Source organism: Quercus robur, chromosome 2, assembly GCF_932294415.1.
Source record: "Quercus robur chromosome 2, dhQueRobu3.1, whole genome shotgun sequence".
Lineage (NCBI taxonomy): Eukaryota > Viridiplantae > Streptophyta > Magnoliopsida > Fagales > Fagaceae > Quercus > Quercus robur.
Window position 1 is genome coordinate 1,851,375 of NC_065535.1, and position 72,089 is coordinate 1,923,463.

General features: G+C 33.9%; 4 protein-coding genes across 4 annotated transcripts; 1 reads left to right on the forward strand and 3 right to left on the reverse strand.

The window, feature by feature from the left end:
* Window positions 1-364: 364 nt before the first annotated feature.
* On the reverse strand, window positions 365-7,409 carry LOC126708881 (clathrin interactor EPSIN 1). The gene is made up of 11 exons (XM_050408878.1): window positions 7,120-7,409; window positions 6,901-6,952; window positions 5,325-5,404; window positions 5,121-5,199; window positions 4,938-5,021; window positions 4,691-4,836; window positions 4,330-4,569; window positions 3,916-4,073; window positions 2,600-2,781; window positions 870-1,254; window positions 365-752 (listed from the first exon to the last, which is right to left on the reverse strand). Exons 1-11 carry the CDS (start codon window positions 7,158-7,160, stop codon window positions 529-531), a joined length of 1,671 nt encoding a protein of 556 aa, XP_050264835.1. The 5' UTR covers window positions 7,161-7,409; the 3' UTR covers window positions 365-528.
* A 14,809-nt stretch (window positions 7,410-22,218) lies between these two features.
* On the forward strand, window positions 22,219-28,002 carry LOC126708898 (vacuolar protein sorting-associated protein 32 homolog 2-like). Its single transcript, XM_050408902.1, has 7 exons — window positions 22,219-22,592; window positions 24,122-24,221; window positions 25,816-25,901; window positions 26,078-26,169; window positions 26,381-26,495; window positions 26,581-26,775; window positions 27,736-28,002. The coding sequence occupies exons 1-6, from the start codon at window positions 22,521-22,523 to the stop codon at window positions 26,770-26,772; spliced, it is 657 nt and encodes a 218-aa protein (XP_050264859.1). The 5' UTR covers window positions 22,219-22,520; the 3' UTR covers window positions 26,773-26,775; window positions 27,736-28,002.
* Window positions 28,003-41,399: 13,397 nt separating this feature from the next.
* LOC126708911 (transcription factor RAX2-like) lies at window positions 41,400-43,772 on the reverse strand. The gene is made up of 3 exons (XM_050408911.1): window positions 43,498-43,772; window positions 42,493-42,622; window positions 41,400-42,167 (listed from the first exon to the last, which is right to left on the reverse strand). Exons 1-3 carry the CDS (start codon window positions 43,631-43,633, stop codon window positions 41,636-41,638), a joined length of 798 nt encoding a protein of 265 aa, XP_050264868.1. The 5' UTR covers window positions 43,634-43,772; the 3' UTR covers window positions 41,400-41,635.
* A 17,925-nt stretch (window positions 43,773-61,697) lies between these two features.
* LOC126708917 (zinc finger CCCH domain-containing protein 23-like) lies at window positions 61,698-63,207 on the reverse strand. The gene has a single exon (XM_050408924.1). The coding sequence runs from the start codon at window positions 63,136-63,138 to the stop codon at window positions 62,077-62,079; it is 1,062 nt and encodes a 353-aa protein (XP_050264881.1). The 5' UTR covers window positions 63,139-63,207; the 3' UTR covers window positions 61,698-62,076.
* Window positions 63,208-72,089: the final 8,882 nt, after the last annotated feature.

The window sequence follows — 72,089 nt, forward strand, 5'->3', positions numbered from 1 at the left end:
TGCAAATAATGGGTTTTCAGCTTAATCCCTCATTCCACGTCTGTGTAATAACAAAAATTTTGAGAAGTATTAATTAGAGTGTTTGATCAGGGGATGAACCGGTGGCTGCAAATAATCTTAGGCCGTTGTCGCTGCTTGATCAAACGGCACTAGCTGCAGGCTGGCAAGTTCTTTAATGGAAGTAGGCCATTGCAGTTTGTGGCTTGAATCAAATTACAAAATGGGACCTGTGACTGCAAGTATCAGTATGGCTTCATTTGGGAATTTCATGATATTATTGTCACGGTCTAAGTAGGTCTTATAACTGTCAAAATAAAAGCCACCAAACAAACTTGGTAGACTCCGCAAGGAATGAACGAAGCCATGTTGCAATCGGTCATACATTCTCAGATCTTAATATTGTTCAATGTATATATAATAATATATAAACAAACCCAAAATGTTCAATGATTTCCAATAACCTGCCAATTATACAAAGGAATATTGAAAGAAAACATGAGAGAGAGCATAAATGAGGAAGGAAAAACATCACTTCTGGAAGCCACCATATTGGTATTGTTGGCCACCAAGGCTTGAGAAGATGTCGTTATCACCCACTGCCTGTGAAGATGTGAACCCAGATTTACCAAGACCCGATCCCGACCCCATTGCTCTCCCCATGTAAAATGAAGTTGGGGGCCCCTTTTCCCTTTCATCTGATCCATCAGTTAATCCACCCACAATGCCAACATCTACCAGGGATACCTTCTTGGCTGCAATTAAATTTAAATGAATATGGCACTAGTTCATAAATCAATGTTCATGTAAGAACACATGGAAGTGAAATACACTATGGGAAGGTAATTTTTTTGGTTGAGAAATACACTTACGAGCAGCAATATTAAGATCAATCAGTCCACGGCTAAGTGAATCTGCCCAAATTCCAGACTTCACCTGGAAAGCATCCTTCTTGGGTTGAGTCTCTACTGAAGATTTTCCACCCAAATTATTAAGGCTTCCATCAATGACATCATTCTTTGCGGGTTCTGAAGATACTGAATCAGATTGAGAAGTGAATGCACCAAATAAATCAGATCCATCAAAATTGTTAAGCGGAACAGCAGCAAAGGGATCAACAATGTCAATATTTGTTGGTGCAGGATTTGGAGCTTTAACTTCTGCCCGCACAACTGGATCAGGGACCGCAAAAAGATCAACTGTGGGAGATACTGACGGAGTCATTGCCGGCTGGGAAGCAAATAGATCAACCTCAGTCTGCAGAAATGGTAATAACATTTGTTAATGCAGAAGAAAGGGGTCATTCATTGGCCCCTAGAGGAGAAAGTACACACCCTGTGTCTTTCCTACAGCTAATTAATTGCTTTTAAGGATTAAGAAATGACAATTCAAACATTTTCTACATGCTTGCTCATGCTTTCTTTTAATAAGGATAAATTGCACTTTATCCCCCATTAGTTAGGGGCTCATTTCATTTTACTACACCCTCCCCCTCATTAAAGCATTGAGTGCCCTACTAAAGTTTCCAAAATATGGCAATTTAAGTTTATAGCCCTCTATCTAGGGGTGATCAAACACCCAGTCAAACCAATCCACCCAACTGACCTGAACCGAACCGAAAGGTTGCAGACAATTTCAGTCAGTTGGATTGGTCAAAAATTGGATGTAGATGTTTAAAAGTGTTTCAGTTGGATTGGTGGCAAGTTTAATAAAATTTCACCCAGCCAACCCAATTCAACAGATAAATCTCTCTCTCAAACCTATATTTACTTGGCATCACTGGATAAAATGGGAGGGTTAAAATATCACCAAATAGAAAAAAAAAAAAAAAAAAAAACTGCAGTGAAAAAATCACTAAAACCATTACAGGAGCAGGACTGTCCCCAGTTACTTTTTTCTAACTGCAGATTGGTGCTGCAGGTCCTCTCTTTTGAAACTTGAGAATGGAAAGTAAATTCAGTGAGAAAAGTGAAACCAGAAACAACCTATTGTGAGTTAAGAATAATTATCATTTAAATTATTTTAATACTTATAATTCCAAGAAAAATTATCCAAGAGACGCACAGAATGAAAATACCCATATTAGTAAGTACTCGTTCCACTAGAGCTTCACTCACAAGGAATCCCAAAATAAAGTTATAATCAGTTTTTTTTTTTTTTTTTGAAGAGTAAAAGTAAATTTACAGTTATTATCAGTAATTTAAGGCAACAGTTAATTGTTTGCAGCAAAAAAAAACCTTAAATTTGCCCTCAGGTGCAAGTTAACCATCTCAAGTACACCAGATGAAAATGACATGAAGATCCATACCACATAATTTACAGTGTCAAAGGAACTAAAGACCATTTCAAATAAATGGCTTTTAAGATGATTAATAGAAACTACACCAATCTCAAGTATAAGGAAAAGAAACTGACATGAAGATCCATACCACATAATTCTTCTGCCCAAATTCCAAACCAAAGTAGTACAATAGGAAACAATAAACTCAATTATCAAGGTGTACAAGGCTACTTTACATATAAAAACTGTAAAATAAAAATTTTTGAGCATTTTCTACATAAAAAATATATTTTTATAAATTGAGATAACAGGGTGTCTGACCTGTGCCTTATCTACATGGGGTGATGCTGATACAAAATCTGCATCTGCAAATAGATCAACCTCTGATGAACTGCTATTCACAGCAGGATTTTCTGTGGGAACAGATGTTGGAGCATCCAAGAGGTCACCAACCAAACTTTCTCCAAACAGATCCACCTGGTTAGAGCTTCCAGCAGAAGCCTCTGTCAAAAAGCATAAAACAATACATATGTAAAATTAATAAACATGCTATTAAGTATTAACAAATAAAGGCCACTAGTTCAAAATCAGTATCATTGCTTTTGAAAAGTTTGTGCATATGATGAAGTAGAAACAAGATTCATGATAGCAGAAACAATTAATAATGTAACTGCTCAAGTTATGGGAAAAGAATTAAAAAACTCAAACACACAATGTAATACACTAATAAGGCACAAGGCAACACACACACCAGGATTCTATGGCACATGCAAGTTTCTGACACATCCTTACATAAAGATAATCATTCAAGCCTTGTCTCATATCCTAAGGAGCACAAACACGGACATGACACAGGACACAACAATTTTATATATATATATATATATATATAATGTTTATTTAAGCCAAAAAACAGCAAATTTCCCCATTTTATAGACCAGTAAGTGGCAAAGGCATGACTCAAGAGAGATTCTTGAGAAGTGCAGTAGCAATGAGCATGGATGAGAACTGATGAGCTTTGAGTGGTGCAAATCTGATTGGGCAACAGTCAATTTGAGTGGCCAAAGTGATGAGAGAGAGAGGATTGAGAAGCACCAGTTTTTGCTTTCCTTCTTTTTCAAAATTTTGGTCACTGTGTCAAGACCATGTCCTCTTCAATTTTATGGCACATTCTCCATAGGGAAATGCCTATCAATTAACTACTTAATAATTGAGGAATAAATTCCCAGATGACTTGGTGGAATTTCCTTTCATTCCTTCTGTGATACCAAAAAAAAAATCACGCTACCAATTTATCTCTTCCTTCTTCTTCCATGATCTTTTTTTTTTTTACAAGTACCTCCACAATCTAATTAGTACAAGAGCAAGTTAAGAACTATCTGAAATAGGCCTCAAAGGCAATCTGTTTTTTTTAATATTCAGTCGACATATCAGCAGGCTGGGGAAGATTGAATGCTTTATTTGATATGGTATGAAATATTTCACCATAAAAAGACGCCTGATATGCTCATTGTAGACAAAAGCTAAAAAATCAAAATGGCAAAGTACACTAGAAGGCAAGTGACTTATTTTATGACTTTTTTCATAACATACATTAACAGTTGTACCATGGGAAACAAGTCATTACAGATACATACTAGTATTGGAAGTTCCACGCGGATCAAAATCATCAAATTCATCCTCGTTATTTGAAGGGGCACTTGAACTTTGAGAGGGAATTGAACCATACTTATCAAAGGCATTTGATTTAGTTGATGACTTTGATGCCCTAGAGGATATTTTGTCTTGAGCATTACTACAAGACAAACAATCTAAAATCAGCAAAATAGAAAAAGAATTTAACAATTACAGATGCAAATGTGTTAGCGTTTGTTTGTACAAGCATGACACCACAGATTGGGGGGGAAGGATGGGGGGGAGGGGAGAGCAGTAGCCATCCATAGGTAATTAAAACCATGTTTTATTCAACATAATTTTCAGTCTTGAAAACAAACACCTATAAAATTTATTAAAAATTGGCAGCATATCAGGAACAGATGTAAACTTCATACCTGCCATTGCGTGTAGAACCTTTCTTATAAGCATTTCCCTGATTCTCACTGATGGCCCCACGACTTGATTTCTTCTCATACTTCTCTTCTCCATATTGATCCCTGTCTCTATAACTGTCCCTGAAACTATCACCATCTCTTGTACCACTTCCACGCCAATCACTACTTCCATAGCTGCTACTACCATATGAAGCTGGACCTGATTTGAATGATATTCCACTAGAAGAAAGTCCAACGTACCTAAGAGTAGCAGTATCCAAAGGGTTTGAGGGGAAAAATTAAAAAAATAAAAAAAGAAGAAAAACAGAATTCCTAGAAGCTGAAGTAACCATATAATTTCAATTCTTGAAGCATTACATACTTGTCACGGTTTGCAGCAGCTTTATTTCTAACTTCTTGTATTTTTTCCTTATTATTCAAAAGGGACACAATGCTTTCCACCTTCTTCCTCACATTTATTCCCATATCCTTCCCATTTGGCTCAACATATTCAAAACTTGAGAGTGACTTTACCAACAAAACCAAATAGAATGTGAGACAACATTCAACCTCGTTGTACAATTGTGGAGAATTGCATGGGAAACTATACAAAATCTAAAAGTCCTTACAGAGATTTGGAAAGTATGTTCTATAATGTCATCAACTGCACGGTCAGATCCATGTGCCACCAAATACTCTATGACAGCCAATGCCTGATATATAAGCAATTATAGGAAATTCAGGCCCATAAGTCACTTGCATTGCATATAATTTCCAAGACTGAATAACGTGGAAATGATAGAAAAGCTAACCTTATAGACATAGCGCCAGTCCTTGCCAGTCTCTGCCAATCTTGTCCACAGAACACTCATAACCATCTGGCATTCAGTACTGAAGAATATCAAAAGTATAAGGTAAGGTTAAAGTAAAGTGAGACATCTTTCTTTAAGAAATCAGCACAAGCTTAAAAATTAGAAGTAGAATATATGAATGAGAGAAAAAAAGTTTAAACTTACAATTTTTTTGTGGCCTGTGCTATCTCTGCCAAGGCAGTGCCATGAGGACCCCAAGGTTCATTATCCGTTGCATCCAGAACCTGAATTTATAAATATACAAAGACATTTAAGCAATGAATTCAGAGATCAATTACATAAAATAAGTCCACTAAACACACATATTATCAATTTCAATTTTATCACAGAAACAAAAAGGATAAGACACCACCCCTTTAATATTAAATGGCCTTGCCCATTTTCACCTATACTGGTGAAATTTGCTTATAGATCCAAAACGTTCAAATAAATCCGTAAACCGTAAGGTTGATACTACCAAATTTTGCTCAAATTTGTCAAGATCAATGATTTATATATTTGCTTATAATACAGAAAACTAGAATTGGTTAAGCCTAATATTTTGAACCTGATAAAATCAAAGGCACCTAGAGAAAATATGGATTAGAATCCTCTACGGTTCTCAAGGTAACTCCACCATAGAGTCCTTAAAATTTGAATTTTACCACATCATCAATAATTTAAATAGATATAAAAATGGTGATTGTCATTCATAATAGAGTGAATAAATTTTACACATGCTAGCCGTCAACCTACCACAACCCTCCTTTTCCCAAGCTTGGGACCGGCTATGAACAAATATATGACACTAAGAACAGGCACAGGTAGAGTTCAAAATGGTGATCGTCAAACGTGCTAAGATATAATCCACTGATCCACTCCACGGTAGTCAAAAGCGAGAGGTGAGGTGAGGTGCCTCTAAGGCTCTAAGGCAAGACGCCTTAAGTGAGGCAATTGCCTTTAGAGCCTAGGCAAGCAAGGCAACAGCCTTAAACCATGAAAAAGACGCTGAGGTGAGAGCCTCACTGTTTTTTTTTTTTTTTTTTTTTTTTTAATATATTATAAGCTTGTTGTAAAACCTATTATTGGATTATTAATTTACAGAAACTTCTTCCAAAACCTACTTCAGATTAATTAATTTATGGAAACTTGTAAAACTTATTGTTATATTAATTAATTTACAGAAGCTTGTTGTAAAACCTATTGTTAGAATAATCAATAGAGCCTAAACCATGTTAATCCTATTTTGAAATCAATTAATAGACCTAATTTCTTTAGGTAACACATTTCAAAAACACTTCACTTGATTATAATATAAGGGCTTGGCGCCTTAAGACCGCCTTTCGCATTTTACTACCTCGATCCACACATTTCAAAATGAATGGATAGGATTTGAAGAACTCTACGATGGAGTTACCTAAGAACCCTAGACAATCTTAATCCAGAACATACCTACAACAATAATACTTAGTGAAACTCACAGAAAAACTCATAATCCAAAAAAAATTCGGTATATATTGCACATTGATTTAACATATCATACATCAAAATTCGCATCGTAATTTTCATGAAGAATAAGAAGCAAATTGCACTGACGCAATGCTCGTTGTAATAATCATTGAGACTAATATGAAATTTCAAAATTCATAAAAAAACGATCTAAAATTGTAACGAAAATTGAATAATTCGTAACAAAATTATATAATTCATCAAATAAAAATGAGTGTATTTATTTATTTACCTTCTGTTCCATCTCTGGAACCTTCAAGACCTTCAAATTCACCTCCCTCTTTCTGCGCCAAAAAAAATAATAATAAAAATCATAAAACAAAGAATTATTCAATGAGAATATCAAGCAGATTTATTAAAGCTTTATCAGATTGAAATTTGCGATTTATTAAATAAAAAAAAAACGGATCGAAATTGAGAAAATCGTATTGGAGAAGAGTTAGGAGCTCACATTTCTCGAACGGTTTGATCGATGACCTTCATGAAATCCATGGTGATTGATGGATCTGCCCGCGAGATTTGGAGAAAATTTTGAAAAGAGAGAAACGGAGATTTGGTTTGGATTTGGATAGATGAAGATAGATCTGAATGAATCGGAAGCAAGTGTTTGAAACGTGAGAATGAAATGAAATGAAATGGAATTGGAATGTTCAAATTTGCAGTATTAGTACATATAAAATCTATGAATGACAAAGGAGCCGAGCGAGAGAGCACCTTTGAGTGAAGATGTTACAAAGGGGGAAAAATGGCCTTTGGATTTGGATAGATCTCGTGGTTTTTACCGTGAGAGTTTGGGAGAGGTAAAACTGCAAAAAAGTAAAAACGACAGTTCTTTTCTCTTTTTTAATAACCTCTCACTTAAAAAAAATTCTATCTTAATTTTTTTCTTTCTTGTACGAGTATTCTCAATTATTGTGTATTATTGTGTGTTGGGCCTTATAAATTAAGTAAATTCTTATACCATTTAAAAGTTCACTTTTAACCTTGGTGAGTTCAAGTATTAAAATTGAGGAATCAAAAACCAAACAGATCCCAATATTTGAGATGACCAAAAAATTCAGCACCTAATAAATATATATATATATATATATATATATATATATATATATATAATGTCACTAGCTACCATCTTCACGTGTGTGACACATATACCTTGAGAGTTGAGACCTATGGCCAACCATGGCAAACCAATCAACTCCAACCCTAAGCCCACCACTACCTTGGGCATAATGGCAACTATGATCACCTTTTGCTTTTAGACTTTTAGTAATAAGTCAGCAAGAGCCCAATTTCAACCTATGGAGCATATTTTATAGGTTGGAATGATATCATACATACATATATATATATATATATATATATATAAAAAGGGAAATGTTAATGGATTATATATATATATATATATAAAGGGAAATGTTAATGAATGTTTTTAGAGTAAAGAGAATATTAACAAGCACCAGAGGGTGCTTGTTAAGGTTCTCCTTAGTGGGTCCCACATAAATAAAAATATTGAGTAAATAAGAGAAAAAGTATGACATGATTTGTAAGGAAAAATTGGACATATTTGCCCTCTTAATATGGGACACGGTTGGCACTGGCTAAGGGCTCTTTTTTCTTTGGACAAAATTGCCCTCTTAACACATTTCTCTCCCTTTTACTTTTTATTTCCTACCAAATCTTATTTTACCAATATTTTACCATCCACTTTCTTTCACTTTATCAATATCAATTTCTTCCCCTTTACCAATATCAAAGAGAAGAAGAGATGAAGAAATGTCAATTAAGGATTGAGGAATAACTAAACAAGGTACCATTATTGTATTTTAGTTGATTCATAGTTATTTTTAAAAAATAGGTTAAAATTAATATGTTGTTAATTTTTATTTTTGATACATGTATATTGTAGCACTAATGGATGGGGATGTAGTTGCAAAAGATTGCTTTAACTTAAATGAACCACTTCATGAAGGTATTGTAATTTTATTTTAGTTGTGATTTACATTTCATTTATCATAGAATATTTTTAAATTCTTGATTTTATATAGCACCTAAATTAATATGATGTTAATTTTTATTTCTAATACATGTATTATAGCATCAATGGATGGGAATGTAGTTGGAAGTGAGAGTCACTACTTTACTCCAAAATATTGTTTTGACTTAAATGAACCCCTTCAAGAAGGTATTATAATTTTATTTTATTTATAAATTTATATTTCATTTATCATAGAATATGATGTTTATATTTTAAAGTCTTGTTTTAATATAGCACCAATGGATGACAATGTAGATGCAAGTGAAGCTCATCAATTTGTTCTAATATATTGTTTTGACTTAAATGAATTGTCTCAAGAAGGTATTATTATTTTCATTTTATTTGTAATATATAATTCATATATCACATAATATGATGTTGATTGTATTTTTAATTTTTTTTTTTAATATAGCACAAGTTGATGATGATTTAATTGCAAGTGGGGTTCATGGAAGTGTTTCAAAGAATTGTGTTAAATTAAATGAGCTTCCAAATGATGGAAAAATTAATAATACTTATGGAGATGAAATTATTGAAGAACATAAACATATAAATTCAATAGAAAATGAGTTTGAGCCTTTTGTTGGTCAATGTTTTCCTAGTGAAGAAGAAGCTTTCATTTTCTATAAAAATTATGCAAATCGATATGGTTTTACAATTCGAAAAGGTCATACTGAGAAAAAAAAATAGTAAGATGTGATTTCTTTTGTCATCAACAAGGTAAACAACCACTAAAAATAGTGGATCCATCTAAGGAGCAACGAAATAGAAAGTCTTTAAAATGTTGATGTAATGCTCATTTAAGTATCATTTTGAGAAAGTCATTTGATATTTTTCCTCGAGAATAGCATGTCACTAAGTTTGTTGTAGACCACAATCATGATTTGTTCTCCCCTTCGGAAGTGCGATTTCTTCCAGCCAATCGAGTTATCACTATAGATGATGAAAAATGCATTTTCTTATTAAAAGAAGCTGGACTTTCAATTAGAGAGGTAATGCGTGTTATGGAACTTGAGAGGCATTTGAAACATGGACAACTTCCATTTTTTCAAAGGGATATTTGTAATCTTTATGTGAAAATGAGGAGGAAGAATGCAAAGAATGATGCCATAGATCTTCTACGATTTTGCAAAGTTGCTAAAGAAGGGAACTCTAGATTCCAATATGCATTTACAACCGATGAAGAAAATAGATTGAAGCATATTTTTTTGTCACATACTCATTGTTTTGATTGGTACCAAAAATATGGAGATGTGGTTGTTTTTTATACTACTTATAAGGTGAATGCTTATAATATGTCTTTTGGTATTTTTGTTGGTGTCAGTAATCATGGAAAGACAATTCTCTTTAGTTGTGCACTTCTTCGAAATGAAACAACAAGTGTATTTCGATGGTTAATGAAGGTACATTCTTTGTCTTATAAATTTGTACAATTATTTTTTAAATTTTATTTGATTAATTAGTAGAATAATTACGTATATCCTTTGAAATATTTTCATGCTTTAGTAAATTTGTATTTGATTTGATTAGCAGACTTTTGCAAGCTTAATGAGGAATCAACCCAAGGCAATTTTGACAGACCAAGATCCATGGATTACAGAGGCAATATCAAAAGAATTGCCGGCTACAAAGCATGCCTTTTGTAAATGGCATATTACCACTAAATTTAGCGGTTGGTTTACATCAATTCTTCGTAATCAATATTCAAATTGGTGCATGAACTTCTATAAGTTATACACGTTAGAGTCATGTGAAGATTTTGACAATCAATGGCTTCAAGTTATGACAAATATCATACAGCTCTTTCCTAACTCGGTTGATAAACAAAAGAATAAATAATAAAATTACATAATATTTTTTTAAAATATATATTAAATATTGGTGGATCGGGTTAGGCAAATTTACTGACTCACCAACCTCTAAAAACTGACCCAAACCGATAGGTTAGGTTGAATTAGTTCGGTTTTGGCGAATCAACGACTTGGTTGACACTCCTAGCCTCTTATAGTAGAATAAATAAAGGGTAAAGAGTTGAAAAATAAAATTTAAAATTTGAGTTTCCTTCAATGCGCTTGTGAATTTATGTTCTCTTATCCTTCCTTATTTGTTTGGTTACAAATCTGCGCCTTCTTTTTTTGTCTTTTAATTTCTTAATTGATCTTCCTATCTTTTGTTCATTAGTTTTTCTTTTTCATTAATGGTAGATAAAAAAATATTAATATCACTAGTAGATCCAGATAAGAACAAATAACAACTTATTGCATAGACTTTATTATGAAATTGTTATGAAAATATTGTGTAAATAGCACAAAAACCACAAAAACTTATATTTTATTATGCATAATTTTTTTTTAGGAAATAAAGTGCATATATTATACATAATTTTAAACCACAAAAACTTGGAATTTAAAAAATTTATTGATGACATAACTATTGACAATAAAATGTGACAATATTTTCACAATATTTTTTGTTTTTAGTTGTGGTCAATCCTAATCTAATATTTTATTATTTTATTTACACATATGAAAAATTTGACAACCCAATTATTGTAAAAATTTTGTGATAATATGTTGTATTGTAATACAATTTGTAAATTTTATTTTGTAAAATTCCTTCCATGATAGACACGTATCCCATCAAGCCACCTTTTACTTTAATTTATTTATTTTTATTTCTCCTTTTTTTCTCAACCACACGTTTTGTTTCACCCTCACACGTTTTGTTTCACCCTTATATTTAGGATCCGTTTGGATACAACTTATTTTTGCTAAAAACTGAAAATTGAAAACATTGTAGCAAAATAATTTTTAAATATGTGAATAGTGACATGGAACACATTTTTAATAAAAAAAGTGGCTGAAAAGTGAAGTTTGTGGGACCTGTAAATATTGCACAGATGCACTGTTTACGGGAGAATAGTCAAAAGTTGTGGCTTAAAAAAAAAAAAAAAAAAAAAAGAACGAAACATGATGTAAAACGCAGACACGCAAATAAGTCGGATCCAAACACTCACTTACCCATCCTTTCTGCTTCTCCCTGCTTCTCCTTTCTCATCTTTTAAAATTTTCTCCCATATGAAACTCTTGGCTCAACTTCCTTGTCTTTTAATTTTTTTTTTTTTTTCACAGCTTTCTTTTCTAACTCAGTTCGTCTCCTCCTTGATTTCCCCTCCATCAACCTAGTTCGTCTCTCTCAACAAAATTTTATGTTCTCCCATATGTTCTTATGGGTTTTTTTTTTTAGATGTACTGATGTTAGTTGTTTTTCTATGAGATGGTTTTTTTTTTTTTTGAATGTATTGATGTTAAATGTTTCTTGTGAGATGGGTTTTTTTTTTTTTTTTTTTTTTGGATCTACTGATGCTGGTTGTTTCCTGAGGATTGTGATTTTAGTTTTTTTTCATTTTTATATTTTTTGATGTTGTTTGTTTCCTGTGAGAGGATTGTGATTTCAGTTTTTTCTTTTCTGTAAAGATGTTTGGTGTTGTTTTCTTGTGAAAGACGCATGAGTGCTTGACTAGGCCTGAGTTGGTGAGAGACATGAAAAAGGGTATTTTGGTCTCTTTATTCATATTTTTCTTTTCCTATAAAGCTGACCCACATCTGATAAAAAAACACATAAAAATCAGAAAAAACATAATTCATTTAAAGAAAGTTTTATACGAAAAAGAAAAAAAAAATGAATGTGAAAGTATAATAATAAGTCTATTAACATATTATGATAATTGCATGATAAAAACAATGTTTTTTTTAAGCAAAAAAAAAAAATGTTAATAATAGATGAATGTGAAAGTATTATTACAATGTTTTTGTGCTAAATAATAAGGATTTTTTTTTTAAACAAACAAAATATCGTGTATATAGGTAATGTGAATCCTTCCTTCACATACCATTACTACAAGAAGCTTAACAAGAGAGAATGAGGGAAAATTAACAAATCATAGTATATGATAAGTTTTCTCAAAGTGAAAAATTAGGACACAAAAAAATCTCACAATATTTTTATTTTGAATTATGGTAGGTTGTTATAATTTTATTTTATTTTATACTGATGTATGGTGCCATGGTGGGTTGACACCTCACCTTATTGTGAAAATACAATGAAGTTTTGTTGTCTCCAATTAGAATTCTTTCCCAAAATGAAAAGAAGGTAACACCAAAAAAAGATATTGTCTTACAATGCTCTTCCCATTTTAGGATCCAAATCAAGTGCAATAATCATGCAAGTGTGAGAATAAAAAGTTGAGAAGATAAAATAATGATAAAAAAAGTTAAAAGTTAAGGGCCTGACTGGTAGAAGAATATTTGTTTTTGTTTTCAGAAAAGTATAAAAAAAATTTCAAAAAATTGAAATTGAAACTAGTTTTCAGATAATAATTTTGATATTATACGTATTTGGCTCCCACTTTTAAGAACAATTTTCAAAATGCTAAAAACAAAACAAAAAATTATTTGGGAGACCATTTCTATTTTTGAGATTAAAAAAAAATACAACAATTAAGATAAGGGAATAGAGCTCATGTTATTTATTATTTTGGATAATGATAAGTTTCAAATTTGCAATGTGAGAATTTTTTTTGTGATAAAGATAAGCTCCTTAATTTAAGGGATAGAAGAGTTTGGAAAAATATGTAGGGTATACTGTTTTCAATTTATTTATAACCATGCCATTAAAAACATTTTATGTATCTTGAATATATCATCTTAGCCGTTTTTTTGCCATCCTATTTTGAACAATAAAAATATGATACAATTTTCTGAAAATTGTATTTAGAAAATATCAATCAAACAATAAATTCAAGTGTGGATCCACCATTTTATGGATTGCAAAACAAAAAACTATATTTAAATACTCTTACCCCTAAAAGTTTTGATTTGATGAATAAAATCAAAAATAAGTTTTTTTTTTCAACCAAAAAATAAATAAATAAATAAGTTTTTTAACTTTTAATCTTACTCGTTGAAAGTGCTATTGCATCCCAATCTGTTGCTCTCTGAGGTTCTAGGACGAGTCTCTCTATTCCTTCAACCCCAGTGGAGCTTTCCTGCCCCTGTCCCAGTATAGGTTTCCCGTACCCTCTAATGCTCTGTAACTAGTTTTCAGATAATAATTTTGATATTATACGTATTTGGCTCCCACTTTTAAGAACAATTTTCAAAATGCTAAAAACAAAACAAAAAATTATTTGGGAGACCATTTCTATTTTTGAGATTAAAAAAAAATACAACAATTAAGATAAGGGAATAGAGCTCATGTTATTTATTATTTTGGATAATGATAAGTTTCAAATTTGCAATGTGAGAATTTTTTTTGTGATAAAGATAAGCTCCTTAATTTAAGGGATAGAAGAGTTTGGAAAAATATGTAGGGTATACTGTTTTCAATTTATTTATAACCATGCCATTAAAAACATTTTATGTATCTTGAATATATCATCTTAGCCGTTTTTTTGCCATCCTATTTTGAACAATAAAAATATGATACAATTTTCTGAAAATTGTATTTAGAAAATATCAATCAAACAATAAATTCAAGTGTGGATCCACCATTTTATGGATTGCAAAACAAAAAACTATATTTAAATACTCTTACCCCTAAAAGTTTTGATTTGATGAATAAAATCAAAAATAAGTTTTTTTTTTTCAACCAAAAAATAAATAAATAAATAAGTTTTTTAACTTTTAATCTTACTCGTTGAAAGTGCTATTGCATCCCAATCTGTTGCTCTCTGAGGTTCTAGGACGAGTCTCTCTATTCCTTCAACCCCAGTGGAGCTTTCCTGCCCCTGTCCCAGTATAGGTTTCCCGTACCCTCTAATGCTCTGTAACTAGTAAGGCGTTCTGAAACACTATCCAACACACAATCATCGTATACCTCAAAACTAGTACAACTTTATCAATATGGAGTCCCTTGAGGGTTATGGAAAAAACTCTCTCTACTAGATGAAGAAGAAACTAGAATAGCATGCCCAAAGAAAGCAGAGCCCGACACCTTCACTCTTGTTGCAAAATTATTGACAAAGAGAGTCGTTAATGTGAAATCAGTGGCTCGCACCATTAGGCCACTTTAGAGATCGGAAAAGGATGTTCAGATTAAAGACATGGGAGATAACATCCTGTTTTTTTTTATTTTGAAGATGAATGTGATCTAGACAGAGTACTCGAACATGAACCGTGGACATATGACAAGCACCTTGTGGTATTTGAGAAAGTGACTACAAACATGCCCATTTCATCACTCTCCTTTCAGTTTACCTCATTTTGGATCCAAATCCATGATCTACCAGTCCATTGTCTAAACTAAGAAATTCAGGATGCAATAGGAAGCTCGTTGGGCATCCCACTACTCATGACTAATTCAGAGAGTGAAGGAGGTAAGGGAAATTATTTACGAGTTCAAGTCCGAATTGATATTACTAAACCATTGAACAGGGTACGTAAAGTATGGTCCAAGGGGTCTATCATTGGGTGCGTAATTCTAAAATATGAGCACTTTCCAAATTTCTACTACTGGTGTGGACTGGTCTCTCATGATGATAGAGACTGCGAACGCTGGTTGAGAAGCAGAGGTTCATTGAAGAAGTCAGACCAGCATTTTGTGGATTGGATGAGGGCAGAGATTGACCTCAATACCAGAAAAACTACCATTACCGTACCTGGATCTAGACCGAGACACTCAAAAAACAAAAAAACCATCATCACATACACCAACAATCCCAAAAACACAACCACTAGCAGCCCCGCCACGTAACCTTCCCTCAACCCCGGCGACAATCCCAAACACAGTCCCTCTTATGACAATAAATGAGGTCATCAATGTACATCAATCCAAGGCAGATTGGCAGGAAAATTGAACATTTAATGCCCTTAATGGTCATATATCTAGCACAATAGAGGCAACCATTGAAAAATCCAACATCAAATACGACATTGATGACAAAGAGAAAGAATTAAACCCCCCCCCCCACACTGAAACCGATGGCCAGCTGGACCTAAAGCCCAAAGTGCAAACCCAATTCATCCCAAACACTCTGGGGTCGCTCATCAATGATAAGCCCATCACCGACCCACAAAGCCAACCCAAACCTATGCCAACCAAATCAATGTGGGTTAGAATTCCACGTGAGAAACACAACAGCCCTAATGACGTGCTCATGATTGAAAGAAAACACAAAAGAATTGCTGAACCTAATGAAGATGGCCAACCCATAAAGAAACTCTCAATGCCTTATGAGGAGTCCCCAGAAGCTTTTCCAACGGCAGTGGCTGCTAGGCAGCCCCACTGGCAACAATGAACACCATAAGTTGGAACTGTCATGGTTTGGGACGACCATGTGCATTTTAGGAACTCACCGAAATGGTGAAAAAATACTCTCTCACAATAGTCTTTCTCATGGAAACAAAAGCAAAAGACAACTGCGTGAAGAATTTAAAGGCAAAACTTCATCTAGACAACGTTCACTTAGTCTCTAGACACATTACAGGTGGTGGCCTTGCACTGTTTTGGAGTAGAGACATCAACCTACATGTGCTAGCTTCATCCCCATCACACATTGATGCAGTGGTGAACCCAGGAGTGGATGACGCCTGGCGGTTTACGGGTTTTTACGGTAACCCTGTAATGGCCAACTAGGAACACTCTTGGGCACTACTAAAACATTTAGGCCAAAAAAATGGATCTCCCTTGAATTTATGTGGGTGATTTCAATGAGATTGTTAGAGCAGAAGAGAAACTGGGTGGAGCAATGCGCCGAGAGAGAGAAATGATTGACTTTAGAGACACTCTTGATTACTGCGGATTCTAGGATTTGGGTTTTGTGGGTACACCGTTCACATGGTGTAACAATCAGTTTGACAATGCAGTGACATTGATTAGATTGGACAGAGGAGTTGCCACTAACCCATGGATTCAAATGTTCCATCAACCTGAGTTCATCATATCTTAGGTTCGCTCTCGGATCATAGCCCACTGTGGATTTGTACTGACAATGAAAATGCTTAGTTTTACAGGAAAAGGAAAACATTCATGTTTGTAAGTGGTTTGGATGAGAGATGAAGGGTGTGAAGCTGTGATAAAAAACTCATGGTAGGGTCATGTCATGGCAAACCCGATGGGCAGATTGGTTAACAAACTAGAGGCATGTCGTTTATCCCTTCAGTCTTGGAGTAAACTCTCATTTGGCAACATCCGTCGCATGCTACAACAAAAGAAAAAATTGTTAGTGTAGGCGGAAGCAAACTCCATGAATGGATCCAACCATTCCTAGGTGAAATTGTTGAGGGTTGAGGTGCATGATTTGATGGTTAAGGAGGAGTGTTTATGGCAGCAACGGTCAAGGGTAAATTGGCTGAAAGCGGGGGATCAAAACGCAGCCTATTTTCACAGCCGAGCAAACCAGAGAAACCAAAGAAACTTCATCTCCAAGCTGGTCCTTGACAGTGGGGAAGTGTTAGAGGAAGAACAGAAGATTGGTGAGGCATTTGTGCACTATTTCCAATCTATTTTCCAGTCAGCCAACACAGCCGGGTTTGATCCAATCCTTCAAGGGATCGAGCCGAAAGTGACAACACAGATGAATGCCGATTTTACCCGTCCTTTCATAGCCATTGAGGTGAAGCAAGCTCTCAAGCAAATGAAACCCATTACAACCCCTGGCCCGGACGGTATGCCCCCAATCTTTTATAAATCTTATTGGAATATTGTTGGGTCCGATGTTATAAATGCAACCTTATCTGTGTTAAATTCTGGAATCATGCCTCCAAACATAAACCATACCTTCATTACCCTCATTCCCAAAACAAAATCACTGACAAACCCAAAAGATTTTCGCCCCATAAGCCTATGCAACATCATGTATAAAAATAATCTCAAAAACCATAGCCAACCGACTTAAAAAAAATCCTCCCTAAACTTGTATTCGAAACACAAAGTGCTTTCATGTCAGATTGTCTCATATCTGATAACATCCTTATTGCCTTTGAAACACTACACCATCTAAAAAATAAGAGAAAATGCAAAATGGGGTTTATGGCTTTGAAACTTGACATGAGTAAAGCATACGATAGGGTTGAATGAGAATTTTTGGATAAAATCATGGAAAGATTGGGATTTGATGCTAAATGGAGAACACTAGTGGGCTATTGCATTTGATCTGTCTCTTTCTCTATCATGGTTAATGGAGAACCACATGGATTTTTCCACCCAAGTAGGGATCTCCGTCAAGGAGACCCGTTATCACCTTACTTATTTCTTTTATATGCAGAAGGTCTTCATCCTTTGATACAACAGGCAGCTGACAATGGAGAAATACGAGGGGTGTCTCTTTGTAAAGAAGGACCAAAAATCACCACTTGTTCTTTGTGGATGATAGCTTGCTCTTTTGTAGAGCAAATGATACGGATTGCCAAACGGTGATGAATATCCTTACAAAGTATGAAGAAGTGTCGAGACAAAAAATCAATCGTGGCAAAACACAATTGTTCTTTAGCACAAATACACAAGGAAATATAAAGAATAGGGTGAAGGACTTGGTGGGGGTAGAAGAGGTGACACAATATGAAAAATATTTGGGTTTGCCATCATTTGTAGGGAGAGCAAAAAAGGAAACCTTCAGCTATATTAGAGAAAGAGTGTGGCACAAAATCCAAGGTTGGAAAGAAAAACTCCTATCACAAGCGGGCCGGGAGATCCTAATCAAATCAGTCATCCAAGCAATGCCGACCTTCACTATGCGGTGTTTTAAACTCCCTAAGAATTTATGCAAGGATATTGAAGCATTGATTATAAAATTTTAGTGGGGGTATTCGGGTGAGGCAAGAAAAATCCATTGGATAGCTTGGAAAAAACTTTGCCTACCAAAACTACATGGTGGTTTAGGGTTTAGGGATTTGGAGAACTTCAACCTAGCTCTCCTAGGCAAATAGATTTGGAGATTAGTTCATAACACCAATTCCATGCTCTATAAAGTATTCCAAGCAAGGTTCTTCCCAACTGCTCGGTTCTTGATAATGGGGTAAAAACTAATGGTTCATACGCTTGGCAAAGCATTCTCAAGTCGAGGGAGGTGGTCAAGCAAGGGGCATATTGGCGGATTGGGGATGGTACACAAATGCAAGTTAGGGATGATAAGTGGCTGCCTGATATGTCAACCAAACACATCATCTCTCCACAAAAAAAAACCTCCCTATGAATGCAAAGGTATGTGCTCTTATTGATGAAGATGACCCTAGGTGGATAAAAGAAAGGGTAGTCCATGAATTCCTTCCCCATGAAGCTCAACAAATACTAGGAATTCCTTTAAGCTCAAATCGGGCCCCTGACCTACTCATTTAGGCTGGTACAAAGTCATGTAGATACACGACAAAGAGTGCATACAAAATGCTAACGTCTAAGCATGAAACTTCCACTCCTGGCACATTAGATACTTCGGCCCAAACCAGTTGTTAGAGAAGAATTCGGTCCCTGAGTGTACCAAACAAAATCAAGCACTTTCTTTGGAGAGCTTGCCATGAATCACTGCCCACCAAGAAGAATCTACCGATCAGGAATGTCACATAGAATGCACTATGCGAATGGTGCAATGAGGAAGTTGAGGACTTTGTTCATACCTTGTGGGGTTGCCAAGTACTAAGGTGTGAGAGACCGCGCCCCCGGCCCATTTTTATAGGATGTTAGGCCAAACCCACGTGAATGGGTGGAATCGTGTTATTGCCTCTCAAAATGGAGGTTCGACTAGTTATATTTTTCCCTTTAGATTAAGGGTTTTACAATGGAGTCGCCACTTATTTAATTATTGGAAAAATAAGAAAACCATAATTGAAAAATTCCTTATTTTATTAATTTGAAATTGAATTTACATTGATCATAGGAAAATTACATGGCTTTATTTCCTAGTTACAATCTAAAAATCGAAAATTACATGGATAAACATTTGATCTACTAACCCTTGATTTAAGCTCGGAGGCTATGTTACAAGGTGGGAAGGTGTTAGGCACCCATCTTGCCCAGTGAAACCGGTCTTTTAAACTATGGTGGCCAACATTCATATCATATCATCCAATATGTCAATCAATTTACATGTTGAATTTAATGTGTGTGCATGTGATAAACCCTAATTCAATTTATTAAGTATTGCATTTGGATTGAAAAATAAATCCTAGTGAATGTGTGTGGATGGTGATAACCTAGATTCAAGGATTTGAAAGAATTATTAAACAAACATGTTTTTCATATTTTTGATGTGGATTTAAGATTAAATCTAGTGATATGCATGAACATGTGATGAACAACTAAGAACATGTGAAGAACACATAAGAACAATTAAAAACATTCAAACATATTCAAGGGAATTATCATGCTTTAATCTTAAATTATCATCATGGCAACATAAACAAACAGTTAGGGAAGGGGATTATACCTTCATGCAAGATCCATATGGTGGAGGAGGGGACTCTTGATGGAGGTCCTAAGGGTGGAGGAAAAGAAGAGCTAGGAGAGGGAGAGTGAGTCTCACTCAATACCTTGAGTTTCAGGAAGACCGAGATATGACAAGACTACTCAACTTCAGTAGAACTTAAGAGAAGAGAAGGGAGAGGGTTTTTTGTGTGTCTTGGAATGAAGGAGAGGGGGGGTTTATATAGTAGTGGTGGAGGAAATATGAATGGAAGGCCATTTAATGAGAGTTGACAAAGAATCATGAACCTAGACCTCATTTTAGCCTTTGGGGAAATATGGTGCATTAAATGTGGAGATTGATGAGAGTGAAGAGCAAGCAAAATTCGGTTTTACCGTAGCTGTTGTAACAGCCTGTAAAGCCAACTTTGAAAAATCATATTTATCTCAATTCTGATCAGAATTGTCTCATTCTTGTGCTTAAATTGAAGCCTCAGATGTTTAGTTTTTTGGAAAATTAACTTCATTCACAGATTCAAAATATTCTGAGAGATATCGATGAAATGGTGAGCAGAGGTCATTTGTTAGAAAATGGTTTCAGCACAATTAACATTAATAGGTCCCAAATTAGCTCCCAATTAACATTAAATGGCTCCAATCACTCCCATTTCAGAATTAATTGGTTCCAAATTTACTCTAATTAAAAGATAATTGCACAAATTACTCATTGAATAATTAATGTTTAACTATCTAGTTAATTGGTGTGTGCAACCCTACTATAAAATGTAATCCTAACCAGTCAAATTATGACACATCATCGATCTCAAATTGATTATACTTATAACCAATTGAAATCAATTGTTTATAATCACATATAGTCAAACTCAATTTGTGATAGTACATCTCAGCCATTAAAACTTGATTTGATGATAACTTTCAATCTAATGGTCCGATTAGGACTCATGACCAGTCGATTTGATCGTTACAATATCAAGATCATTTTGGTGAAATGAGATTAAGGATCTAATGACTAGAATCAAGATGTATATTTTCAATGTGAAATTACCCTTTTACCCTCCATGTGAGGTTAAATACGGGTTGCAAAATAGGGCGTCAACATAAAGGAGGTCTGGTGGGATGAAGAAATCCTAAGAAATCAGCTCTCCATGCGTTTTATGGATTTTAGAGATCTGTGGATTGGTATTACAAATTTAGAGGAACCAAAATTGGCTGAACGGTTCGCTTTCCTTGCATGGAGTATATGGAATAAAAGAAATGCTACAAGAATGCAAGCATCTTCCCTTCCTTTTAATAAGCTGTACTAGGACATGCGTGACAGATTAAATGAATACCAACTAGCACAAGAGCCACCCATACCCGAGCTCATGACCCCAAGTGCAACACAATGGTACCTGCCCTAAAGTTCACAGCATAAAGTCAATTATGATGGGGCCCTGTTTATAGAAATTTGGCAGGCGAGAATTGGAGTAGTGATTAGAGACGCTGAAGAAAGGGTTTGTGGAGCTCTCTCGAACAGAACAATGCTGCCTAAAACTGTGGAAGAGGTCAAAGCCATGGCCTGTAGAACAACCGTAAGGTTTGCTCTAGAGTGTGGGCTCGAAGAAGTGGTGTTTGAAGGGGATTCTAAAACAATCACAACTGCTATCAACTTGACTTCTCTATGTTTCAGCTCGTTTGGTCACATTCTGGATGATTTTAAAGCTTTGGCTTTGAATTTTGTATCAGCAACTTTTGTTTACGTAAAAAGATAAGGGAATGTCGTAGCTGATAAACTGGCTAAGGCTTCTAAACATATACCTTGTCCCCATTTTTGGTCAAATGACATCCCTAGTGATGTGTAACAACTTGTAATTCATGACAGCATTCCTTTATCAATAAGAAGTATCGACTCGATTCTCCCAAAAAAAAAAAGAAAAAAAAACCTTGCTACGAGCATGACATAGCATTATATAACATTAAAAAACCGAAAAACATGACTTTACCATTGACGGACCATATATAACGTCAATGCTAACGTGACTATTAGTCTTTTTCCCCAACAAGACAAACAAGCAACAACACACAAAACCAACATAGTTCTCTTACATATCTTCCGACACTCAACAAAGACTCGTCCGTCACATTAACTCCCTTCACAGCCCGTCACCAAAACCCACCCACCTCTTTCTTCGATAATACCAGTCTTACCCACCCACGCCAAGTCTCTCCCATATCGACACCTTTCTCACTTCGAAGCTTTGAACCCCCACAAATTTCTACCTTTCCTTCCGTGTTCTTGATCGGTCAAAAATCACTGATCAACCTGTTTGATTTTTGATACTGTTGCAGCGTTTTAAATTGTTTCTGATTTTGTTGTTTTCAGAAATCAGAGAGTGTTTTCTAAGCACCGAAACAGATCAATCATGTTTCAGCGAATGTTCGGAAAGCCTAAGCAGGAAACCAACGCCTTAACAACGTTGGACAAGTTAAACGAGGTTTGATTTAGATAATTCTTTACTTTTTGTTTTTAATTGAAGGTTTTTTTTTTTTTTTTTTTTTTTTTTTTTTATAAATTTTATTTTAATAAATTTATGGGGATTTTTTTTTTTATAGAAATTGATGCTCAGGTGCATGTTATGACTGAATTTACATTAGGACTTGATTATTGTCAAGTAAGAAAGATTAGAAATTTTGATTATTGGAATCATTGAATTTGTTTTTTAATACTTTTTTTATTGGAAATATAGGAATCTGAAAACTTTAGGTTGTGCTAATATGAAAATTATAGTGATTTACTTGATTATATGGTTCTTTGGGTCGAATGGAATGACAAAAAAAAAAAAAAAAATACATATAAGGATCCTTAGCCAACTGCAAAATTTTGGGACTAAGATTAGATTGTTTGTTGTTGTTTAGTTGATTTATATGGTTTGCAAACATGATTGGTGGAAGAGCATTTGTTGCTACTCATTCTCAACAATTGGCTGCCTTTTACAAGCTGCTATGGGCTTCTTTTTTTTATGTCTTCCCTAGGGGTTTGGTGGGTTGTTTGGCTATGTGAATTTTCCCATCGTGGCTCTATATCCGTTGATGTTTGATAAAGCATAAGACTATTGTTTACTGATATTAAACTTTGGGAAGATTGCATGTTAATCTCTTGGGCAAGCTTTTGGGGTTTGAGTATTGGAAGCGTAAAGGGTGGTGAAAGGCTGAAAGCATAAATTTTGGGTGGCTTGGGGGCTAATTAAACACTTAGCACTTCCAAATTCAAAGTAGGGTTTGACATGGTTTGCACCAGTTCTGAGAAATCTAAATAGCTTCAATGACTTATTGTTTTATGTTTTGTTGTCCATTGGTGTGTTGTTCTGGTTGGTTTTTGCTCTTTGCAAATAATAGAATCGTATATTATCTCCTATGCTTGTTCTCTCTCTCTTTTTAAGAATCAAAGTAAACTGGAAAGTGTGTTACATGCAGATAGAATTCAGTTCAGATATATATTTATACTAATAAGTGAAGCATTTTTTGGCGTAGCTTCTTGCAAAGCCCTAGTCTATATGTTTAATAGAGTAAGGGAGTGATTTAGTGAAGCTAGTGGATGAAGTAGTCCACAAAACCAATTCCTCTATGTGTTAACCACGAAAATTCACTTATGGATTGAGTTGATTATTTACCTTTGCCACCACCTTCATCTCTCTTAACTGTGCTCCACCACAGGTGAATATAGACACACACATATTGTCAGAGAGTTAGTAGAGACATGACCCTAGATAAGACCAAGTGGTGTAAAAGAATCCTGTAGTTGACCCAGGACTAGTTGAATTGCGACGTGTGTGAGACCCAAAAAAAAACCCCCACCAATGGCCTACTGTGTTTATGTGTGTTTTATTTGCCACCCCCTGGTTATTAGTTTGCGCCATATAATGATAATTGACCCCTATCCTCTCTCTCTTGTTTCTGTTTTCTGTAGTTTCTATTTTAATTAAATCAAACTTCTTTGCTAAGTTTCTGTTTTTACAATGTGCAGACACTTGAAATGCTAGAGAAAAAGGAGAATGTCCTTTTGAAGAAGGCTTCTGCAGAGGTTGAAAAGGCTAAGGAATTTACTAGAGCAAAGAACAAGAAGGGTTAGATCACATAACTACTCATGAAAAGAAATGCATTTTTAGGGGTTCTTTCAGATCTTTATATATTGTGCCTCTGTTGCTAATAGAAAGTGCAGTTACATACTTCGTTGCTTTGACATGGTTGCTTGTTTCATATGTATTTCATATTTTGGGGCATTTAGGTTCTTTATGGAAATGCCATTATTCCAGAATATAAAGGCCAGTATGATCTTCTTGTTTATGCTGCATAATTATTTTTTTGATGACCCGATACTTACTTTTGGCAGATGTGTATTAAGTTGCTGTTGGTTACAGGATGTAGTTACTCACATGTTAAAATGCCCCTTAAACCAATAATTCATGCAGCTTGGTTCTCCATTATACTGATTATTGATTATCTTTAGTGGAATATTTTCTGCAATGGAATGTATTGTAAAGATGATTATTGTTTGTGATCATAGTGACAAATCAGTTAGGACAGCACTTGTCAAAACAAAAACAAAGTGTTAGGACATCAAAACTTCTGCACGGTTGCAGAATTTGCTAAAGATCTGTAGTTAGTTGATTTCTACGTGTTGCATTAAGCCAACAATTTTGCACATGGAATGTAAGTTTAGTAAAAGTTGAAATAGAGATGAATTGAGGAAGGAGCGGTAAAACTTGATGGTCAAGAGATACAAAAGAGTGAGAGCTTTCGATATCTTGGATCTTTATTTTATAAAGATGGAGAGATCGAAAAGTTGTGAATCATAGGATATGAACAGGGTGGATGAAGTAGAGAAGTGTGCCTGTTAAGTTAAAAGGGAAAATTTTATGAGATTGCTATAAGACCAGCTATGCTTTATGGTATTAAATTTTAGGCTGTTAAGAAGTAACATATTCATAAAATTAGTGTAGTTGAAATGAGAGTTTTAAGATGGATAAGTGGAAATACATGGAAATATAATATTCAAAATGAAGAAATTGCTAATTAGCTTAAAGATAGGGGTGGTCCCTATCGATGAAAAGATGATGGTTTTAGTCATGTGTAGAGGAGAGCAATTAGTGCACTGTTAAGAAAGAGTGAGTTGATTCAAGTTGAGGGAATGAAAAAAGTAGAGGAAGACCAAAAATAACATTAGTAAAAATAGTTAAAAATGACAAGTCAATTAGGAGGTAACAAAGGTTATAGCCTTTGATAGAATAGAAAGGAGGAATAGAATACATGTGGCCAACCCTAACTAATCTTGTTGAGGATCCATAGCCGAGTGCCGACCCCTGAAAATTTAGGACTAAGACTCTATTGTTGTATTGAAAACTCTCTCATTTTCTTCTCCTTAAGATTTTTCTCTCTAAATTCTTGTTTTGTAGGTTTTCAATTATCTCCTAAGGATGATAATTTGCTTTAGGTGGGAAACCATAATGGATGTTCCTAACTGTATGATTTGTTGATAAGGATCTTATATTATGTTGCTTCTGCTTTCTGTTGCCCTTTTGGTCTTAGGAGAGACAAATTGTTTGATTTTATGAAATTATTTCCTGTTTTGGTCATTAATTTTTGAAGATTTATTGCACAATCCTTGCACTTTTTTCATTGGTTCTGAATGCTATTTTATGCCTTATTGCTGTTTTTCAGCTGCAATACAGTGTTTAAAGAAGAAGAAGCTTTACGAACAGCAAATTGAACAGCTTGGAAATTTCCAATTGCGCATTCATGATCAGGTACTGTTGTAATGTTTTAAAATGTACTCACCAAAAAATAAATTAATTTAATCAAATTTAGGTTGTGAGAACACACTGTGAGGGCCCTTCTTTTTTTAAATTTAAATTTAAATTTTGTGATATATATTTTTGAGGACCTTATTTCAAAATGAATATCTTTTGGGTTTGGGTTTCAGATGATATTGTTGGAAGGTGCTAAAGCTACAACAGAAACTGTTGATGCATTGAGAACTGGAGCAGCTGCCATGAAGCAAATGCACAAGGCAACGTAAGTGGCCTCTCAATAGAATTCACTATTCAGCACAACTTAGTATTGCTGGTCCATCACTGCAATTATGGACAATGATTTGAATCCAATTAAGTACAAAACTACTTTTGTGTTTTCCGTAAATTATGTTAGCCTACACAAATTCATTTGAAATGCAACATCTTATTTCATTCTGCCCCATTTGTGTCTGATGTGACATTTTATTATATAGGAATATTGATGATGTGGACAAAACAATGGATGAGATCAATGAGCAGACTGAGAACATGAAACAGATTCAGGAGGCACTCTCAGCACCCATTGGTGCAGCAGCTGATTTTGATGAGGCATGTTTTCAAGTTTTAGTTCTTATATCCATTCTATGTATTTTGTGAATTGAGAAGTTTGAACTATTCCACTTCACTTTTTCAGGATGAATTGGAAGCCGAACTTGAAGAACTGGAAGGAGCTGAGTTGGAGGAACAGCTTCTTCAGCCTGCTACTACTGCCCCTGCAGCTCCAGTCAATGTCCCGGCAGGCAGGCAACCAACCCGCCCTGTTGCTCAGAAGAACAAAGCTGAGGAAGATGAGCTTGCTGCATTACAGGCAGAGATGGCACTCTAAGAGGTCATTTACTCATTGTCTTAAGCTGATCTTTTATTTTGCCAATGTGATCCTTTGTTTTCATCAGTGAAGTAGTGATTCACTTAATTTTCATGGAATAAGTTTCTATTGGAACCTAGAAATATATATATATACACACACACAATTTTTATTAGCTGCTGTTCAATTTGGGTCTTTACACACTTCATGGAAACAATATCATGTTAAAGCATAGATCTTCTCTTTTAGAGTGGTATCATTATTGAAGCCAATAAAATTTGTTTATTTCTTAGCATAGAAGTTGAGGCAAACTTGCTTTTTCTATGACATGAATGAATGCTTCTCATTGCAACGTGAGAAAGACTCCTTGCAAATAGCATGAATAATAGATGTGGTCGACATATTTATGTTTTTCAAATCAGAGAAATCATGTTTTTGAAAGCACTTCAATGAATTCTCACACACACACACACATTTATAATGTGAGGGCCTTTTATGTCTATGAAACATGTGCTGAAACGCTGATTACAAGGTCAAACAAGCAATATTGCATAAGTGACCTCTGAAACTTCCAGCACTGCCTTGAAAGAAACTTCTTTTCCTTCGTTAACTGGTATTTGAATGAGGTTTAGTTAAGCTTTTTCTTGCCTAGATTGAGCTCCGTTGCTCCTAAATTTTGGTGATTTTGGTGTTGGCTTACTCCACCTCAAATCTATGTTCAACTTTTTTTTTCAATGCTAGGCAACTAACACAGTGATTTAAGTTATATATGTGAATTGATTGTAAATCAAATTGAATAAATTTTATCTTTCAGATTAGTCTCCACTTAAAAAAGAATAGTCCCATATTAGTACCTGGGATCGAGGTGCAAGTAATTGGTTTTGAGAGTTGGTGATGTATCTGAAAATTTTTAGGTAGTTGTACAGATGCTTGTTTGGGCACTCCAGTCCATATTATATGACTGTCATGTTGCCATCTTTGCAGTTGGTATTGCAAAGTGGGTGAATATCATTTAAAGGTTGAAGCTGCTGCATAATTGAGGCTTGAGGCTACATTTCCACAAGAGAAATCGAGAAATTCTCCTCATCTACTGTTTGTGTATATGGCTTAAAGTATATCAGGTTCTATCTATAATTTGTAGTTTACCTCGTTGTTTTCAGAACAAATGTGGCAGATTCCTATCAAAAATTATATTCTCGTAGGGTTGTGACATATTTCATATATTTAAGAAATAAATAGTGTGTCATGGCATGTACAAAGCTTTCCTTATTGCTTTAATTGCCAAAATCATGGAGTTTGGGAGGTTTGGTCCACACCCCCCCCCCCCCCCCCCCCCTTTTTTTTTATTATTCCATGTAGTCTTTGTTTTGGCTTATTAAGATTAAAGTACACTTTTGAGTTTTGACCCTTAAAGTTTGGGATTGTTTATATTTTGGTATTCTACGTGTCAAAATTTTCATTTTAGTTCTTAATGTTAAATTCATTTTTGTTAATAGCCATACAGTCCATTTTTGTTAGTAATCTAACTATGGATTAATAAGTTTTTCTTCAAATAGCAATGAAATGTCTGCAATCCATAACATTTTAGAGCTGATATTGCATGAAATAGTTAAATATGAAGGCTGCTTAACGATTATATTATAAACAGAAATGGATGATGGTAGCGCCAATTAAAAACAGCTTCAAACAATGAGGACTAACTTAAAAATTTTGAAATGTAAATGGTCAAAATAAAAACAGCCCTAAACTTTAAAGGTCAAAAGTGTATTTTAGTTTTTTATTATTTATTTATTTATTATTATTTAAAGAAAGTACTTCATTTTTTAAGGTAAAGTGTTCTCAAATAATTCCATTTTTTGAAAGTTCAAAAATCAACTAATACCAAATGGTCGCTAATCATAATAAATTGGCAGAGTTTTTATTTTTTTTTTTTATTTTTATAATACAAGATAAAAATTCGCAGAGTTTCGATTGCTCAACATATAAGCAACTTTAAATATACCGTTTTCATCTCATTGAGTTCAAAATTTACTTAAAAAAAATAGCATTGTCAATTAAGTCTGGTGTTTGTCATTTAGAACATCTCTGGTACTTGTTCTGAAGCCCCCTTTCAATTTTGTTCTCTTTGATTACTCTCGTCTTTAGTATCTACCACCCCTGCTCCACCAGTCACTTCAATCTCATTTCGAGGGATTAAGGTGATGTTTGGATGAAGAGAGTTTTGAGTGATATCATCTTGTTTTCATAACTCATGATCCAAAACTGGTGGGATCCACGGAAGAGCACTTGTTTGGACTCCATGATTCATGATCCGTGACTCGGTTTCCATTACTCAATTCTCTGATTTTTGAGTTATGAGTTTTTTTTTTTTTTTTTGATAAGTAAGAAAGATATATATTAAAAGCTACCTCGTGAAAACATAAGGCAGAACAGAAAATACAGAGAAGTAAACAAACAAAAAGAGAGAAGAAAAAGAAAAAAAAGAAGAAAACAAACGGAGACAACAAAGAGCAAATTAATTACAGAGAAGAGAACAAAGGAACATAGGGATAGAATCACTAGAGGTGAGTCCCCAAGTCCTAGACCAATCAAAAAGAGAGCCACTAAAGAAAGCGAGCAACTGGTCATCAGACTTGTCCCTATCCTCAAAAGTATGCCAATTACGCTCCCTCCAAATATACCACATTAGGCACAACGGAGCTAGATTCCAAACGCCAGAAGAGTGCTTTCCAAACCAATTCCACCAACCGAAAAGCATATCTGCAACCGATCTTGGTAAGACCCAAGAAATCCCAAAGGATCTAAAAACCAAGCTCCACAACAGATAAGCTTTGTCACAATGGAGAAGCAAATGATTCGCCGACTCCCCATTACAACGGCACAAAATGCACCAATCAACAAAATCGAATCCTCTACACCGCAAAATATCCCTTGTAAGAATCTTCTCCCAAGCCGCAGTCCAAACAAAGAAGGAGGCGTGAGTAGGAGCCTTAGCCTTCCAAATACCTTTCCAAGGAAAGGTAATAGGCAGGGAGCTTCGGAGCTTATTGTAGAAAGAGCGGATGTCAAAAATCCCTTTCTTCGACAATTTTCAAATCATGCGGTCTCCTTGCTCAGATTGAGGTAAGTTAGAACCCAGGGTTTGAAGGAAATCATCCACCACACCCGTCTCCCAATCATTTGGATTTCTAAGTAAAAGAACCTTCCAACTTCTTCGAGCCTCAGTCCCCAAACGTTCAAGAGACGAGGCCACCGAAGCCTCTCTATTAGAAGTAATCCCATACACTATCGGGAAAGATAGATGGAGTGGTGAGTCCCCACACCACTGGTCCGTCCAAAGCTTCACTCTATCCCCCACCCCTACCATAAACCGGATGTGTTTGCTAAACACCTCCCAACCTTTTCAGATACTTCTCCATAAGCCACACCCATGAACACCCCTACCCAATTTGGAAGACCAACCCCCCCACTCTTCCCCAAACTTCAGAGCCACCACCCTCCTCCAAAGACGAGTCTCCTCAACCCCAAACCGCCATAGCCATTTTCCTAGTAAAGCTTTGTTAAACGTAGTTAACTTCCTTATTCCCAAACCACCATTAGCCTTAGGAGCACACACCTTATCCCATCCCACCAAATGAAGCTTGGAATCACCCCACAAGAAGTCCCTCTGAATCTTCTCAATCTTATTAGCCACATGCGAAGGGATGGTAAAAAGGGATAAATAGTAAGTAGGAAGGTTGGAAAGCGTACTCTTAATTAGCGTCAGTCTACCACCTTTTGACAAATACAACTTCTTCCACCCGGCCAACTTCCGACTAATTTTTTCTAATATAGGATTCCAAATAGAAGGAGACTTATAGGAAGCCCCCAACGGCATACCAAGATAGGTCATAGGCAAAGACCCAATCCGGCAGTCCAGAATCTCTACCAAGGCATGAATATTGTTAACCTCCCCTATAGGAACCAACTCGCTCTTCAAGACATTAACCTTCAAACCTATGACAGCCTGGAAACAAAGGAGAAGCATTCGCACATGAAGGATCTACTCCACATCCGCATCACAGAAAAGAATAGTATCATCCGCAAACAAAAGATGCGAGACACACTCCCCTACACCTCATCTGCCTATAGCCTGAAAACCCCTGATCAAGCTAGCACCTTCAACTCTTTTCATCATCCTACTTAAGACCTCCATCATAACTAAAAACAACATAGGAGATAGCGGATCCCCTTGTCTTAGGCCCCTCGTGCTCCCAAAAAAGCCAGTTGTTGCCCCATTAATCAAAATAGAAAACTGGACAGTTGAAATACAAGTGCGAATCCAACTACACCACTTCTCCCCAAAACCCATTCTCTTTAAAAGGTCTAGAAGAGCCTCCCAATTCACATGATCGTAAGCTTTCTCAATGTCTAGCTTACAAATAACCCCCGGGATCTTACTCTTCACACGACTATCAACACACTCATTAGCAATAAGAACTAAGTCAAGAATCTGTCTGCCTCCCACAAAACTATTCTGAGACTCAGAAATTAATTGATCTAAGACCCATTTCATTCGATTTGCCAAAACCTTAGACAAGATCTTGTACAAGCTCCCCACTAGGCTAATAGGCCGGAAATCTCGAATATTAGAAGCATCATTTTTCTTGGGAATAAGAGCTATAAAGGTAGCGTTCAAAGATCTCTCAAACTTACTGTGCTGATAAAATTCCTCAAAAACTGCTAGAACATCCCTTTCCACCACTCTCCAGCATTGGTGGAAAAAAGCCATAGAGAAGCCATTAGGACCTGGAGCTTTATCTCCAGCCAGCTCATTAACAGCTAGAAGAATCTCCTCCTGCTCAAACCTCCTTTCTAGCCAACCCCTCTCCAACCCATCTAGCTGATCAAACTCCAAACCTTCCACAAAATGCCTCCACTCCTCTGACTCCTAGTACAAATTTTTATAAAAATTTACTACCTGAGCAGCCACCTCGGAATCCTCCTCATAAATCACCCCGTCCACCTCCAAAAAACTCAGATGATTAAACCTTCTACGGGAATTAGCCACCTTATGGAAGAATTTAGTATTATTATCTCCTTCCTTAATCCATAGCATCCTTGATTTCTGTCTCCAAGAGTTATGGAAATTGAAAACACATTTTAGCTGTTTTCAGTTTCCATAATTCATAACTCAATGACATTTTTGTAAATAAACACACATGGAGGGACGCACAGTCGCACCTTTTGACCTTTGACTTTTTTTTTATTCATTTCTCCTCTGGGTTCGGTCTTCTTCTTTTTTTCTTTTTTCTTTTTCACTGGTTCGGTCTTCAATTCTTCCTTCTTCCATTTTTTTTTCACTGGGTTCGGTGAGTTTGGGTTTTTTTTTTTTTTTTTTTTTAATTTTTTTTTCTCACTGGGTTTGGTGAGTTTGGGTACTAGGGGTTGAAGGAAAAAAAAAAAAAAAAAAAAGTAAAAGCTGCACAAGGTACAGATATAGGGCCCACAAATAGTTGAAAAATATTAAGTGATGACAAGTGAGTGATGGTGTCAAACGGGATGGGGTGTTTTAAGTAATGAGTGATGAGTGATGAGTGATGGGTGATGAAAACTGAGTGATGAGTGACCATTTTTTTAAACCAAACATGGCCTTAAGTCCTCTTATAACTTATTGTCAGCACTCAACAATATACTCAAGTGCTCCTATTATCAGTTCCATAGTTAGTATCGAAATTTTACTTTTTTAAGTAGCGGCTAACTGCAATATACAAGAAAGTTTGAGATAATTGATGTGTGTCTATATATATATATGAATTGGGTTCGGGTTACACTTGGTGTAACTTTAAGTAATGTTATATCACTTAATATTTTTTAATTGGACGCAAATTTTGACAAATCCATCAATATATTACATTATCTTCGTATATTTTCTATGCTTACAAAATTTCAAGATAATCAAAGATTAATAGCCATATCATCAATTAATAGTTTAAATTCAAGTCTTTGTAGTTTAAAATAATGCATAAAAAATGAGTTTGTGAATCGAAAGATAATCCGATTGGCATGAAAATTGGCATGCATATTAAAAACATATAGAACATGTAATTCAACGGTTTGATTATCAAAATATGAATTCAATAACAAGTTATTTGGTGATGTAACATTGTTTAGAGTTACATCAGGTGTAACTTGAATCCAATCACATATATATATATATATTATATAAGGATAAATTAAAGAATTTGTAAGGAAGAACTTAAATTAATTAGAATTTGCTCAATGGTGGCTTCTTGTAATCAGTCACTGTTAAAATTATACTATTCTAGTCCTACTCTCTCATATCTAGAAAATCTAATTTTTTAAGAGAACATTGTTTAATATATTGTCTTTCAAATAAAAAAGACTACCGACTTTTCAAATAAATGTTTATTAAGTATTAAATTTTTTTTTTTTAAAAAGATCATATTTTAAGACATTATGTGTGCGTTTGGAAAGCACGTTTCTACTTTCTAACCCCACGTTCACGTTAGCCTTTTTTTGGCTAGTACCATGGCACTGTTCATGGACCAGTCAAAGCGCAAAAACGCATGAACAGTGTTTTGCCTTTTTAAAAATATTTTGCTACAGCAGATCTAGAAAATCTAATTTTTTAAGAGAACATTGTTTAATATATTGTCTTTCAAATAAAAAAGACTACCGACTTTTCAAATAAATGTTTATTAAGTATTAATTTTTTTTTTTTTAAAAAGATCATATTTTAAGACATTATGTGTGCGTTTGGAAAGCACGTTTCTAGCCCCACGTTCACGTTAGCCTTTTTTTGGCTAGTACCATGGCACTGTTCATGGACCAGTCAAAGCGCAAAAACGCATGAACAGTGTTTTGCCTTTTTAAAAATATTTTGCTACAGTGTTTTCAGTAATAGGTTTTCAGTTTTCAGCAAATAAGCAGTATCCAAACAGATCCTATATTGACTTTTCAAATAAATGTCTATTAAGTATTAATTTTTTTTAAAGGATCATATTTGAAGACATTTTATGATACATTATATTCAACTAATCGAGTAGGAGAATTGTGAGCAGCCTAGTATTTGAATTAAATGTCCTGTGCAATGCCATGGTAATGTGGTATTTAACAAATATTGGTCATACAAAGCAATATATGTATATAATAAAATGTTTTTTTTTTTTTTTAGAGAGTTTCAACCTATGGTGTTCATTCTTGTTAATAACTCTTTATTATTAAACCAAGACACTAATCGGTATTTGGTGTAGACGAGGATTGAACTCTAGATCTCTTATTTAACTATTAGAGACTTTACTAATTAACTTAACTAGAAGTCTGGAACCCACTAATAAAAATTATTCAATATGTGAATAACTGTGCAATTGTGCCAATTGGGTACCTTTTATTTCTTCATTGTTATTATTCTTTTCATATTATGTCACTTAAATTGTTCATTTACCTTTCTTATTTAACATAAAGATTTTTTTTTTAATTCTTAACTAACAAAAGGGCATTATAAATATATTAAAATAACACAAATTGTGGATTATAAATATATTAAAATAACACAAATTGCACTCCCCCCCTAGAGCAGTTGCAATATCCTCTCTAAACTACAAAGCTAAGAAATGCCCCCGAAATAACTATTGATAATAAACATTTTGCTCTTTTATCGTTAGGATTCTTGTCAAATTTTACGAAAAATTCAAATTTCGACTAAATAATTTTTTATTTTTTACTTTCTCTTTAAATTGGAAGAAAATTCTGATGATAGGAGTTGGGGGGAATGGGCATTTGCCCATAATTTACAAATTATGCAACAAAATGCTTCTATTTTGAAACTATTTAGTAAAATACTTGTGTTTTTTAAACTCAATTTTAACAAAATCGAGTTATGTGTAAAATTCGATATCCTCAAAATCGAGTTATATGAATATTTTTAAGTGGAACTCGATATTAGTAATATTGAGTTTCATTTATTTTTTTAAAAAATTTTAAGTGGCAAAATATGCATAGAACTCAACATTGCTAATGTCGAGTTTCAGCTGTAACTTGATTTTGTTAAAATTGAGTTTCAAAAATAGGAACATTTTGCTAAATAGTTTCAAAATAAGGGCATTTTGCTTCATAATTTGTAAATTAGGGACAAATGGTCATTTTCCCTAGGAGTAAGGAGGGCTAAAGTTCTTATTATCAATAGCTAAAGTGGAGTAGCTCAATTTTAAAGTTTAGGGTACATTGCAACTATACCATAATTAAAAGTGCAATTAATTCTTAGAGTTTTTAAGAATACTACTATAGGTAAAACTATCTTCCCAAGGTTTCAAGAATTTTAAATTAATATTTCGATTGAAATTATAGTACTAAAAATTTGAAATAAAATAAAATAAAAATTTTAATTATTTATTTTAATCAGTTATCACCTTTTTGTTTAAACCAAAAAAAAAATCAATCAATCTTACACTTTATGCATCTGTCATATAACTTAGGATAATTTTTTTATCAACTATTTTATTATTCAATTTTGATGATATTTGTGAAATATTTTTTTAGTTTACATTTAAACATGTTAATTAATACCAAAATCATATGGGCATACTATTAGTAATTACTGAAATCTGCCCATTTTATGTGATAAAAGCAATTATTTTTTATATTTCACTTTAAGTAAAACAACCAAGAGCTATATATATATATATATATATATATATATAGTGAAAATTTTCGTACAATCATGTGTTTTCTTGCTATTATCTATCATTATTCCATCCACCCATGAAACCAGGTGCAACCACCCGTGTCTCTCTCTTTCTCGCTATCATTACTACATAGGATCAGAGTCAATGACTTGAAACCTCACACATGCTAGATGTTATTGTCTAAAGCCTCTTTGAATATTGATTTTTTTAGTGAATTGAGTTATTATGGTCACGTTCAAATAAGATTGTCATGCTTGGTCCTCTTGTCCATTTCATTTAGCCAAAAAAAGAAAGAAAAAAGAAAAAATACATGCATGCGAGATTGTCCTATTGAAGCATCAAGCATGCATGCCAAAAACACATGCTTACAGTTACAATGTACAATCTATTGAAGGATTTCGATGACAAAGGCCATATTTTGGTCTGGCATAAAAACTTGAGTATGTATCATGCCTACAAATTAATAAACACATATAATAAGGAATATTCATTCATTTATGAATAGGGAAAAGAATATGCCGGGAAAAAAAATCCTTGGAAATTCGCTTAATAAAATATAAAACCAAATAATCATACGTTAAAATATCTAAATTTAATTGTTAATTAAGAACAAAGTTATCGAGTTGCTCTTTTATTAAAAGATTGTCACTTTCATTGACTTGGAAATAGGTGTGTTATATACAACAAAGCTGAATGGGATGTACCATCTTAGCCATCGAAGAAAATAGTTATTGACGAATTGTTTAAAGGTTCGCATTTTTTTTTTTTTTTTTTTTTTTCACCCATGCTATATTATAGGAATCTTGGAATCACCATGTGTACACTGCTGACTGCACCGTATAAAACATGTTTTACTTATAAAAGTTGCAATTGATTTCAGTAATTAATTTTCACTTATTCATACTTGTAGACTAACATGGGGCCTATTCCCTTCTTTTGATAACTAGAGCATAAAAAAATTGGGCCAATGCCAATAACTTTGTAGTTTTTTTTTTTTTTTTTTTTTTTTTTTTTTTTTTTTTTTTGAGAATAAATAACTTTGTAGTTCAACACTTTAAGTAATTCATATTTCATGAAAGTATGATTTAACAAATTTAATGAAAATATATTTTTTTTCTTTCATTCAAACCCTCAGATATTCCATTTAACAAATTTTATGATTTCATATATATATATATATATATCTTTATTTAAAAATTTTAATATGATGTTAGTATTTAAAAAAAAATTATTATTTAAAATAGAAATTTCATTCTAGCCTAATTTATGGTTGTGTTAATGGACACCATAAGGTGCCCGTTAACAACTTTTTTTACTCTTTTTTGGTAGTTTTTTTTGTCTTTTATGTAGCTTCATGTCATTTTCTTTTCCAGCTTTATAAGTTGTGGGGTCAGCTTCATAGAGAGAAAAAAAAAATTAAAATAAATAGTAAAGCTATTTTTATGTCTTTTTCTTTTATTTATCTAATTTTTTATTAAGTGAGACCCACATTAGAGAAACCTTTTAAGTATATATATATATGTGTGTGTGAAGCTCCCTTCTAAAGACTTGAACCTCAACTCTTCCTCAACCTACAAGAACTTGTACTTGTGAAGTAATCATTACGTCAAGAGTATGCTGTGATTGGTTGAATGTAATATTAATAGTAAGCTAATATTTGACATCATGTAAATCTTCCTTGACAACCCTATGAATGTTGAACCCCTATTCCTTTCTACATAATAAAAGGTACTTTAATTAGTCTTTCTGATACCTCTAATGAAGAAGAGAAACCATGGGAAGAGAAACCATGGGTATGTGAACCGGGGTGCTCTATAAAGTTTTCTTATTTTATGATTCGTATTTCAGGAAAGTATGATTTAACAGATTTAATGAAAGTTTTTTTTTTTTTTTTTCTTTCATTCAAACCCCCATGTATTCCATTTAACAAATTTTATGATTTCATGTGTGTATATATATATATCTTCATTTAAAATTTTTAATATGATGGCAGAATTTAAAAAAAATTTATTATTTGAAATAGAAATTTCATTCTAGCTGAATTTAAGTATGAGTTGTGTTAATGAGCACTGTAAAGTGCCCGTTAACAACTTTTTTGACCTTTTTTTGGCAATTCTTTGTTTTTTATGCGGTTTTATGTCATTTTTTTTTCAGCTTTATAAGCTGTGTGGCCAGCTTTATAGAGAGAAAAAAAATATTAAAATAAATTGTAAAGTTACTTTTGTGTCTTTTTGTTTTATTTATCTAATTTTTTATTAAGTGAGACTCACATTAAGGAAACATTTTAAATATATATGTGTGTGAAGCTCCATTTTAGAGACTTAAACCTTAACATTTTCCAGCTTCTTCAACCTACAAGAACTTGTACTTGTGAAATAATCATCACGTTAAGAGTGTGCTATGGTTGAATGTAATACTAATAGTAAGCTAATATGTGACATCATGTAAATCTTCCTTGACAACCCTATGAATGTTGAACCCCTATTCCTTTCTACATAATAAAAGGTACTTCAATTAGTCTTTCTGATACCTCTAATGAAGAAGAGAAACCATGGGTATGAGAACCGGGGTGCTCTATAAAGTTTTCTTATTTTGTGTTGATGTTGTTGTCGGTAAGAAGGAATATTCATACACATGTAATGCCACAAAGAACTGGAAAGAGGACATTATGATGCCAAGTTTAAAGGTGAATATGCAAACATAAGAGAAAACAAAATGCATGGCCAGCTCATTGATTCTATTTAAGGTATTCCTCAATTAGGAAGTCCTATCCAACTCTGGCTTTGGATTCTTTAAGCAACCTCTTGTGAAGTAATTAATGGAATACAAATTTAGATATAGGACAATGAGTCAAATAAGTAATAAAGCATGGGGCATGGTTTATATATAGCTAGTTAATTGGCATTAGTAAACTATCCATGTAATTTTTTGATGCTAAAGTGTGTTAACGTTTTATATCGAGGAAATCAATAATGAACTTGTTTATGTATTAGGAAAGTTCACGGACTAGGGAAAAGGTTATTGTGGTCCTGAATCCTGATACCTAAGGCCAAAATTTATATATATAAACTTTTCTTGCTGGTTAAAATGTTAGTTTCAGTGAGAGAGCTTGAAATAGAGCTGTCCTTTCCAAAAAATTTCTTTAAACATTTGAAGTTGAGGATAAAAAAGAATACGATTCATTAAACGTAGGCATCTGGCAATAACCATTCCTATTTTTTTTATTTTTATGAACAGCTATAACTAGTCCTACTAGATATGAATGGCATGTTCTTAATATTTGTGAACGACGCATGGATGCATTTAATAATAGTTTCTCTGCATTGAAATTGTTGTAGGAGCAAAATTTAGGTAACATACTTAGGTGTTGTTTTTTAAGTTTTCTTCTTAAAAATTCAGCCATGTGACATTTTTCTCATAGAATGAAAGTGTATTTTTAGTTAAGTACAAATTTTAAAAAGGGAACCTAAGAAACATCACTTAAGTACTATATCTAAGTTTTGTACATTACTGTGAAGTAGACTTGCCATATATGTGTGTCTACAATAATACATAAAGAATGATTTTTTATGTGGGTTTCAATTAGCTCAAGTCTAGGTATGACAATTTTGCCCCGCCCCTCCCTGCTTCGCCCCACGCAGGTTTTCCTTACCCCACAAAGATGGTAGGGTGGGGATGAGGCGAGATTTTAGCCCCGCATCATGAGGCGGGGCGGGGATGGGTTTAGACTTTTTAGACCCAATCCGCCTCGCCCTACCCAATCCTTGCCCTGCCCTGCATTGATAATGATTAAATTGTAAAAAATTTATACCCTAAAACCCTATTATTTAAACAAATATATTATCAACTTATTTTATTCTACCCAATAAGGATTTCTACATTTTTTTTTTCTCTAGCAAGGCTGAAAATAAGGTACCAATTTTAATATTTTCTTTTGTCTTTATTATAAGCAAATTTATATACTATTGAATCATTGATTTTGTATTATGAGAATTTTATTTTTGTTGTGATATTGTCTTGTTAAATACTTTAATAATATTATTCAATTTTTGATAAAAATTAGTTTAATTTGATGGGATAAATTTATTTTTAATTTCAAGTATATTTTTATTAACGAAAAAAGTTTTATTAAAAACAATTGAAATAGTTGCAAGCAAATTAACAAGAAGTAGAGTATTACGGGGTGGGGCGGCGCTTCACAGGGCCCCAAGAGGCGGGGATGGGGAAAGAAAATTTTTCCCATACACGGGGTGGGGCGGGGATAGGGTAAGACAAAATCATGCAGGGCGAGGGCGAAGACCCCATCCTTCAAACCCGCCCCGCCCATTGCCATTCCTAAGCTTAACTGTTAAAGTCTCTTATGGTTGAATAAAAGATCTAGGGTTCAATTTCTGTCTACATCAAAAACCGATTGATGTATTGGTCTGATGATAAAGGGATAGATCAAGAGTAAACGTTATAAGTTGAAACTCTCTCTTAAAAAAAAAACTTTTTATTGAATATTTTTAATGTTGTCTTGTGAGTTTTCAAAACTTCATAATTTTTCACAACATCATTGTAATATATATATATATATATATATATATATATATATATATATTATAATTTGGGTTTTAGAGTTATAAATATTACTAAACTATGTCAATTTAAACTCATTAGAAATCAGCATTCTATTCGGTTAAGCACCCAACACTAAACAAAATGTAATTAAATTAAGTTTGATATTTTCTTTTTAAAAAATTAATTAAATTAGCAATATTGTTTTATAAGAGTTCTCTAATTTGACTTTTTATTTATTAGTAGTTATTAATTGAATATATACTATATATGAAGAAATTTATTAACTTTTTTCATGCATTACAAGTTAATTTATAATATATTATAAATCAAATATGTTTGACTTTTAGTCAACCTCATAATACCATGTCACACAAGCTTTGAAGCCTTACAATTTTACATGTCATTAACCTAATATATTTCCTAATTAAATTTAAATTCTACTATATATTTAAAACATTCATTAAAATCTTATTACATTATATATTTTTTAAATGATAGATTATATAGTTCTATATACAAACACAATATAAATGTCTAATACTAAAATATATAATTTTATATTCAAACACAATTATAATACTAATTATCATCATAATTATCTAATTTTATATCTAGATTAAAAAAAATCTAAAAAAAAATATATATATATATATATATATAAATATATTATGTTAAATTTTTACTGACCAGCATATACCTATACCGGTGTTCCAATTGATATTTCCGCATTGAATACCATAGTACAATTGCAGTATTGGTAGAAGAAGATAATTGATATTTCCCCTTAAGAAATGCATGTTCATACGATGCATGGAATGTTTTTTGAATTTCAAAAATAGGCAATTCTTTTTCTTTCTTTTTTTTTTTCTGTAAATACAAAAGAATTTACACTAATAGCATCCATTTATGATGATTGGTTTTATAATCAGGCAAAGACACCAATTAGGTTTTGATATGAATAAGTTTGAATCCAAATCTCTTATTCAATGATAAAAGATTTTATTAATTGATTTAACTGGAACACACATATTAATAATTATGTACTCGTAAGTTGTAATTGTAAGAGGATCTCTTTCTCTCTCTTTCTCTAGTATGTGGATCATCATAAAGCAAAAAGGGGGGGGGGGGGGGGGGGGCGGGTGGTGGGGGAGCGGGGGAAGAGAATCTTTTATTGTTACCGATTGATAGGGACATTTTGAGCTTTGAGATTTGGATTAGGCACAACTCCATGCAACTTTCGTGATCACTAGCCAGCAAGAAACAAGCATACATATTTGCTGATGGCATCTCCTGCCTTTCTTAGACAAAGTAAATAAACCAAATCTCCGAGACCCCACCATGACCTTGTCATTGAAACCTCACACAAACAAGCACCATTGTTAACTTATTTATCTCTCTATCTGTCTAAATATTTTACTCTTTTACTTGAATTGAAATTTGATTTACATTACATGTTCCTAAAACATGGCCTTTAATTACAATGAAAAGGCGTTTTCTCCTTGCCCGGATTTTGAGCTTTATATTAGCTAAAACTAGTCTTAAATCTTAATTGCCTACATTTTAAGGACAAATTGAGGTTGCTCCAGCTTTCTCACTAGTACTGGTCTATAATAACACCCTCAACAAGTCCTGGTGGCTCAATATTCAGGATATGTAAAATCAGCCAAATATAAGCTATTGCCTAGACCATAAGGAGATCCAAAGCTGAAATCCACTAAAGCCTTAGAATCTTCGACCTCAACATTTCCAGCCATTGGGACACTCGTGACCAAACCATTTGAAGAGGAATTTGAAATGCATGAACTTTCTTGGGACAATGAAACAGCATAAGTACTGTTCTTTGAACTTGCACCAACTTCTGAAACATCGATGAGTTCCGGGCAATATAGTGGAATTGGATCCGAACTTAAGCTATTAAACTTAGTGGATAGACGAGGAATAACATCAGTGGGGTTTTGAGATTGTGAAGCTGAAATACCAAAACTATAAGTTTCAGCTTTTGGGACACAAATCAGTGATGTTGTTGGTGTTGAGCCATATAGAGTTGGATTGTTAGGAGGGCTTTTCTCATTGTTTTTTGTCAGTAACTTCTTCTTCAATTTGGTATTCCAATGGTTCTTGACCTCATTGTCTGTTCTTCCAGGTAGTTGAGATGCAATGAAAGACCACCTAACCAACATGTTAAGTAAGAAGATAATAACTTAAGAGCAGTGTATAAAATTCCACGACAGACACTTTTATTTTATGTTATTTTCTAATGTATTATATCTACTTAATTATATTATATATTAGTATTAATAAATGAACGTTGAAGGTTGCACTCAAAATAAAAAATCATAGTAAATGAACGTTAAGATTATATAAGTATAATACATTAAAAAAAAATATATGCTTTCAAAAAAAAAAATAGTGTATACAATAAATTGACATAGTTTATGAACTTATTATTGGTCACCAAAAGAAAAAGGAAATGTGGAGGGGTAGATAAACTTGCCTACTTCCCATTTGGCTATAGAGGGTACAGATAGTGTTGTCTTCCTCTTCGGTAAAACCTCCATGCTTGATGTCTGGCCTGAGATAATTGAGCCATCGTAGACGGCAACTCTTGCCACATCGCCTTAGGCCTGATATGGTGAAGATTTGTAAGTTGGGACTAAAATACAAATAATTTAGCTAGGTATATCATTGGATAAATTAATTAATATTGGGTGCAATTTTCTAGTTTGGGAACACATTTAAACAATATGGATATGAGATCATGTTTTACTTGCCCTATGAAAATGGAGGGATTAGTGAAATTTTGCACGGTATACTCAAAGGGTTCATGCGAGGGGGGTTTATATATATATATATAATTTTTTGTTGAAGAAATTCATTGCATAGGAGAATTGAAATGGCAAAAAAACACGAAATTATGAGCAAAAGTAATTATTTTATAAAAATTATCATGCATATATATCTGTCAAAGGCTTTGAAAAAAGAGAAATAATGAACTCCTATATAATACAATGATTAATTACCTTATTTTTTATCATGCTACTTCAAAGTTAAGGAAATTGGGTTGGACGAATTAATTAGCTTAAAAACAGACAAAAATATCCTTCCTTGATCTTCTTTTGATGCAAAACTATAGAACTGACGAATATGAACTCCTATATAAAACAATGACTAATTACAACCTTATTTTTTATCATGCTACTTCAAAGTTGAATATAAGCCTTCAGTAGGAAAAACCAAATATAAGCTCATTAATGGTTTCTAAAAAAAAATAAAAAAATAAAAAAAAAAATAAAAAGCTCATTAATGAATACCTTTTGGGTAGGAAAAACATGTAAATGAATTGTCATTATTTGATGGAAAGGTTATCAAACAAAATGGCCTAAAAACAAAGAAGACCACTTATTTCATGTTTTTTTTTTCTTCATCTTTTAGCCAAATGGGTACCTTGTAAAACTGAAAAAAAAAACAAGTAAAAAAATGAGAAAAACAAGAAAGAAACCAGCTCTTGTAGGCAAAGTCATCCAATTTCCACCAGTGCCATAATTCTGAAGATAGCCCTTGAGAGTTGCATCTTCTTCTGGAGACCATGGCCCTTTCTTCACATTAGCTTTGTCACAACATGGAGCCCTTCCCATGGCTTAGCTAGCTAAAACCTAAATGCCGACAGCAAGAGAGTCAGAGGGAGGAAAACTCAGAAACTGTGTCTTACCCTTTGCATCAAGCAATGGCAAGAACTTTTCCTGTTGATGGGTTTATTAATAAAGTTGCTTGAGACACACAAAATAGCTTGACTTTGTATGACCTTGTCTTTGTTTAATATTATTATTATTTTGTTTCTATTTATATACCATGTTGGGCCCATTTCTTGTTTGTTAAAGATAAAGGGACCCAGTCTCAATTTTACCATCTGTTAAATTTTAACAACCGTTTGATTTTAATTTTATATTGTTTTTTGGGTTTAAGTTTCTTTAAATCATGATGACTTTAGTGAAAGTAAAGCATGCAAATTGGACGTTTTAAATAATTTGAACTGATTTTTCTTAGGTATACATATAATTAGTAAGATATATCCACCATATGGACTCAGTCCAAATTTGTACAATAGCAGCATGATATGGGGTGGTCACTGGTCACAACAAAACATTGACCTTGTCAATTACTCAAGTTTGTGTGGGAAGCAGCTCCCCTGAAGTACTTTAGTATTGTGTTAATAGAGAGGAACCTTAACTTTCCCTTTCCCACTTTATGCAGAGATAATCACCCTCCACCTTTTTTTTTTTTTTTTTTTTTTTCCCAATAATTTGATAATTGCAACGGGAAAGAGAATTTTAACCCTGAATACCTCTATTGAAAATATCAAGAAATGTCAACCGGTTAAGTTACAGAACTTTTGGCACAACATCTCCTTGTTTTAAAATTAATAGAAATTATTACATGATGAATAATTGAATTTCACAAATTCTTATGTACATATCATATTCAAAATTAGCTCTTAATTAACACATTGGGGGTTATATTATGGAATTATTCTATGAAATTATCCAGTATATTTGAACCATTGGTGTGTATGGGCGGAGATAAAAAAATAAAATAAAAAATCAAGTGGCAGGTCCAAATGAGGGGGGATGGGAGGAATTATAAATCAACTAGGTTTTTGGAAGAAATCATTTTGTTACAACTTACAAATTAGACATTTAATCGCAACACCTTTATTTTGAATGTTGTATGAACTTTTTTTCTTGGTTTCCATTTTAAATTTTCAGTGTTTGATCAATATCCCTGTTTATTGGCCAATGTTAAACCTTTTTCATTTTGGTGGATTAGTTTGAGAAATCTTAAAATGGTTTGCTGCTTTACTCATCCGATCGCTTATTATTATTATTGATAAACGATCGCTTATTCGTATATCTCAACTTTGCTTCCGTATATCACATGGTAACATCAAATTGATCCACATGATATAACATTGTCCATAAATAAATAAAATAAAATGTGAAAACCATGGCATGGCAATGACAAAACTTTATGGCGCCGCTCATATACATTAAAGGTAAGTTTTTAGTGGGGGCAGTTGAAAACTTTTATTTTCTATTGAAGGCAGTTGAAAACTTTGACAACTACTCATGTGACAAAGAAATGTTTTATATTGACAAGCATTTATCCCCGTTACAAAGAAGTTTGTGGTTTTATCATTAAAAAAAATAATAATAATAAAAGAAAAAAAAAAAAGAAAAAAAAGAAGAAGAAGCAGCTTGTGGTTGAAATACTAGAGGTAAAAGTGCCTTCTTAAGGTTCTTTTTGGCTTATTTTAGTTTTAATCTAAAGTAATGCTAGGACCACAACTTTGTTATAATTTATTCATGTGATGAGTTGTGAGTAGTAAAGTTATGCACTTATATAAACCCTTCACTCACAACTTACTAGTGGATAAGTTGTGGCAAAAGTTGTTGATAGGTGACAAAGAAATGTTTTATATTGGCAAGCATTTATTCCCGTTACAAAGAAGTTTGTGGTTTTATCATAAAAAATAAAAATAAAAAATAAAAAAAAAATAAAAAGAAGAAGAAGAAGCTTGTGGTTGAAATACTAGAGGTAAAAGTGCCTTCTTAAGGTTCTTTTTGGCTTATTTTAGTTTTAATCTAAAGTAATGCTAAGACCACAATTTTGTTATAATTTATTCACGTGATGAGTTATGAGTAGTAAAGTTATGCACTTATATAGACCCTTCACTCACAACTTACCACGTGGATAAGTTGTGGCAAAAGTTATTGATAGGACCAACGAACCTTCTTGCCCAGACGATCTTATCAATCACCTTCGTCCACCTTGCCATGTCATGGACGAAGTAAGGTGAGCCATTAAATGAAGGATTTAGTACCTCAGATAGTTACAAGACAGGTTGTCAGAATGTTGGAAGCTCATCAAAACCGACATTACTAAGCCCAAAGGCGTTACAAAAAGGCACTAAAGCCACAATAAAGACCACAACGGCTAGAAGCAATAAAGCTATATATAAACACCCTTCAAGACCAAACAAGGTACACATCCTAATACACAAATACATCATAGGTTTGATATTCTAAGCTCTCATACTTTCTTAAAGTTTCTATACACTGACTTTATCATCGGAGACTCTGTGGCAAACATCACACCGGTGACCACCAACGAGAACTTTTCACGACAATTTCAGGCATAGGGACGAGGTTGCTGACTCATCTGGACAAACCTACTCGACTGACAATTTCCACATCATCAGTTGTGGTCCTAGTATTTTGATATTTTCCTTTAACGGAAGATTCCTTAGTATGAGAAATCAAAGTCTTTCGACATCTTGGTCTCAAATCTATATTTATCTTCATTCTTTTGTCCAGCTACGGTAAGTCTATAATACCATTTTTTAAGGAAAACAACTTTTTTTTTTTTTTTTTTGATGAACCAAGGAAAACAACTTCTTGTGACTTACAAAACTTCATTTTTCATGGGCTTACTTTGCATCTCTTAAGTTGCTTTAATAAAATATTTTTCTTGGACCCCAAATATAAGTTTTGGGTGTGAAATTAAAATACATGTTTTTGCTATTTGTGTGTGTGAACACGGAATAGAAAAAAAAAAAAAAAAAAAAAAAATCTGGAATTTGCTCAAACTCCAAGACGAATATATAAAAGAAATTTACTGTTAGAGTGATTTCTAGTTTTCTATAAGTAATCCACTTGATTAACTTGATTTTGAAAGTTTAGTACTAAATTATCACAATAAATAATAGACTAAATTGAAATTTGCCCAATAACTCAATCAAGTAATTTATCCTAAATATTTTTTTCAAGATTAAAAGAAAACATGTCCTTTAGGTTAATTTTTTAAATAATAATTTTTTTTTGAGAATCTAATAATAATAATAATAATAAATTGAGCATTCTATGAATACCCTTCAAAAATAAAGTCCCACGATGGGTATAATCTAGCTAATTTTATTTTCTACTTCACACTGTAATGATAAGAACCTCAAATTAAAACGTAAAGAAACATTGGAGTCTTAATTGAAAAAAATAATAAATAAACAAACAAAAAAAACCTTGTAGTGATGTTTTATAAAGACTATAATGAATGATAAAATGAAAAATTTTAGGTACGATTCCTTAGATTTTATACTTTAAATTCTCAAATTAAATTCACACATTTATATTGACTAATATAATACAATGTTATCTTTTCTAAGTGTAAGGTCCTATCTATTTCAAAATTTGTCAATTTCATAATTCATATTAGGTTTTACAAATATAAAAGTTAAATGTCTATCATGTTCATTACTGTTAAATCTAGAAAATAAAATTTTAACCCTAAAATGGACGAAAATGCACAGTTTTTGAAAATGAGAGGACCTTAACTTTTGTTAATGAAAATTAATTCTTATTCAACAGATCATATTGGCCCAAGGATCTTCTGTCTCTTATGGGCTGTAGTTGGGTTGAGTATCAGGCCGAACCTAAGCCCAAGCCCGTTGTACTACTTCTATAAAATTCCCCAAGCAGCCGATCTTCTTCCGGCCCAAAGTGCTAAGGCACAGGGAGGAAATGTATTCCATATGCTTGTTTATCCGCCTCAATCCAATTCCAAATGGCTTTCCTTGATACCCAATTATTATTATTTTTTTATGTTAATTCTTTTATATATAATTTCACCCTATGAGTCTATGACGTCCTCTCGATGATGATTGATTTTATCATCAAGCTAATATATCAATTGATTTTTGTTATAGCCAATGTTCAAACCCCACATCTCTTGTTCAATGATATGAAACTTTACCAATTAAATTAACTGTAACCTACTTTTTTATGGTAATTATACGTCATACATATAAGAATAAAATATCTTTCTACACCAGTCTATATAATAATATGATGGCATCAACTAGCATTTTGTGGCATTATCATTGTCAGATCCGACCTCTGGCAAGTGGTTTTCCAAAAAGTTTGTTTAGATCGTTTTCCATTAGGCAGTCTTTTTAAGGTGCAAAATCTAAATTAACACAACTAGCTAGTTTATTCAACATGGTTCATTAATCCCCTCTCCCCCAAGATGTGATCTGATTGCTGATTAGACAATCCAATTTTAGTGGCTCAAATTTGTGAAAGTAAAACCTTTGTGTGAATCCGGATTTGTTTAATTGGCTAAAAGATATGATTTTGGTGCATTTTAGTCCACTCAAAATATGACTTCGTGACTTATAAATTGACTAGTTGAGGCTGATATGCATTTAAATTCAAAGAATCCTTTCTTAACGATAAAGACTTATCACTTATAGATAGTTGTTCTGAGTAATCAGTGTAGCGAGCACTGTAGGTAGTAATAAAAAGACCATTAGAGGCCTTTATAAAAATGAAGCTAATTGATTCATCACATTGGTACTGAGACAGGTTCATTTTAACATGTTCTATTAAATTTCAAGTGGTGTATCATTGTATCATCGTAGAACCTAAGAATTTTTCATATTGAGTCCTTTGTCATTACTTTTTATTAACTGTTCATGTTTAGTTATTTGACTAACTTGTAATTTAGTTTGTAGGTTACTATGAGAGCAGCAACAGGAAACCGAAGCGCAACAAGTAAAGTAAGTAAGCGAATAAGCGTAGAATTTGTGCGATTTTAAGGCCGAATAAGGCAATGCAGAGTTGCGTGATGGTGGAGAAAACAGTGACTCAAACTTTAGCGATTCCTACAGCTCAAAAGCAGAAACAACAAAGTGAGAAGAGTACCCATCTTGCCAGCAAAGTAAGAATGTTTTTTTAAAGAGGCCATCCTTCTGGTTTGGCAAGTAGAGTATAATTAAAATTAACATCTTCCTACATCATAACTAATTGTACATTTTATGTGATAACATTTTTTTTAAAAAAATTATTTGTTTTTATATGTTTGGATGCAACTTTTAAAATTACCTAAAATGATATTTTATATTGTTTACTTGTAATAGAAAATCAGTAATATTTCTCATAGGAGCAAAAGTCGTGATCGCAACGATAGAAGAGGTATGGCGTATGATGACAACAATAATGTGGTAATACTAATAGTGGTAGCATTGGTGGTGTGATGATAAAGGAGGTAATTGGTGTGAGTGGTGGGGGTGTTGGTAGAATCATAAATAATAAATAAATAAGAGGATGAAGGCACAAAGGAGTGGTGAAAAACGATTTTCAATTTTCTTCGACGTATTTCACGCTGACCATAATATATATATATATATATATATATATATATATATATATATATATATATATATATATATAATCTTCTTCTTTTTATACCGTATCAATACCACTTCAAAAAAAAAAAAAAAAAAATTCCTTGAATTATTAGTCTTCAAACTTGAATAAAAGGTAGTACTTAGACTAACTTAGTAGACATATCTTATCTATGAAACTGAAATTGGAAAGAATTATTGGAGCATGACAAAGCTTAAAGCCTTGCAATTTGTCATTCCCACTTTCAATATGTAATCTTTTTCCATTAGAAAATTATACGCCAATCTATGTAATATCTTATATTCAATGTCTGTTTGGATACTGCTTATTACTGAAAACTAGGGATGTGCATGGGTCAGGTTGGGTTAGGTTTAGCGGATTTTTGACTCAATCCACCATGGTGGGTTAAAAAAAATTCAACCCAACCCAACTCATCATGTAAGTCCAACCCAACCCACATGGGTCGGGTTGAACCCATGGGTTGGACAAATTTTTATTATTATTATTATTATTATTAAATTGAGTAAAAAAAAATATAAATATATTAAAAAAACCCAAAGATTAGTATCAATGTAACTTCTTAAAGGCAAACCACACTAATGACTAAACAATAATAATAATTTACTAAGGTTTGTGTGAATTAATTGGTTTTTATATAGGATAAGAAGAGTTGGTTATTTTAAAATTTTTATTAATTATATAATATTATATATATATTAAATATATGAGTGGGTCGGGTTGGGTTTGGCAGGTTTGAAATTTTATGACCCAAACCCAACTCGACCCACTATCAAAAATTTTTTTGTAATCCAACCCAACCCACTAAGGCCTAAAAACCGACCCAACCCAGTGGGTTGGGTTGGTTTTGGCAGGTTGGCTGCATACCCGTACTGAAAACTGAAAACTGAAAATACTGTAATAAAATAATTTTGAAATGTGTGAATAGTATCATGAGACTCAATTTTAAAGAAAATTTTGCTGAAATTCATATTTGTAGGTCCCGTGAACAGTGCACGAGACCCACACAAAAAACACATGGGACAGCACAAACGCAAACACATTTGTAGCTAAGCGTACACTCAATTGAATTAATTCTTTTATGGATTTCCAACATGAATATTAGTGGGATAAGAACCCTTCATGTTAAAATCCTTCAATTCTTTTGAATTTTTTTGTCAAATGTAAGACATGTGGCATTTATTCGATTTTGTGTGGTTTATATGGATTTTTTAAAGATTATTAAAATTTTAAAATACCATGTGTCTTACATTCAGATTAAAATTAAAGAAAATTTGAATAATTAAATGGGAGAGATCCTTTTAAAGATTGTGGAGTCCTACTATTTTCAATTGGTAAGTTGGTGCACATTTCAAATCATTTTGTCACCCATTAAATGGTGCAAGAGAAAGAATGACCAAAACAATTTTTTTTTTTTTTTTTTATAGAAAGTTTCAACCTATGGCGTCTGCCCCTGATAATAGTTCTCTATCATTAGACCAAGACACCAATCAGTTTTTGGTGTAGACAGGAATTGAACCCTAAATCTTTTATTCAACAATCAAAGACTAACTAGTTGAGCTAACTGGAACCACCAAAACAAAACTATTTTGAAAATGTTAAAGATATATTAGCCCATTAGTATAGGCCCAAACCTAATTCTACTTTGTGTGCAAGCCAAGTCTCCTACTTATACTAGAAGTTTATTAGTCTAGGGTTTAGTCTACTATATATACACATCTTATGATTCATTGTAACACAGGATTTGTACTACACTATAATATATTATTGATGTAACCCTTTAGGGTTTCCTCCGTGGATGTAGGCCATTAGGCTGAACCACGTAACTCTCGTGTGTTATTGTGTTTTATACTTTATACTTTCGCTTCCGCATCTATACTAGTATATTCAACATGGTGTATCAATGCTAATATTTAACATGGTATCAGAGCCACCTTCCTATGGCCATGGTTTTCTGTCTTTATGGTATATTTAAGAGCAATCTTTGTCTTCCTCGGTGTTTTTTTCACTGCGTTCATCTTCTTTGGCTTCCTACTGTTGCCGTCAAAACTCTCCGGTATAGTCAAGCCACCGTTAGAAGTCGCATGAACACTGCAAGATCATTGTCTTCCTCAAACTACTATCACAGAGCCAAACTTCATTCAAGGGATCTTCTCAACCTTATCAAATCTCAAGATTTCATCAAGCTTCCATCTTGAGTTTGAGAGGGGGTGTTAAAGATATATTAGCCCATTAGTATAGGCCCAAACCTAATTCTACTTTGTGTGCAAGCCAAGTCTCCTACTTATACTAGAAGTTTATTAGTCTAGGGTTTAGTCTACTATATATACACATCTTATGATTCATTGTAACACAGGATTTGTACTACACTATAATATATTATTGATGTAACCATTTAGGGTTTCCTCCGTGGATGTAGGCCATTAGGCTGAACCACGTAACTCTCGTGTGTTATTGTGTTTTATACTTTATACTTTCGCTTCCGCATCTATATTAGTATATTCAACATGGTGTATCAATGCTAATATTTAACAGAAAACACAAAGATCTTTTCTTTTTCTTGGAAAAATATTGAGCCATGTGCTTTTATTTGAGTTGTTTGAGATTTTAATTTTATTATCCAATAACTTCTTTCAATATTTGATTTTTATTAAAGGAATTTTGTGTTTACTTGGAGAGTTGGAGCATACAACTTTGAAGAAATAATCAATATCAACTCTAATGCTCTCTTTTTGCCATTCTCAATGAAATTAAAGAACTTTATGTTTGAGTGAGGCCCATCTTTTAAGTGAGGGTAGATTGTAATTAATTTCACCGTTAGCATATTTACATATAAGTTGGCATTAAAATTGCGGTTGAACCAATGAACTATTGAAGGCTTGAAGCAATAAATCACTATATCGGTCTCTCAATTGATAAACATTCGTACCATTTAGATAACTATGCTCGATGGATAAGATGAATCTGGGAATCCAATGTGGAAAGGAAAATGAAGGGTCTGGCTCACTGAAATGTACTAATTGAAGAGACAATGCATTGAAGGTATTTGATTTTATGCACAGCTCGTCTTGCAAGTGGAATATCATTTTCACGGACCATGGTTTACTCGGCCCCATGCGTTGGCCCATCTGCAAAGCAACGTATTATTGACTGAAAATGTTAGAGACACAAAAAAATTCACAATTTATATTACAATTTAGTGAATTCACCACATGATGAGTTGTAAGTGATGAAGGTGTCGACCTACCATTTTACTTTCATCACTCACAACTCATCACGTGGCGAATTGTGACAAAAATTGTAGATTATTTTATGTCTCTTGTTACCGACGAGTGAATGCATTACCCTACCATATCCATATGTTTCATCAAAGGATTCGTTGGACCCAAAAGATTGTTTTTTTTTTTCAAGAACAAATGGATAATTGTTCTAGATACTATGTTTTAACCTAAAAAGTCAGTTTCTTTTAAGCGTCAAATTTTGGTGAGGACACACACATGGACATGGCTTAGTAGTAAGATTGTTGAACCGACCCATGTGTTTCGGAGCAGACAAATACCTTTACCAAAGTGAAAAGGAAATGTGAACAAGTCCAACAAACATGGCAACAATCAACTGCTAGTTGAGACATCTACATTAAATAATGAATATTGACCTTGTATCAATGGCGATAGAACAATCATGAATAATTCATTCATATTGATTATCTCCAGTCTCCACACACTAGTAAATTGATCCCTCAACCCCATACCTTACTCATTATGGCACAAGCAAGTGTAGTTACAAGGTGGGACAGGATGTTCAAATCTCTTCCCAATTATTGAATTATCAAAAAAATTTGTTAAATACACATTTAAGAAATTTCCATGCCTAAGGAGTACTGTAGCTAAAACAATCATCTTAGAAGGAAAAACTAAGAACGAAAACGGGTTAAGTTTGGAACAAAAGACGTTTTTTTAATTTTTTTTTTTTAAAAAAAAAAAAAGCTTCTAAATATAAAGCCCTATTAAATTTTAGCAATTTCATCTCAAATGGATTCTATATATATATTTGAAAATTGAACATCTAAAATACTCTTTAACAAAATTTAAATATTAGTAAAAAAATTCACTAAATTAAACAGTATTTTTTAAATAATTAATTAAACTGTATTTTAATAGAGAAAGAAATGCATACTTACTTTTATTATAGAAATCTTAGTTTTTTGTAAAGTAAATTAATGATACAGATATTTTATTAATTTAATATATAATTAGATTGGGTTGTGGTAGTTACAGTACAAAACCCAAACGATCCAAACCCCTCCGAAATCCTAACATATTTAAACATTTGGACTTACAGTCTTAAACCCTCCACAAACCTATTTAAAAAATCTCAAACACGTACCATTGGGATTAGGTTGGGTCAAAAACCTACCAAATCTATTTGAAAATTGAACATCTAAAATACTCTTTAACAAAATTTAAATATTAGTAAAAAAATTCACTAAATTAAACAGTATTTTTTTAATAATTAATTAAACTGTATTTTAATAGAGAAAGAAATGCATACTTACTTTTATTATAGAAATCTTAGTTTTTTGTAAAGTAAATTAATGATACAGATATTTTATTAATTTAATATATAATTAGATTGGGTTGTGGTAGTTACAGTATAAAACCCAAACGATCCAAACCCTTCCGAAATCCTAACATATTTAAACATTTGGACTTACAGTCTTAAACCCTCCACAAACCTATTTAAAAAATCTCAAACACTTACCATTGGGGTTAGGTTGGGTCAAAAACCTAACAAATCTAATCCATTATCATCCCTAAGAAAAACAAGATATATTAAGGAGAGTGGAAAATTTGTTAATAAAGTAAAATTTAGATACAGTATATTAAGCTCTTCAATTAAAAATACATTGAATTTAACTATCATTGGAAAAGATAATAGTATTTGTGCTTCATTGATCAATGCATCTATTTGTTAAATTTAATTAAAAAACCTAATGTATTGCACAAAATGAACTGTATCTAAGTTTGGTTGGTGTTGGTTTTATCCAATTTTAATTTGCTGCACCAAACCTAACTTTCTTGCAAGATAAATTAAATGGTGGTAGGAGCTAAGCTAGGTATGAGTAGTGACCATCAATGAATGTAAGAAACGAACAATGTTTATCCAAGTGAAAGGAACTTAGGTCCCCCTACAAGATTTAGTTGCCTCCATGATGGAGACTTTGATTTTCCAAACTCCCCCAACCCCAGGAAAGATACTTACGGGTGAATATTTTGCAACAAAGTCACTAGACGCACAATCAGATGCTGCAGTGTGGACCTAACTCCCCCCAAAATAATGCTCTGTACTCTGTATTGGTCGACGGGTTTGGATAGAAGGCCACGTTGACACATAAACATGGGCTGCGCTACCTTAAGGGTAGGGTGGTCCCAGGACCACCCTGACCTGAAAAAAAAAAATATATATATATATATATATATAATAATTTAAAATTTTTTATTTGTTTACCCTTCAAAAAAAAATTGGGAACACCCTCAATTTTTTTATGCTAATAAAATTAAATTCTACTCCATAATTTGTTCTACATTCAGTTAATGAATGATTGTTTAGTTATGTACATTAAAAGAGATGTAGCTTGTAGTATTGATAAATGATAATGAGACTAACATGCAACGATTTCAAAATATGAAAACGCGAAGAAGGCAAATGTAAATTTTATGTATTTGCGTATTTTTTTATTGTTGTCTATATATGAATTTCTCTTTTTATTAGATTGTATAATTTATATTTCTTAAGGAACATCCTGAGAAAAATTTCTGGAGCCACCACTGTACATAAAAACAGAATACATCCCCATTCACAGTCGCCACATAAATGCGGCCAAAAAAGTAACCGTAATGCATTTAATGCGGTGATAACAGTTTTTCCTTAGATATTTTGTGTTTCCTTCTTTCTCGTATATTTATGTGGCACACTCCTATCACCAGGGCCTTTCGGAGGGGCCCTCTAATTTCCAGAGTTACGTATTTGAGTTACATCCTTCGCATCCGAGGAGGTATTCCTCCTCGGATCATCTTTCATGCATTTCCTGTTTATGAGACTTTAACTGGGAGTCCCTTTTACAAACTATTTGCCTCTCCTCGAATTTGTCAATTGTCCTGGGTGAAGCCCAAAGCCCACTATATGGTTTTGGGCCTTTATCCCTACAGTTATGATTGATGCATGATAAAAAAAAAAAAGTATATTAATGATGAGATTATAAGAAAGTTTGGCTTGTTTTTATTCTTATCCTATGGTTTAATTATTTTTTTTTCAATTGAATTCTTTAACTTCACATTTGTTTTTATTGTAGTTTTTCCGCACACCCCTGTTCAATCCACATCGTTAAGTTCATTGATACGATATCATTTGTCTATTTTTCTATTTCAAATCTGAAAATGATTTAAGATTTTTTTTTTAAATGTTATTGAAATAGTTGTTAACAATACCATTGTGACCAAGTTTGTATCGCAATCGTCATCTGAAAAAGATCAAAGCCTAATCTGGGCCTTTGGCTTCATGTTTTGGTGTTTTTTCCTTATATGGTTTGTGTTCATGATCATGTTCGTGGTTTTTGAGTTTGATTTGGAAGATTTTGGATAATTATAACTTTTTTTTTCCTCCTTTAATTGCAATTATCACCATGTTGCAAACTGAGATGAATACAATCGGAAAGATAAGCATTTCCCACTAGGGGGTAGTAGGTACATGCTTGACGCTAACCTGTCAAGTCAATTGAGTGATTTTGATTTCTAAACTATTGAAGACACAATGAAGTAGAAAGAATCCAAATCCATCCCCATCAAAATTGTGCAATCAATTATCTATACTTTTATCCAAACATAATCGATCTTGTCGTCTCATATAAACGTACCATCTTAACGCATGGATATAGTGATAAACACCAAAGATAAGAGGGAGCCAAATATTTGCATAGAAAGTAAAAATACAATCATAACGACACAATGTTTAGTGCATTGAAAACGATTTTCATACCTTTCAAAAACCCTTTTGTCCTTACAAAGATTAAGCCCATTGTCAATTTCAATAATGCTGTCTAGTAAGTAACACCATTGCACACGTGCGAGTAGGCACGGACACATGCATGAATCTTTTTTTTTTAAATGTTGGGATAAGTTATTTATTACTATGGCCAAGAAAACTCTATGAAGTACAAATAGAAAGCTTTAAGAAAATTATTCATTTTTAAGTTATTATTTTTTTGATTTCTCCAAAAAAAAAAGTTATTATTTTTTTAATGTTTATTAATTCTAAGTTATTATACTTTATTATACCCACTAGACTAGTACATAAATTAAGGTCATGTTCCATCACTTTCGTACATCCGCTTGAGTTACAAAGCTCGCATGCGTGACTGAGCGCTGCCTACGGCCTATATTTAAAGTTCATTTGTTGAGAAGTTGTCAAGTTGATGGAAAATAATGGCTTATTCTTGATGGTAGGTATTGATCATGACAATGTTTGATTACTTTTTTTTTTTTTTTTGGTAAACGATAATGTTTGATTACACTCTTAGGGGAAAAAGGAAAAGGTAGGTATGGTTTAAAAAAATATATAAAGTAAAAACAATGTTACTATTTATTTTTTGGGTTGATGGGACAATGTTACTATCTTTATAAATTTATAATTTATGGAGCTGATAAATTATGTTTAAAGTAATGTCACATTTTTATAAACTGGTCGATGATATTATTTTTAAGATTAAATTCAATAAGGATGTAGGGGTAAAATTCAAATTTTACATCCACTAATTTTAATATGACATATCATTATATCACATATTAAAATAATAGGCACAATTACGCCCAATCAATTTTAATATCTATATTTACTCAAAAAAAAAAAATCTAATGCCCATATGAAAATCTAACCTAATTGAAAGTTTATTAAGATATTATTAGGTGTGGTAGAAGTATTGAGTTTTAAGCAAAAAAAAAAATTATTTGATATGATATTCTCTTATTAGATGATTTTACATCACATTTTTATCAAATTCAGCTCCTCATTTTTATTGTACATGAATCAACATCCAACATATAAGCTAATTCCCCCTCAAAAAAAAAAAAAAAAACATATAAGCTAACAAAATAAAATTATGTCCCTAAACTTTATCAGGCCCCATCTTTTTTTTCCTTTTCTTTTTACTTGTTTGCCCTTGTTTGGATAAGGTCAATGCCTATGACTCATTGGACTAATTTACTCAACTATCATGCCATATTGAGTAACAAGGACTGAAGGACCCATCACCAATCCTATATTTAGATAAAGCAGATGGCGAAATTAGTATATTCCAGTATTTTTTTTTTTTTTTTTTTCTTTCTCTTATCCTCTCTCACTCCTATTTCTCCCTTCCAAATATTACACAAAATGTTCCAATCTCATCCTCTTTCTCTCTTCCAAATATGACCCAAATATTTCATTTAAAATTAGTAATTTTTTCTTGGTTACCCTTTTCCTCCAATTTTATCCTTTCTTCTCTTCCTTCATTCCAAATATTATATTACAATTCTTATCCGATCTCTCCTTTCCCCTTGGTGAGAACACAAGATTCAAGGCCTCCAATTACATAAACCTATGAGACGTAAAAAGAAAACTATTCAGCCAATAAACTTATGAACGTAGCCTTCTATTAGTTGGATCCAACCCTAACTACTTAATATCTATGGTTTATTTTATTTATGTAATTGGTTATTAAGAATTTGATTCATTATCTTATTAGCTTAACATTGTTAGCTTTTTTTTTTTTTTTTTTATTCTTCTTTTTTTTCCTATTAGGACAATAAGTTTGGAACTCTACTGAAAAACTCATCATTCAATAGAATCAATACTAATAATTCTATGACCACAATCTTTCCCACAACTATCATACGTGACTGATTGAGAGTAGTGGAGAAAAAGTGTTAAATCTATGTGCAAGTGATAGGTAGTCAATCATAATCTGTTACATCAAATTAATTTTGACAAAAAAATATGGTACAAAAGTTGTGGTCCTAAAATAACTCGTTGAATTTTTTTTTTTATACTTGTTCAAGTAATACTAAAATTTATGGTGGAACTTATCTAGAGATAGCTTGGTTTTTTTTTTTTTTTTTTTTTTTTCGTTTTGCTATTAGGACAATAAGTTTGGAACTTTACTAAGAAACCCATGGTTCAATACCAATAATTCTATGGTCACAATCTTTCTCACAATTATCATATGTGACTGACTATGAGTTGTGAAGAAAAAGTAATAAATCTGTGTGAAAGTGATAAGTAGTCAATCACAGTCTATTACATCAAATCAATTTTGACAAAAAAAATATGGCACAACAGTTGTGGTCCTAAAATAACTAGTTAAATATTTTTTTATAACTCGTTTAAGTAATACTAAAATTTATGGTGGAGCTTTCTAGAGATAGCTTGGTTTTTAAGTAACTCGATGAATATATCTCTAACAGCATCGTAAACAAATTTAATCCGTTAATTGTCCGAAAATGCTACCACATTGTATAGTAGTAAATTGGATGCTATTAATAGGTACGCGTTGAATTTAATCTCATCACTAGATGTGTGAATACCCATTTTAAAGAGAATTCCTCCCATCCAACTTCACTGTCCTTTATTTTTGGCTTGAATGAATCCTGGAACATAGACTTTCTCCATAATTTGTTGAAATAACAGGTTGTGAACACAGAAAAATAAAGTGATGTAAATTATAAGTTCATATAAAAGTGAATGTTTATCACTCATAATTTGTAATATCAATAAGGTTTTAATAAGGTAAAACGTTGTCTTTGTATCAAAAGTGTTTTAGCTTTTATTAAAGAGTGTCTTAAAGTCAAAAATTAAGAAACATTTAATATTCTATTAAATGATATTTTATATATTTTTAAACAATTTTTATGTCACACTAGTTATTACATACAACTGTACATACAGAGTACTTGACTCACAATTTTTAGTGGAAAGTGTATATGTACGGTAGTGTGCAACAATCCATCATATCAACATAAATATTTTTTTTTCCCCTCATCGCAATCCATCATATCAACAGGAAAACGTTGTCTTTATTTCAAAAGTGTTTTAGCTTTTATTAATGTGTAAAGTCACAAATTAAGGAACATTTAATATTCTATTACATGACAATCGCACACTCTAGATGCGATGACCACTCTATAAGTATAAATGTTTGTGAGGTGTAGGAGGTAAAGGTCGGAGTTCAAGTCTTTAAGAAGAAATTTCACACATATATACACTTAAATTATATTAGAGTAAAATTTCTATCATATATATATATATATATATATATAAATCTATTACATGATATTTTTATATATTTTTAAACAATATAAATTTCACACTAGTTATTACACACAACCGTACACACAATACTAAAATTGTGACTCACAATTTTAGTAAAAAATGTGTATATATGGTTGTGTATAGCAATCCAACATAACAAACAGTGCATGCACTAGTATTTAGGAGAAAATAGGCTTTTGTCCTTATTTTTTTTAATATCTTGTACAATACTCCTATTTAAGCAAAATAGCAATGTCAAATTTCACTTAAATTTTCAAAAAAAAAAAAAAATTAAGTGGCAAGATATACATAAAACTTGACATTACTAATGTTGAGTTCCAACTATAACTTAATTTTTTAAAAATCAAATTTCAAAACAGGAACACAGTGTTTAATAGTTTCAAAACAGATGCTAGATATTTTTAAAATATTAAGGACAAATGCCATTTTTTCCTAATATTTAAGGTTTGTTTGAATACCGTTTATTACTGAAAACTAAAAACACCGTAATAAAATAATTTTTAAATATATAAATAATATCATAAGACTCAATTTTAAATAAAAATTTGCTAAAATTTGTACTTGTAACACACAGAACCCAAAAGAAAACGCAGACGCTAGGTTTTTTTTTTTTTTTTTAAATATTCGTCGCAATCCAAATCCAGCCTTAGCCTTATTCTTTTACCGACTTGGTTTAGAGCGTACATAGCCAAACGGAACCCAATGGCACATATATTAAAGGACTTTAGTGATGGAGCAATCTTTGGCATTCATAGACAAGTCCACCAACATAAAAACCCACTTTTTATAGAGCCGCCACTACAGTATCCCCCACCCCCAAGTAACTTTATGGCCTTGTGAGTGACGTGATTATAATAATAGGACAAAAATTAAACCAAATCCTGGAACTACCGGCCACTTTGTCTGCCTTGTACGTTATATTTTATTAATTCTAATCATGTTTTCCTTACAAATGGCCCCATGTCTCTCCCTCTCTCAAAGCAAAAACTACCACCTCAAGCCTTTGAAATGGAAAGAGTAAGCAGATTTTTCCCAAGGAGCCCACAAAGAATTGGTGCTTGACCATATCTTGTCCCTTCAAAACTTTCACATCAAGGATTTCTTTTATTAAATTGTCAAGTACAAGTGGCACAAAGGAGATAAACTAAACTAAAATATGTTTAAAGCAGATAAGGACAGGTTTATCAGTTCAACACCACGTCACAAATCTAATCTCTAAGAGAATTTATTGTCACTTAAAATACTCAGCAGTAGAACAATAGAACATGATTATGATTCTTCTGGTTTTTCTTTTTTGGGAGGGGTGCAATGGCAAAAAAGGCTTGGCACTCAAGCTTGTAGAATGTAGAACAATTAAGAAGTTGCATCACTATCATATGTAGCCCTTCAAGATAGAAAACAACATTTCAAGAAGATAAACACCCACACCATATAAGATTTATGAGTAATAAACATCAAAGCTAAGAGGGCAGGAAATCACTTTCAATAGCTTGATTGGCTTCCTAGAACTAATCCGAGTACTAACCGAAGACCAAAGAAAATGAAACATGGCATAACATCCCAGAACAGAACATAAGTAGAAATAAAGTATTCATCCAGTATTCCAGTGAATTAGGCTGAATATGAAACAGACATACAACAACTCTAAACATGTCGTGTTTATGTCGCATCCAAAATCGAACAAGCCAAACCTATATTCGAAAATATAATTAGAAAAAGTTCAAAGCTATCATGTGATCATTTTTAGACATGTCGTATTCCTATTGCATGCAATTCCATACAAGGCCAAACAATGAATCCAAGTGATATTAGATGCTTACAAAGAGTGATACGTGATTTATTTTTATAAATGTTATGGACATGACACAAGATACCCATGATCTAAATCAAATTCATGCTCACATTTTTAGTCAGCATTATTATTAGTCTGTCGAGAAATCTATAACCAATATGATTAGTCTGTCGAGAAATCTATAACGTACCACAAAATTTGGGTGCTTAAATAAAGAAACAGTTAAACACAAGATGAAGATAATATGTAACAAAATTTGGATACGAAAATAACCAAACAATTAAAACAAGATGAAGATAATATGTAACAATACATTTAATTGCCAAAAACATGTACAATGATATGATAATACTCCGAGAAAATTAGACAGAGAATCCAGAAAGTTAAAAATACAAATCATAGACAGATTGATCAAACCAAATGCTACTCATTCTTCGGCAGTCTGAGAAATCCTTCTTAGTCTGTACAAAAAGAGTTGCCATTTTTATCTTGGGGGAAGAACCACAAAACAGAGACTCGGATCTCTCTTCCCAGCCCAGTGAGCATATACAGTGAAAAATGTCCAAAATCAACATAATATTTACAGAGTCAGAAGAATCATAGGCCACCGATTTCTTAAACCCCAAAAAGATATATATACTTAAAAACGGAAATGACTCGGTGAGTCAATTCACTTAACCAACTCCGACACCCAACCAAAATCAGGACCAGACACGGCCGAGTCAACTCGTCGGAGCGAGTTCTCCTTACTGAGTTTAGCATACATCTGGGCTCGTAAGCCCCTCCCAGACTCCACCCTCTCCATCGCTGGCTCTTCCTCACACTTCGTTTCCCACAGGTCAAATGGACCGAGCCCAGAACGAGTCACGCTCCGAGTCGGAGTCGAAGGCGTGCTACAGAACCCGGGTCGGACAATCGACGCACGGGGCGACCCGTACCCAGATGGCGAAACTGACCCCACTTGATTCCCCCAACCGCCACAACCGCCCATTTTCATCTTCCGCATAGAAGCAACGAGTTCGCTCACCGATTTTCCCGATCCAAACCCACCGAGTCCGCCTTCAGTCGGCGACAAGGGCGGCGAGTCAGACTGGGGAGAAACCGGTGGCGACACCAGAATCGAAGTGGGCGATGAAACAAACTTCGACCCACTTTCCCTTCCACTCTGTTGAGTCAAGACTCGGAGTTGTTGCGGCGAGTGGGCGAAGAAACAGACTTTCCGACCACAACTCGGTCCGTCCTTACAGGGCTGAGTCCGATACCGATTCGGATGCAACCAACACTCGAAAACCCCATGTGCGAACTCGCACGAGTCCCCTTTCTTACAATTCCCTTTGCGAAACTCAGGACACGCCGTACCGGAATAGTGATACTTCAGTGGGTCCCTCCGACGAGCCTTCTCACCAGGATGCGCGTACGGACACTCCGTCCAATCATGCGACCTCGCACGTGCGCACCTCCGAACCTTAAACTCGTACATCCGAAAATGGTCGCACGAGAACGCGTCCTGTACGACGTCCGAAAACGAGTACGACTCGTCGTTCTCGTTCGACGGCAAGTAACGGTGGAGGGCAGCGAAGGAGTCAAGCAAAAGAGAGTGGTCTCCGTTACCGGCATTGGCGTTATAGTTGACGGAGAAGTTTGCTAATGGGGACGAAATCTGAGACGCTTGATCGTCGAATGGGTCCCACGGAGGCACTTGGACCGTTGGATTTGGATTTCCAATCATCATCTTGAACTTGGGTTTGAATAGGACTTACAGGTTTTTTGGATAGTCAGTGAGGTTATGGTGTCTCTCTGAAATATAAACTGCTCTGGGAGAGAGAAACAGACTCCTTTACCCTGGTATGGTTAATATTAACCACGGTTAGGTTGAAATATCTCGTCCTTTTAGGAGTTTATTATAGAGTGGGACGCCTCAGTTTTCTTACCATGTGTCCTCTTCTTTGGTACCATTGACTAAAGATCACGATCCTCTCTCTATTTTTGTTTTGGAATTTATGGTGATTTTTACATTTTTAATTATTCCTTTGCCTCAATTTGTTTGGTCTGTTTGAAAAGTCAAACTTTTTAAAAAAATATTATTTGTTGTCTTATCTACCTTATAAAAATTTATATGATTATTATATATTACCTTATTTTTTATATTATTTTTTATAAGATTACCTTATTGTTTAAGAAAAAACAATAATATTGTAGTAGTAAAAAACTAATGTCTCACAACAAGAAACATGATTTTTTTGCGATTTCAGTATTTGATATCACCTTCTTGTTTAGAAAAAAATCAGTAATATCGTTGTGGTAAAATTCTAATGTCTTGTAGCGGAAAACATAATTTTTGCATTTTTAGTATTTGATAGCATCAGAAAAAAATTTGAGTCAAATAAGAACTATTTTTGGTCTTTTGGGTCAACATAAAAAGTACTATGACTTATTTTTAGATATTGTTTTTCGATAAATATTTCTGGAAAAAAAATGATCTCACAGCAAGCTAAACTAGGAAATTTTAGAGATCATTTTTCTAACACATTTAAAATTGCTACCAAATATAGGAAAATTAGATAGTTTTATGCAAAATACATTTTGAAAATTGACTCATTTCCTATCCTATGAAATATTAACATCGAAACAAATAGAGAAATTTAAAAATAGATAATAATAAATATACCAAATGATGTGATATTTTATACACCAATAAATTTATGAAAATTAAATATTCACAAGCAAGTGTAGAATATATTTGTTCTTATCCCATATGGTTCAAAAAAATCTAAACATTTTTTATAATGTTTATAAAAAATTAAAACTTTTAAAGAATATCGGGCAATGCATTGGTTTTAAAATTAAAAAAAAAAAAAATTGAATTTTCAAAATTATCCTCCATTAAAGTTAAAAATAAATAAATAACAATATTAACCTTTCAAAGAAAGCAAATGATAAGTTATGGAAGTTATTAAAAGGAACTCATTGATTTCTTTTGAAATGAACAAACCTTTGAAACACCCTTTCAAGAAACCAAAGATCAACAATAAGGGGATGGGACAGTAATATTTATCTTCTTATTATGCATTTTATACACTGATTAGATTTTGCAATAATTATAAAATGAATTCCTTGTTTGTACAGTGCATGTAATTAATTAATTATCCCCAATGTTAATAAGTTCGAAATTTGCAGTAATCCTTTTGTTTATCCGGTTCTTATATTAATTTTATGAACACTTCCAAATGTTGATATTTGGATTTTAATAAATTTAGAAGGGTCATCAACACAACATTACAACAAAAACATCAAGTCACTGTGTGTTTTTAAAATCACCCAAGTCATTATTATGTATTAAACTAAGAAGTTCGATTTTCTCATTTAATGGATTTACAAGGCTTCTTTGTAATTTTAGTCTCCGCACATATTTTATATTTGTTCGTATGTATTTTACACTTTCACTTATAGTTAGTTTGGATAGAGAAATTTAATTTTAAATAGAAGGATTAGATTTCTTTGTTTTTCACTAGAATATATATCATGAGATGCCTAGTTTGTTTCTATTGATGAAATGTATTGATGCATTTGAGTTTTTATTGATATATAGATTTGAAAATATTAGGTATAAGAAATTATTTTAAATCCATAATTTAAGCAAAATCCCCAAAACTTAAATTATCAAATACTCTTAAATTTATATCATGTAATATATGCTAGTAATTGATCCTAAAATTCTTTGGATTTATATTATCAAATCTAACCACCGCGTACCTTTGGTGTGATGGTCACTCCACAAGTATATGTGTTTGTAGTGTGTGGGGGGTAAGGACCGAGATCCAAGTCTTCAGAAATGAGTTTTACACACATATACACTTAAATTAGGTTAGAGTATAGATTTTATTTTGTATCAAAAAAAAAAATTTCATTGAATCTAAAGTCTAAACACAACCTTAGTAAATTTATGATTCCAAATTTTTTACTTATTTATATAGTCAATTGCGCGTCAATTTCTACCATGACAACGATCAATATAATCTTAATTTCAAGTGGATAGAAAAAGTCTAAAGTAAGGACTATATATACATCAAATGGAGGTATCAAGTAATTGACGCGTGCAAATTTTGATCATAAAATTTTAAAGTGTAAACACAACCTTAGTGAATTTATGATTCCAAATTTTGTATTTATTTATATTGTCAAAATTTGCACGTCAATTTCTACCATGACAAAAATCAATGTAATCTTTCAAGTGGATAGAAAGAGTCTAAAGTAAGGACTATACATCAAATGGAGATGTGGTTTTCCCATAAAGTAATTCAGGATCACTTGCTTTAAAAAAAAACAAAAAAAGGTTTCAGGATCAATTTATTTTCTATTTACCAAACAACTGGCACAGATTTATTGTCCTCAACATACACATATATTCAATCTCTTATTCTATTATTTGGATAAGAGCAGTACTATTCTATGAATGCCCAAATATGCTTAGTGGCTACTGAGTTTACGGCACATCATTTTCACTCCAAAGAAAATCTATCCAATTCAATATAAAAAGATGATATATAATTAAAGAGATTAAAATCTATAATTTTGCAAAATTCAAGAATAGAATTTGAATGAAAATATCAATGTGGTGTTAGTTTACTAATTTAATTTATTTTTTAAAGTAAGCACACACATATAGGATTAATGTAAAACAACACACAGGGTGTGGACCTTGTGGTCAATAAACAACAACGCCAGTTGTTTTTTGTTTTTAATTATACTTTTTGTTTTTTGTTTTTTGTTTTTAAATCAACACACAGGTTGTGAACCTTGTGGTCAATAAACCAACATCGCCTTAATTGTTTTTAATTTTGTTTTTAATTAAACTTTGATATCTCAGTTTAACCCATAGCAATATTCTTGGCTTTGCCCATGGTTTAATAGAAATCTATGAGCGCTTCTAGTGATACAACAAATGCCACAACTCGCCCATGTGGCAAGTTGTGGTTGGTAGAAGAGTGTCCTCAGTATAACCCATAGCAAAATTCTTGGCTTTGCCCATGGTTTAATAGAAATCTATGAGTGCTTCTAGTGCCATATAAAGTGACACAACAAATGCCACAACTCGCTCATGTGACGAGTTGTGGTTGGTGGAAAGATGTTCTCACATGGCCCACAACCACCCTTCCAGCAACCACAACTTGCCATATGGACGAGTTGTGGCATTTGTTATGCCACTTTATGTGGCACAAGACCTATTTGAAATCTAGATACACGTGAGTATCTAGGTTCTACGTAAGTATTTAGAATATTTGCATCATCTTGGGCAAAAATAAATGTATATTTTTGTATAAGAACCTATTTGTTTTATGTATTCACTTTTTAAAACACCTTATATTATATTTATTTATTTATTTTACATTACATTTTATTAAAATATTAATTTAAAAAAAAAATTATAATTGTTTCTCTTTCTTGACACATAACCATTACCATTTTGGGGCAACACCAAGTGTAGTTGATGACCACCTAAATTTGAATTTTAAATTAATATGGGTTGTTGACCACCCTAAAAATAAAAAATAAAACTTGATCACCCGAAAAAAACTCAAACATCTTAAATAAAAACTTGAGCCCATTAAAAATTAAATTCAACTTCTTCAAAATTTTGGTCAATTGAATATTGAACCAAAAAATTGCGAGAAATGCTTTTGTTCACAATATTTTTACAACACTTTTGCAGTAAATCCTAAGTTGGTTGTTACTAGTGGACAAAAAAATAATTGCAATGGTATATTCAAATTAGAACTAGTAAAGACTCACCACCTAGACTTTGTTGTGTAAGTGTTACAAAAATTTTGTGGATACAACACTTTCAAAAATTGCCCAACTACAAATCAACCTAAAAGCCCAAATCAAATGTTTAATTTTGATTTTTTAAATTGTGTTTTCAAAATGACATATTTTAAAATTGCAATTTTTTTATACTAAAAAATGCATACTTTTCAAATAGTTATTTCGTTAGTGCTTGCTTTAGTCTTTAGCTGAATTTGTTTGATTTATGTGATACATTTTTCCAAAAGGTAATACATTTTTGTTTATATTGTTACCTGTAGGGACACAGAAATCTGGAACGGCCCATCACCGAAGTTGGGCTCGCACACGGAAAGTCCCCCCACAATGATATTTGTAGAGTGTGGGCTAAAAAGGCCAGCGTTGGAGCACGGGGTGACATTTTGTGCCGGACTACAGGTGAACCAATATGAGAAAGAGCTTTGGGCTGGACATTCAGGCCCTTTGGTCTTGTATCTAGGAGGATTAGGCTCCTCGGATCATGTCCGAGGAGCGTTGGTGCTGTCCCCGGTTACCCGTCGGAGGGTTTTTACGTGGTATCCGGCGTATATAATCCAAACATTCTCTTTCTTCGAGTCTTCCTCCAGAAGCTAGATGGAGAACCCCTCACTTGGTCACATAACATTCTCTTTTATACTAGCCTACGTTCGTTGTCCTTCGTCCACGTGTAGGGTCGATCTTTCCAGGGCAGATATCTGTCCCATCAGTCTAATCCCTGAATTGTGGGAGATGGTCCATAAAGCCTAAAAATCCGGATCTGTTTGGGGCGGTGTCACGTCAATGAAGGGTATTAAGGACTATTTCCGTGAGATATTTTTTGATCTTTCAAGTCTGCCTGCATCCCATTCTCGTTAATGGGTTTCTGGGCTTTCCGAGGACGGAGCGGTCCTCGGACGTGCCCTTGAACCACATCGGGCTCACTATTTTTGGGCTTGGGCCCTGGCCTCCTTTAGTTTGGGGGCCTGTGGACTCCCTATAAGTGAGCGAGCCGGGCCCATAGACTCTTGGGCCCCACAATAGCCCCTCGAAACCCTGCTGTCCAACGTCCTGGTTGGAGAGGTGGGTTTCGGTAATTCCGAGCTTTAACTGCGGCTCATTTAATTTCGGCCCTTGATCAACGTTGGTGACTCTTCACCTCCCCGAGGAATGCGCCGGTCTACGAGCCGTTTTTCCTAGATTTACGTACGCTGCCGTTATGCCGCGTGGTTATCCGCAACGTGCCTTTAATCCCTTACCATTTACGAGACCTTCCAGATGTAACGGTTACTGATGGTGTGGGAGAACGAAGCGACGCGTCATACTCCAGATTTCCTTGAGGGTCCGAATGTGTCACATACCCTCTTCTTCGTCCCCTATATAAAGAGAGAAGACAGGGGGTGACCTTTTCATATCAGAATCCCTCACGTTCTTCCCAGAGTCCATTTCCTCCTTCCGGTTGCTCCCTCTTCTATAATACTTATTTCTCAGTAATCCACCATGAACAAATCCCTCCTTTCCCAGAAACGCCATATCCCAACAAAACTCGAGATGGCTCGGTCTGGGCAAGGATGGCGGAGGCTTAAGATTTGCTTCCCCATTCTTTTAGCCAAAATCCGAAGCAGGGACTCGTCACACCCCAGTTCTGGTGTGACTGAGTCGAAAACTTCCCTTGTCATCTCCATCTGCTCTCTCACGAGCATACCTAATAAGGCTCCCCTTCTCCCTCTTTTGCTCCTTTTACTTTCTTTTCATTGCTTCACTCTTCTTCTCCTCCTTCCCGCTCATGTCCTCCATCTTCTTTTTCCCTTGCATTCTTCAGTAACAAGAGCTTGCTGAAGTGCTTCCATGTCTTCCAATTCTTCTTCCTTCTCCTTCATTATTTTTGTATAAGGATCTTCCCCTGATAGGAGCAGTACCGAGGCATAGATTTCAGAAAGATTTTGAAGGCGAATACAGAAGGCACCTGATGGTTTACTTATTTGTATTACGGATATTGTTACTGTTTTAACAGTTAAATTTTTTTGTATAGGCTTGTTTGAGCCCTTCTTTGTACGTTGTAACAAATTTTCATATTAATAAAAGTTAGTGTTACTCTATTTCTTATGTCTTATTTATATATTTTAACAAGTGTGAAAGCGCTGCTCGGCATAATAGTATAGCATTTCAATCTATAATAACTAAGGCCAAAGCAATCCTTGATAAAAAGATGCCACGATAACTTTAAAGAGATTACTATTCAACATAACAATCCGACCAGCGAAGAACGAGACTTATCTTAAAGTTAGCAGTGATGGGTGTTGAATGCTCGATAAGGTGTGAGAAGTATTTTTCCGAGGACATGTTACCCATCGGATGAATGGCCCCCTTAGGTTGACGATCATTAGGTTGCTCTGCCATCTCCATGACGCACAAGCCCTAACCCTTTCCATTATTTAAGCCGAAAAATTTCTTCATTAAGGCAGTTGATTTTCCAAGAAGCCTGAGTCCGAGGACTTTGCAAAACCTGGGCTTTGTTCAGTACGTATGCGTTTTATCTTATGTACTTGACTTTTCTCTTGGGCTTGAGTCCGAGACTTGGGTCTTTATCGGTACTAGGTTTTCCCTTTTAGCTTGAGTCCGAGGACCATGCAAGCCTGAGGTTCTGTCCAAGACCAGCGTCTGCGTCAGTACTTGGTTTTCCCTTTTAGCCTGAGTCCGAGGACCATGCAAGCCTGAGGTTCTGTCCAAGACCAACGTCCGCATCAGTACTTGGTTTTCCCTTTTAGCTTGAGTCCGAGGACCATGCAAGCCTGAGGTTCCGAACAGGGTGTCCCTGGGCCTCCACGCGAAGCGGGCCTGGGCCGCGAATCCAATGGACCCGCAGATTGAGAGATATTTCTGCGGCCTCTGGCCATGCGGTATTTCACTGACGTCCCAAGGATCGAGGCGCGCCTTTACGAGGCCCCTTGAGTGTCTTAGTTGCAGTTGACGTTGGAAGTGGAGCCAAGACCACTTTGTCTGTAGTGCTCCTTGGGACGCCGCGTGAGTTGACTGCCATCGTCCTGTCTTTTCAAATAAATAGGAGGGAGAAAAAAGGTTGCTTTATATACACACCCCTCCTTTTAGTTTTCTCTTACATCACGCCTCCCATATCCGGAGTCCTCCTTTCTTGGCACAACATGTTGAAAGCGAGGGTTGGGAATAAAGAACTTCCTCCGCCGCGGAAGCGCCGTGTCTTCATGAGGCTTATAACAGTAAGGTATGGGCACAGGAAGCACAAGTTCAGGAGGGCACTCCATCTCCACCGAGAGGGAAAGGAATCTTCCCCTCTTTTAGTCAAAATCCGAAGCAGGTTCTGTCCATGCCGGAGTTTTGGTGCGGCAGAAGAAGGGTTTTCCTCCATCAGCGCCTCTGCTTTGCGGTAGGCGTATATTTAGAGAAAGCCCCACCACCTCCAACTCCCTACACCTTTTCTTCAACGGTGTCAGGTTTGAGTTGGGTCTTTTTGGCTGCTTGAGTTATGGGCAGGTAAGTGTGCGGGGGAAGAAGAAGGTCTCGGGGCTGTAGCCAACCTCTCCTCCGACATACCTCCTCGGCTTTCTCCAGCTTTCTTGTATTTTTCTTTTCCTTGCTTATGTAGTAAGCTTTGACGTAGGCTGATTCCAGCTTTTCGTTTGTACACTGTACTATTTCTTCATCGTAATAAGAATGGAAATTTCTTTACTTGTTTTCAGCACTGTTTCGTGAATGGGTGTGCCCTATGTGTGCGTTTCTTCAAGAATGTTTAGAGTAGAATGGCTTGAAGCGTAATTCAACTAACTCCAATTTACCAACACTACCAGGCATTATATCGATAATTCATAATAAATCAAACTTTAAGAAAACTAACCGAGATATCAGTTGTATATTCTGTGATGAGCGCATGAATATCGTCCAAGGCTGATGATTTCTAAGCAATCCATCTGAGCAATTGACTGGGACATAGGGGACTCCGATGACGCTTTCTTGTATTCGGTTTCCCCATAGGCTTGGGTCCGAGGACCATGCAAGGCCATGGTTCTGTCCGTTACTTGTAAGAGTTCTTTTTGTACTCGGTTTCCCCATAGGCTTGGGTCCGAGGACCATGCAAGGCCTTGGTTCTGTCCGTTACTTGTAAGAGTTCTTTTTGTACTCGGTTTCCCCATAGGCTTGGGTCCGAGGACCATGCAAGGCCTTGGTTCTGTCCGTTACTTTTAAGATGTCCTCTTTGTACTCGGTTTCCCCATAGGCTTGGGTCCGAGGACCATGCAAGGCCTTGGTTCTGTCCGTTACTTTTAAGAGTTCTTTTTGTACTCGGTTTCCCCATAGGCTTGGGTCCGAGGACCATGCAAGGCCTTGGTTCTGTCCGTTACTTTTAAGATGTCCTCTTTGTACTCGGTTTCCCCATAGGCTTGGGTCCGAGGACCATGCAAGGCCTTGGTTCTGTCCGTTACTTTTAAGAGTTCTTTTTGTACTCGGTTTCCCCATAGGCTTGGGTCCGAGGACCATGCAAGGCCTTGGTTCTGTCCGTTACTTGTAAGAGTTCTTTTTGTACTCGGTTTCCCCATAGGCTTGGGTCCGAGGACCATGCAAGGCCTTGGTTCTGTCCGTTACTTTTAAGAGTTCTTTTTGTACTCGTTTCTCTGCACTGATTTATTTTTCGAAGGTCAGCCCCTAGGCCAGGGAGGGAGGAGTTGGCCCGAGGCCGCAAGCCCCTAGAGCTGTCCTCTACGTTGTCAGTGCAAGGCGTAACCCTTAGACGAAGCTCACGGCGGAGCAACAACTGCACGCCGCCGGAGATGAGAAAATCTCGTGAAACTCTGTTTGCGAGAGGGCTGATTCATGTGCCACTCGTGCCAACGCGCAAGCCTTTCCCACAGACGGCGC

Bases quoted from the DNA above. Each gene is read 5' to 3' on its own strand.
- LOC126708881 (XM_050408878.1), bottom strand. From the start codon at position 7,160: ATGGATTTCATGAAGGTCATCGATCAAACCGTTCGAGAAAT. The intron at 5,200-5,324 runs GTAAGTTTAAAC...GATATTCTTCAG, and splicing joins GCACAGGCCACAAAAAAATT to TACTGAATGCCAGATGGTTA. The intron at 4,074-4,329 runs GTATGAAGTTTA...TTTGTCTTGTAG, and splicing joins GGTTCTACACGCAATGGCAG to TAATGCTCAAGACAAAATAT.
- LOC126708898 (XM_050408902.1), top strand. From the start codon at position 22,521: ATGTTTCAGCGAATGTTCGGAAAGCCTAAGCAGGAAACCAACGCCTTA. The intron at 24,222-25,815 runs GTTAGATCACAT...GCTGTTTTTCAG, and splicing joins TAGAGCAAAGAACAAGAAGG to CTGCAATACAGTGTTTAAAG. The intron at 26,170-26,380 runs GTAAGTGGCCTC...TTTATTATATAG, and splicing joins AAGCAAATGCACAAGGCAAC to GAATATTGATGATGTGGACA.
- LOC126708911 (XM_050408911.1), bottom strand. From the start codon at position 43,633: ATGGGAAGGGCTCCATGTTGTGACAAAGCTAATGTGAAGAAAGGGCCA. The intron at 42,623-43,497 runs GTTTCTTTCTTG...TCACCATATCAG, and splicing joins GACTTTGCCTACAAGAGCTG to GCCTAAGGCGATGTGGCAAG. The intron at 42,168-42,492 runs GCAAGTTTATCT...CATGTTGGTTAG, and splicing joins TATAGCCAAATGGGAAGTAG to GTGGTCTTTCATTGCATCTC.
- LOC126708917 (XM_050408924.1), bottom strand. From the start codon at position 63,138: ATGATGATTGGAAATCCAAATCCAACGGTCCAAGTGCCTCCGTGGGAC.